At 47.6% G+C, this 72,089-nt stretch overlaps 1 protein-coding gene across 2 annotated transcripts; it reads left to right on the plus strand.

Annotated features, from left to right (window-relative positions):
* The first annotated feature begins 5,949 nt into the window (after window positions 1-5,949).
* On the plus strand, window positions 5,950-51,014 carry COMMD2 (COMM domain containing 2). Of its 2 annotated transcripts, none has more exons than XM_063915940.1 (5): window positions 5,950-6,141; window positions 27,210-27,287; window positions 35,003-35,085; window positions 35,160-35,333; window positions 50,515-51,014. In XM_063915940.1, exons 1-5 carry the CDS (start codon window positions 6,075-6,077, stop codon window positions 50,710-50,712), a joined length of 600 nt encoding a protein of 199 aa, XP_063772010.1. In that variant the 5' UTR covers window positions 5,950-6,074; the 3' UTR covers window positions 50,713-51,014. The 2 variants fall into 2 exon arrangements, with proteins under 2 accessions (XP_063772010.1, XP_063772009.1); XM_063915939.1 differs by lacking the exon at window positions 5,950-6,141 and adding an exon at window positions 6,151-6,252.
* The last annotated feature ends 21,075 nt before the right edge of the window (window positions 51,015-72,089 follow it).

The raw sequence follows: 72,089 nt of genomic DNA on the forward strand, positions 1-72,089 counted from the left end.
ACTGGAGCACCACCAAAAACTACTGAACCTGCCCTGCCATCATCTGAAGCAAGAAGTGGTAACGAGGTGGAATTCAACCCTCTATATGCTTCAGAGGTTGGAGGAGCAGCAAAAGGCCATTCAAGCCTATACAATTGAGCACGATATAGTAGGCGGAATGCACCTGTCTCAGGCGCAGTGGAGAATGATTTCAACGTTGTGCAAGGTTCTGATGCCCTTTGAACTTGCCACACGTGAAGTCAGTTCAGACACTGCCAGCCTGAGTCAGGTCATTCCCCTCATCAGGCTTTTGCAGAAGAAGCTGGAGACATTGAAGGAGGAGCTAACACGGAGCGATTCCGCTAGGCATGTGGGACTTGTGGATGGAGCCCTTAATTCGCTTAACAAGGATTCACGGGTGGTCAATCTGTTGAAATCAGAGCACTACATTTTGGCCACCGTGCTCGATCCTAGATTTAAAGCCTACCTTGGATCTCTCTTTCCGGCAGACACAAGTCTGCTGGGGTTGAAAGACCTGCTGGTGACAAAATTGTCAAGTCAAGCGGAACGCGACCTGTCAACATCTCCTCCTTCACATTCTCCCGCAACTGGGGGTGCGAGGAAAAGGCTCAGAATTCCGAGCCCACCCGCTGGCGGTGATGCAGGGCAGTCTGGAGCGAGTGCTGACATCTGGTCCGGACTGAAGGACCTGACAACGATTACGGACATGTCGTCTACTGTCACTGCATATGATTCTCTCAACATTGATAGAATGGTGGAGGATTATATGAGTGACCGCATCCAAGTAGGCACGTCACACAGTCCGTACTTATACTGGCAGGAAAAAGAGGCAATTTGGAGGCCCTTGCACAAACTGGCTTTATTCTACCTAAGTTGCCCTCCCACAAGTGTGTACTCCGAAAGAGTGTTTAGTGCCGCCGCTCACCTTGTCAGCAATCGGCGTACGAGGTTACATCCAGAAAATGTGGAGAAGATGATGTTCATTAAAATGAATTATAATCAATTCCTCCGCGGAGACATTGACCAGCAGCAATTGCCTCCACAAAGTACACAGGGAGCTGAGATGGTGGATTCCAGTGGGGACGAATTGATAATCTGTGAGGAGGGGGATGTACACGGTGATATATCGGAGGGTGATGATGAGGTGGACATCTTGCCTCTGTAGAGCCAGTTTGTGCAAGGAGAGATTAATTGCTTCTTTTTTGGGGGGGATCCAAACCAACCCGTCATATCAGTCACAGTCGTGTGGCAGACCCTGTCACTGAAATGATGGGTTGGTTAAAGTGTGCATGTCCTGTTTTGTTTATACAACATAAGGGTGGGTGGGAGGGCCCAAGGACAATTCCATCTTGCACCTCTTTTTTCTTTTCTTTTTCTTTGCATCATGTGCTGATTGGGGAGGGTTTTTTGGAAGGGACATCCTGCGTGACACTGCAGTGCCACTCCTAAATGGGCCCGGTGTTTGTGTCGGCCACTAGGGTCGCTAATCTTACTCACACAGTCAGCTACCTCATTGCGCCTCTTTTTTTCTTTGCGTCATGTGCTGTTTGGGGAGGGTTTTTTGTAAGGGACATCCTGCGTGACACTGCAGTGCCACTCCTAGATGGGCCCGGTGTTTGTGTCGGCCACTAGGGTCGCTAATCTTACTCACACAGCTACCTCATTGCGCCTCTTTTTTTCTTTGCGTCATGTGCTGTTTGGGGAGGGTTTTTTGGAAGGGACATCCTGCGTGACACTGCAGTGCCACTCCTAGATGGGCCCGGTGTTTGTGTCGGCCACTAGGGTCGCTAATCTTACTCACACAGCTACCTCATTGCGCCTCTTTTTTTCTTTGCGTCATGTGCTGTTTGGGGAGGGTTTTTTGGAAGGGCCATCCTGCGTGACACTGCAGTGCCACTCCTAGATGGGCCCGGTGTTTGTGTCGGCCACTAGGGTCGCTAATCTTACTCACACAGCTACCTCATTGCGCCTCTTTTTTTCTTTGCGTCATGTGCTGTTTGGGGAGGGTTTTTTGGAAGGGACATCCTGCGTGACACTGCAGTGCCACTCCTAGATGGGCCCGGTGTTTGTGTCGGCCACTAGGGTCGCTTATCTTACTCACACAGCGACCTCGGTGCAAATTTTAGGACTAAAAATAATATTGTGAGGTGTGAGGTATTCAGAATAGACTGAAAAGGAGTGTAAATTATGGTTTTTGAGGTTAATAATACTTTGGGATCAAAATGACCCCCAAATTCTATGATTTAAGCTGTTTTTTAGTGTTTTTTGAAAAAAACACCCGAATCCAAAACACACCCGAATCCGACAAAAAAAATTCGGTGAGGTTTTGCCAAAACGCGTTCGAACCCAAAACACGGCCGCGGAACCGAACCCAAAACCAAAACACAAAACCCGAAAAATTTCAGGCGCTCATCTCTACTATCTACCCTACCCCACAAGCTCGCTGCCTAGGTGTCATCCTTGACTCTGATCTGTCCTTTGTTCCCTACATTCAATCTGTCTCAAGATCATGTTACATGTATCTAAAAAACATATCCAAAATACGACCATACCTTACACAAGACACTGCTAAAACTCTAATCCACGCTCTCATTATCTCCCGCATTGATTATTGCAATAGTCTCCTAACTGGTCTTCCCAAAACGAGACTCTCACCACTACAATCCATTCTGAATGCAGCAGCGAGGCTTATCTTCCTCGCTAGACGTTCGTCTGCAGATCCACTCTGTCAGTCCCTCCATTGGTTACCTGTACTCTACCGCATTCAATATAAAATACTTTTACTCACACACAAGGCCATTAACCAAACTACACCAACGTACATCTCAAAATATCTCCCAACCCGACCTCTTCGCTCTTCACAAGACCTGCGTCTCTCATCCACACTCATTACTCGCTCCCACTCACGATTGCAGGACTTTCATCGGGCTGCACCCACTCTGTGGAATGCCCTACCACGCACAATTAGACTCTCCTCTAGTCTCCCACCCTTCAAGCGTTCCCTGAAAACTCACCTCTTTAGGCAAGCGTATCAAATTCCAGAACCGCCCACATAACTTTCATAAACCTTCCTATCAAATTGCATCCACTCTGTACAGTCCACACATATCCTCACATGTCTTCTCATTCTATGCAATAGATAGCACCTTTCCTTGTGTACACATGCCTATTTCCCTATAGATTGTAAGCTTGCGAGCAGGGCCTTCCTACCTCTATGACTGTTTATCACCCAGTTTGTTATTGTTATTTCAAATTGTAAAGCGCAACGGAATTTGCTGTGCTATATAAGAAACTGTTAATAAATAAATAAATAAATAAATAATACCAAGATGGCTGCTGGAGGTACTACTGTGTAGGTACTACTGTGTAGAGTTACATAATGGGAGACGGACGTCTCCCCCTTAGATCCAAAAAACATGCTGCTTTACCTCACGTTACTGCTGTTCCACCATCCTGCAGCGTTCCCCGCATCCAGAGGACAGTCACCAGCGGGTGAGCTGTCACAACACCACTCCTCTTCATGACTTTACCAGTGTAACAGTGACTACGGCTGTACTTTCACTTATCAATAAACCACACTACTGGTTAAAACACTGGACTTCAGATTGGGTTAAATACAATTATTATTATCCTTTATTTATACGGCGCCACAAGGGATCTGCAGTGCAGGGGTGTTTTAAGAGAAGAGGGGGCCCATATGCAGACTCCGGGTGGGCCCTCTCCTTTCCATATCATTGGGGGTAATTCCAAGTTGATCGCAGCAGGATTTTTGTTAGCAATTGGGCAAAACCATGGCCCTCATTCCGAGTTGATCGCTCGCAAGGCGAATTTAGCAGAGTTGCTCACGCTAAGCCTACGCCTACTGGGAGTGTATCTTAGCTTCTTAAAATTGCGACCGATGTATTCGCAATATTGCGATTACAAACTACTTAGCAGTTTCAGAGTAGCTTCAGACTTACTCGGCATCTGCGTTCAGTTCAGTGCTTGTCGTTCCTGGTTTGACGTCATAAACACACCCAGCGTTCGCCCAGACACTCCCCCGTTTCTCCGGCCACTCCTGCGTTTTTTCCGGAAACGGTAGCGTTTTTATCCACACGCCCCGAAAACGCCGTGTTTCCGCCCAGTAACACCCATTTCCTGTCAATCACACTACGTTCCCAGAGCGAAGAAAAAGCCGTGAGAAAAAATACTATCTTCATTGTAAAATTACTTGGCGCAGTCGCAGTGCGAATATTGCGCATGCGTACTAAGCGGAATTTCACTGCGATGCGAAGAAAATTACCGAGCGAACGACTCGGAATGAGGGCCCATGTGCACTGCAGGGGAGGCAGATATAACATGTGCAGAGAGAGTTAGATTTGGGTGGGGTGTGTTCAATCTGCAATCTAATTTGCAGTGTAAAAATAAAGCAGCCAGTATTTACCCTGCACAGAAATAAAATAACCCACCCAAATCTAACTCTTTCTGCACGTTATATCTGCCTCCCCTGCAGTGCACATGGTTTTGCCCAATTGCTATCAAAAATCCTGCTGCGATCAACTTGGAATTACCCCCATTGTGCCGGAGTCTACTGCGCATACACAGGTCTCCGGAAACATGGCGCCTGCCATGGTACGGAGACAAATTTCATACTGCGCATGCACAGCAGCCATTTTTGGTGGGATTTTTGCAGCGGCTGCAAGGCCCGTCGCAGGACTCTGGAAAGGTAAGTATTACAACAACATGGGTGTAGTAGATCACATGATCTCCAAGCGCCGCCCGTACATTCAATGTGAACGTGAAGCCGGGTCGGTGCGACCCGGCTCCCGTTTACACAGCAGAGTTTACCGGGTTGAACCCACGTTCATCCCTGCAAACTACCTGAGTGGAATACCGGGTCAGTCGACACGGATTATTCCAACTCGACCCTTGTACACCGAACAGCAATACGGGTTATGCACGTTCATGTGCAATAACCCGTGTTATATGCTGTCGGTGTAAAATGGGTATGAGAGAGGGAAAGGCACATGAGGGGAGAAGGCCCTGCGCTTGTGAGCTTCCAATCTAAAAGGTGCAGGGCTAACAGATCGGGCTGACACAAAAGGGGTAGACACTGAGCGCAGTTGGCTGGATAACTTTGGTGAAGAAGTGGTGTGTACATTGCTCTGCCTAACCACCGCATGATGCACACACATATTTCCAACAATAATTACATTTGTTTCAGTATCAATTCATAGCACAGTGCTTTATGTTATCATTTAAATGAGTTTGCAGTATGGCACAGTGGGATCCGTACGTAATCCCGCTGGACGGGATCCCGGCGGTCGAAATACCGACGTCGGAATCCCGACCACACAATCCCGACAGGGGTGGCGAGCGGAAACGCAGCCCCTTGCGGGCTCGCTTCGCTCGGCACACTATTATATTCTCCCTCTATGGGTGTCGTGGACACCCACAGAGGGAGAATATGTCGGGATTGTGGCGGTCGGGATTGTGGTGGTCGGTATTTCGACCGCCGGGATCCCGTCCAGCGGGATGTTGACCACATCCCGGCACAGTAAGGATGGTTTAATGGTTAGCATTACTGCCTCACAGCATAATGCATCTACATTGTCCATACCATGAAACGTTTTCATATTTTGGCAACTGTAAGATTTATGAGGTTTGTATATAATTTGCTGAAAGAACAGATTAACCACTGAGGTACATTGATCTATACAACAGAGATATAGGAGTAACTCTTCTTCAGTTTCTACATAGAAAACTTGTAGGCATAACTCAGTAATAACGTACAATTATCGAGTACCAGTCTGCATTTGCGATTGTTCTTTGTAACTTTGTACCCGTTTCTCCAGGTCTTTAGGAACCAAATCGACCATAGTAGATTTAAATGTGTACTTTACAGAATGTTTTGTTGTACTTACAGAGAGCTAACACCAGATGGCGCCAATCAGGAACAGTAGGTGGAACCAATGATGGCCGCGTCCGTTTCCTGCCGGAGGCTCCGGGTCGGTGCACACTTCTCAGCGGCGGTCATGTGATGACCCTGGTTCGGCTGTCCGTCCTGTGACTGTGTGCAGCGGCGAGCGAAGACCATGTTGCTGGTGCTGAGCGACGAGCACCGCGGGCACCTGCGGATCCTCACCCAGGTGGAGAGTGCAGGTGAGTCATGTGACCGGAAGATGGGCATGATGCATAGGAGGAGCGGCTTCTGCCCACTTGCTCCTCCAGGATGCTGCAGTAGCGGAGATGTAGCAAACCTTCCAAACACAGGTAGAGAAATTACCCTTAGCAACCAACCATCTTTTGCCTATCATTTTTTTAGACTGTACCATAGAAATGATAACTAGTTCTAAGTTGACTGGTTGCTGTGGGCAATTCCTCTTTAGAAGATTTGATCCATCTCCCAATGTGAGAGCCTTAGCTGGAGATTTCTTATCTTTGAGAGAAAGTGGAGAAGTTGCCCATAGCAACAAATCAGTGTCTGACTCATTTTTATAGCACACCCTGTATAATGACAGCAGCTGATTGGTTGCTATGGGCAACTTTTCTGTCTACAAGAATTGCCAAATCTCCCCTTTAGTATTATTAGCCCTTTCGATGAACGCCTTTCACTGCCACCAGCTACTACTAAATTCCATGGTCTCGTCCTTGTCACCTGTATCTGAGAACTGTCCCCGTACTCACTGTTTGTCCTTAATTGCCAAGGTTTTTATCTGAAAATAATTCACCATTTGTTTTCCAGGCTGACCTACTGCACAGTACAGGGGGCAAAGACAGGATTGTTATTGGGAGGATCCAGTTTCTCAAAACCAGAAACAAGTTACTATTAGTGCCTTTCAGGGTCGGACTGGCCCACAGGGGTACCAGGGAAACCACCGGTAGGCCCCACTGCCTGAGTGCCCACTCCTTCCTCTAGGGATCAAGTTCCAGACGGTGCACCTGTATTATACATGGTAGATATGTTGCATTACACTGCACTAGACTATTGTGTATTTCAAGCCTCTGTGGTGGCTGGCCACACCTCCTTTGTAGGCTGGCCAGACCCTTAAGTATGGGCCCCTATCACTGCATTCCCCACGGTGGGCCCTTCATGCCCCAGTCCGACACTGGTGCCTTTTTATACAGTGAGTAGTTGTCACACAGAAGCAGCTCCGGAGGAGTGTAGGAGTCGGACAGCCACATATTGTCAGATGCTTGAACAGCGAATCCTCTGGTGGTGATTACACTAGGTATGAATTTGAGCAAATCCCAACCATGCAGTGCACCAGTCAGATCCTTATCATTCCTTACATGAGCCCTCACAGCTGTCTGTTTTTTTTCAAGCTCAGACATTTCCTGGCAATTCCTTCTTATGCACCACTTCTGGCCCTTTACAAGCTCCCACTACCCACGAGTATATTCTTATTGGCCATTCCGTGAGAAAATAGGTGCTGATTGGCAGTGTCTAGGGGCGACATCAGAGCAGCTAATTGGGTTGCGGGTGGGGAGTAGTGTAGGGGAGCTGGGAGGTATGGTTGTAGCGGCGCTGGGTGCCCGGGCATAGAAGGGCAGCTGACTGGAGGTGCAGGGGCGCTGGCATAAAGTTACTGCCAACTCATGGGAGGACTTCCCGGTTCTAAGCGCGGAGTATGAAGCTAGCAACGACATGACCAATGGTTCCTACTGAGCAGGAGCCTGGCAGCCGCCAGAGCTGTTGGAGCAGGTGCCTAGCTGTCTGCAACAAGAAGAAGGCAGTGATGGTGGTGATGCAGGAGGTGGGGGGAGGATGGGCATCAGCATCAAGGAGGGGGGGGTCAAGGAGAATCAGATGCCCACCTTGATCAGTGAGATCTTCAAGTGGCTGGCAGTGGATCATACTCAGTACCTGTATGTGGGGGATGTCATCCTGTCTGTCAGTGACATGGGGTAATGCCACCCATGATGAGGCTGTGCAGGCACTGAAGAGGACTGGCAAGGAGGTGATATTGGAGGGTGGGTGCAGCATGCTGGGGGTTCCATAGGCAGGTCCAGGGGGTTCTCTACTGCAGAGTCACCTTTTCCAGCGGGGGGGGGGGGGGTGTCCTCTACTGCAAAGTCACCTGTACTGTGGGGTCTTCTGTACTGCAGAGTCTAATGTACTGGGGTTCTCCTTTGCTGCATAGTGCCTTGAATTGTGGGTTCTCCTGCACTAAGATGACCCTGCAATCATGTCCATCTACTTGAATTGAATTCCTCTATTGATTTTTCAACACTATAGACTATGGGAGATCAGAGAATGATAAATCAATCTGTTGTCTTGTTCATTTTACTGGAATAAGTTATGACTGTAAATTACATGATTGTCCATCTAAATTGTTCCAGATCTGAGGAACATAAATAGCCTTAAAGGTTTATTCATTTGATAGAATGCCATTGTTTTGCATTAAAGGTGTACTTTCCTTTTTCTTACTTTAAATCTTCCTAGCACTGTAATGGCGTGAGAATTATAATTAGCAAATGGTCATACATGTGGCTTATCAGGTGTACAGGATTCATGTTCTCTTCAGCGTGTCGCTTTTTTCTGGGCAGAGAAGTGCAGCTATCAAATACAGACTGTTTGTTTATAAAAGGATGAGCGAGACAGCACAAGTGAAGTACCTGACTGCTACATGAACTAATGGCCTGGCGTGTGGTGTGTGAGGTACTGCTAGAAGTATGAGAGTCTCTGCTTGGGGATATAGTAAGCTGTCAGCGGAATGTTATGTAATATGTGTGGGTTTCACATACCTGACTGTTAATGAGACAGGTGGGACTTGGGGCTGCTGCAGATTCACAATGTTGTAACCATCTGCTGCTTAATGTTTTGGTTTGCTTATGTCTGCACTGAGGGATACTAAGGGGGTAATTCAGAGTTGATCGCAGCAGCAAATCTGTTAGCAGTTGGGCAAAACCATGGCTCTCATTCCGAGTTGTTCGCTCGCAAGCTGCTTTTAGCAGCATTGCACACGCTAAGCTGCCGCCTACTGGGAGTGAATCTTAGCTTATCAAAATTGCGAACGAAAGATTCGCAATATTGCGAAAAGACTTCTCTGTGCAGTTTCTGAGTAGCTCGAGACTTACTCTGCCAGTGCGATCAGTTCAGTGCTTGTCGTTCCTGGTTTCACGTCACAAACACACCCAGCGTTCGCCCAGACACTCCTCCGTTTCTCCAGCCACTCCCGCGTTTTTCCCAGAAACGGTAGCGTTTTTTCACACACTCCCATAAAACGGCCAGTTTCCGCCCAGAAACACCCACTTCCTGTCAATCACACTCCGATCACCAGAACGAAGAAAAAACCTCGTAATGCCGTGAGTAAAATACCAATCTTCATAGCAAATTTACTTGGCGCAGTCGCAGTGCGAACATTGCGCATGCGCAGTTAGCGGAAAATCGCTGCGATGCGAAGAAAATTACTGAGCGAACAACTCGGAATGAGGGCCCATGTGCACTGCAGGTGTGGCAGATATAACATTTGCAGAGAGAGCTGGTGTATATTGTTTCTGTGCAGGGTAAATACTGGCTGCTTTATTTTTACACTGCAATTTAGATTTCAGTTTGAATACACCCCACCCAAATCTAACTCTCTCTGCACATGTTATATCTGTCCCCACTGCAGTGCACATGGTTTTGCCCAACTGCTAACAAATTTGTTGCTGCGATCAACTCTGAATTACCCCCTAAATGTGGTTATTGTCTACTGAAGAACGTGGAATCCATATTCCCCACAGTATTTGGGTTGCAGTTTCTCTGACGTCCTAGTGGATGCTGGGAACTCCGTAAGGACCATGGGGAATAGCGGCTCCGCAGGAGACAGGGCACATCTAAAGAAAGCTTTAGGATCACCTGGTGTGCACTGGCTCCTCCCCCTATGACCCTCCTCCAAGCCTCAGTTAGATTTTCTGTGCCCGACGAGAAGGGTGCACACTAGGGGCTCTCCTGAGCTCTTTGTGAAAGTTTTAGTTTAGGTTTATTATTTTCAGTGAGACCTGCTGGCAACAGGCTCACTGCATCGAGGGACTAAGGGGAGAAGAAGCGAACTCACCTGCGTGCAGAGTGGATTGGGCTTCTTAGGCTACTGGACATTAGCTCCAGAGGGACGATCACAGGTTCAGCCTGGATGGGTCACCGGAGCCGCGCCGCCGGCCCCCTTACAGAGCCAGAAGAGCGAAGAGGTCCGGAAAAATCGGCGGCAGAAGACTTTCCTGTCTTCAGATAAAGGTAGGCGCACAGCACCGCAGCTGTGCGCCATTGCTCTCAGCACACTTCACACTCCGGTCACTGAGGGTGCAGGGCGCTGGGGGGGCAGCGCCCTGAGACGCAATAAATCGATAGAAAACCTTTTATGGCTAAAATAAATGCATCACATATAACTCCTGGGCTATATGGATGCATTTAACCCCTGCCAAAACATACAAGAAAACGGATGATAAGGACGCCGAGAAAGGGGCAGAGCCTATCTCCTCAGCACACTGGCGCCATTTTCCCTCACAGCTCAGTTGGAGGGAAGCTCCCTGGCTCTCCCCTGCAGTCACTACACTACAGAAAGGGGTTAAAAAAGAGAGGGGGGCACAAATTAGGCGCAGTATAAACAATACAGCAGCTATAAAGGGAAAAACACTTATATAAGGTTATCCCTGTATATATATAGCGCTCTGGTGTGTGCTGGCAAACTCTCCCTCTGTCTCCCCAAAGGGCTAGTGGGGTCCTGTCCTCTATCAGAGCATTCCCTGTGTGTGTGCTGTGTGTCGGTACGTTTGTGTCGACATGTATGAGGAGAAAAATGATGAGGAGACGGAGTAGAGTGTCTGTAATAGTGTTGTCACCCCCTGGGAAGTCGACACCTGAGTGGATGTACTGTTGAAATTGCGTGACAGTGTCAGCTTTGTATAAAAGACAGTGGTTGACATGAGACAGCCGGCTACTCAGCTTGTGCATGTCCAGACGTCTCATACAGGGGCTCTAAAGCGCCCGTTACCTCAGATACAGACGCCGACACGGATACTGACTCCTGTGTCGACGGTGAAGAGACAACCGTGATTTCCAATAGGGCCACACATTGCATGATTGAGGCAATGGAAAAAGTTTACACTCTTCTGATAATATAAATACCACCAAAAAAAAAGGGGTATTATGTTTGGTGAGGAAAAACTTCCTGTAGTTTTCCTGAATCTGAGAAATAAAATGAGGTGTGTGATGATGCGTGGGTTTCCCCCCGATAACAATTGATAATTTCTAAAAAGTTATTGGCAGTATACCTTTTCCCGCCAGAGGTTAGGGTGCGTTGGGAAACACCCCCTAGGGGGGATAAGGCGCTCACACTTGTAAGAACAAGGGCTCTACCCTCTCTGGAGATGGCCGCCCTTAGGGATCCTGCTGATAGAAAGCAGGAGGGTATCCTAAAATGTATTTACACACATACTGGTGTTATACTGCGACCAGCAATCGCCTCAGCCTGGATGTGCAGTGCTGGGTTGGCGTGGTCGGATTCCCTGACTGGAAATTTGATATCCTAGATAAGGACAGTATATTATTGCCTATAGAGCAATTAAAAGATGCATTTCTATATATGCATGATGCACAGCGGAATATTTGCCGACTGGCATCAAGTATAAGTGCGTTGTCCAATTATACCAGTAAAGTGGTCAGGTGATGCGGATCCCAAACGGCATTTGGAAGTATTGCCTTAAAAAAAAAAAAAAAAGGGGATGTACCCCAGGTCGCCTCTCAAAATAAGACGCCGTATTATCAGGCGCAGTCTCTCAGTATGACGCTAGGGCTTTACAAGTTCAGGCACGGTGGGGGCCCGTTCTCAATGAATTTCAGTGCGCAGTGGGCTCACTCGCAAGTAGACCCCTGGATCCTTCAGGTAATATTTCAGGGGTACAAATTGGAATTCGAGACGTATTCCCCTCGCCGTTTCCAAAAGTCTGTTTTACCGACGTCTCCCGCTGACAGGGAGGCAGTTTTGGAAGCCATTCACAAGCTGTATTCCCAGCAGGTGATAATTAAGGTACCCCTCCTGCAACAGGGAACGGGGTATTATTCCACACTATTGTGGTACCGAAGCCAGACGGCTCGGTGAGACCGATTTTAAAATCTAAAATCTTTGAACACTTACATACAGAGGTTCAAATTCAAAATTGAGTCACTCAGAGCAGTGATTGCAAACCTGGAAGAAGGGGACTACATGATGTCTCGGGACATCAAGGATGCTTACCTTCATGTCAAAATTTACCCTTCTCACCAAGGGTATCTCAGGTTATGGTACAGAACTGTCACTATCAGTTCAGACGCTGCCGTAGGGATGGTCCACGGCACCCCGGGTCTTTACTGAAGTAATGACCGTAATGATGATATTCCTTCGAAGGAAGGGAATTTTAGTTATCCTTTACTTGGACGATTCCCTGATAAGGGTGAGATCCAGGGAACAGTTGGAGATCGGTGTAGCACTACCTCAGGTAGTGTTGCGGCAGCACGATTGGATTCTCAATATTCCAAAATCGCAGCTGGTTCCGACGACTTGTCTTCTGTTCCTAGGGATGATCCTGGACACAGTCCAGAAAGAAGGTGTTTCTCCCGGAGGAGAAAGCCAGGGAGTTATCCGAGCTAGTCCGGAACCTCCTAAAACCGAACCAAGTCTCAGTGCATCAATGCACAAGGGTTCTGGGTAAAAATGGTGGCTTCCTACGAAGCAATCCCATTCGGCAGATTCCACGCAAGACTTTCCAGTGGAACCTACTGGACAAATGGTCCGGGTCGCATCTTCAGATGCTTCAGCGGATAACCCTGTCACCAGGGACAAGGGTATCCCTCCTGTGGTGGTTGCAGAGTGCTCATCTTCTAGAGGGCCGCAGATTCGGCATGCGGGACTGGGTCCTGGTGGCCACGGATGCCAGCCTGCGAGGCTGGGGAGCAGTCACACAGGGAAGGAATATCCAGGGCTTATGGTCAAGCCTGGAGACATCACTTCACATAAATGTCCTGAAGCTAAGGGCCATTTTCAATGCTCTAAGCTTAGCAAGACCTCTGCTTCAAGGTCAGCCGGTGTTGATCCAGTCGGACAACATTACGGCAGTCACCCACGTAAACAGACAGGGTGCCACAAGAAGCAGGAGGGCAATGGCAGAAGCTGCAAGGATTCTTCGCGGGGCGAAAAACCATGTGATAGCACTGTCAGCAGTTTTCATTCCGGGAGTGGACAACTGGGAAGCAGTTTTCCTCAGCACGACCTCCACCCGGGAGAGTAAGGACTTCACCCAGAAGTCTTCCACATGATTATAAACCGTTGGGAAAAACTCGACAGGTATTGCGCCACGTCAAGGGACCCTCAGGCAATAGCTGTAGATGCTCTGGTAACACCGTGGGTGTACCAATCAGTGTATGGGTTCCCTCCTCTGCCTCTCATACCCAAGGTACTGAGATTGATAAGATGGAGAGGAGTAAGCACTATATTAGTGGCTCCGGATTGGCCAAGAAGGAATTGGTAACCGGAACTTCAAGAGATGCTCACGGAGGATCCGTAGCCTCTACCTCTAAGAAGGGACCTGCTCCAGCAAGGACCTTGTCTGTTCCAAGACTTACCGCGGCTGCGTTGACGGCATGGCGGTTGAACGCCGGATCCTGAAGGAAAAAGGCATTCCGGATGAAGTCATCCCTATCCTGATCAAAGCCAGGAAGGATGTAACCGAAAAACATTATCACCGCATTTGGCGAAAATATGTTGCGTGGTGCGAGGCCAGTAAGGCTCGACGGAGGAAATTCAACTGGGTCGATTCCTACATTTCCTGCAAACAGGAGTATCTATGGGCCTGAAATTGGGGTCCATTAAGGTTCAAATTTCGGCTCTGTCAATTTTCTTCCAAAAAAGAACTAGCTTCAGTCCCTGAAGTTCAGACATTTGTTAAAGGGGTACTGCATATACAGCCTCCTTTTGTGCCTTTAGTGGCACTTTTGGGATCTCCAGGTGGTTTTTGGGTTCCAAAAGTCACATTGGTTTGACACACTTAAATCTGTGGAGTTAAAATATCTCACAGAAAAAGTGGTCATGCTGTTGGCTCTGGCCTGGGCCAGGCGCGTGTCAGAATTGGTGGCTTTATCCTGTAAAAGCCCTTATCTGATTTTCCATTCGGACAGGGCGGAATTGAGGACTCGTCCTCAGTTTCTCCCTAAGGTGGTTTCAGCGTTCACCTGAACCAAACCTATTATGGTGCCTGCGGCTACTAGGGACTTGGAGGACTCCAAGTTGCTAGACGTTGTCAGGACCCGGAAAATATATGTTTCCAGGACGGCTGGAGTCAGGAAATCTGACTCGCTGTTTATCCTCTATGCACCCAACTAGCTGGGTGCTCCTGCTTCTAAGCAGACTATTGCTCGTTGGATTTGTAGTACAATTCAACTTGCACATTCTGTGGCAGGCCTGCCACAGCCAAAAATCTGTAAATGCCCACTCCACAAGGAAGGTGGGCTCATCTTGGGCAGCTGCCCGAGGGGTCTCGGCTTTACAACTTTGCCGAGCAGTTACTTGGTCAGGAGCAAATACGTTTGTAAAATTCTACAAATTTGATACCCTGGCTGAGGAGGACCGGGAGTTCTCTCATTGGGGGCTGCAGAGTCATCCGCACTCTCCCGCCCGTTTGGGAGCTTTGGTATAATCCCCATGGTCCTTACGGAGTTCCCAGCATCCACTAGGACGTCAGAGAAAATAAGAATTTACTTACCGATAATTCTATTTCTCGTAGTCCGTAGTGGATGCTGGGCGCCCATCCCAAGTGCGGATTGTCTGCAATACTGGTACATAATTATTGTTACCAAAAAAATTCGGGTTATTGTTGTAGTGAGCCATCTTTTCGAGAGGCTTCTCTATTATCATGCTGTTAACTGGGTTCAGATCACAAGTTGTACGGTGTGATTGGTGTGGCTGGTATGAGTCTTACCCGGGATTCAAAATCCTTCCTTATTGTGTACGCTCGTCCGGGCACAGTATCCTAACTGAGGCTTGGAGGAGGGTCATAGGGGGAGGAGCCAGTGCACACCAGGTGATCCTAAAGCTTTCTTTAGATGTGCCCTGTCTCCTGCGGAGCCGCTATTCCCCATGGTCCTTACGGAGTTCCCAGCATCCACTACGGACTACGAGAAATAGAATTATCGGTAAGTAAATTCTTATTTTTTCTTTGCCTGTTTTGTGAAATACAGATTTATTTTTCTTCTTTTGGAAGGTTGACTTTGTTGGTTCGTCTGCATTGGGCTGGGGGCCTGATAGCTTACGTGCATCTCCGATGGTGGGGATGTTGTGCATGCGCAAATGCGCAGAACGGTCTTGCGTCCTTGCATGCAGTGCTACCAAGCCGCAGCTTGATTGACAGGCTGCCAGCGTTTGAGGGCAGGGATGGGCTGAGCTCACCAGCATTCCTGTTATCTAGCAGTGGTGAAGCCAGTGTCTGCGTCTTTGGACCCAGATTTCTTAGCCTCTGTAGCATGGCCAACATGCGTAACCTAAGGACAACAAGTTATGTAGTAGTGTTCATTGCATGTATAGGGCGCGTATACTGTAAGGGACCATAATGGTATATGTAGAGAATGAGGCAAATAGGGGGGAATTCAATGCAGGCAACAGCAGCCCGACTTGCACCCTTCTCCCTGGCTGATTCGTACCCCTGTTTGCCCAAAAGTGCTCGCTATGGGGTAGCGAACACTTTTTAGCGAGATGCCACCACCGTAAAGTGTAGCGGGTGACGTGCCAATTTGGCTGGGCGAGATACTTGCAGGCAATTAAATCCCCCCCCCCCCCTAGTGTAAAGTGAGTGTTAACGACCCTCGGTGTCGGCCTGTGCGATATTCCTAGCAATATTGCGCAGTGTGTATGCCCGCTGTTGGGCGGCCTGGACCGGGAGGGGACACACTAGGCGATGCCGCTCACGGAGCATATCACCTAGTGTGTACCCACCTTAAGTCATGTCCAGGGAGAACCCACAGATCTTTTCCTCCCCAAAACCTTCTTTGGTGGTCACACCGCTTATTATGTATTGACTGCAAGAGACAAGCGACTGGGCTGTGCATCGTCATCACAGCATACACTGTGATGGCAATTCATCACTGGCACTTCACAAACCATCATTGACATGGCACAGCACACACACAAATAGTAACACGTATAAGACATTGCAGAGGGAGTGAATCTCTCAAACAGCTTGTTGGTCACACAGTACAACTTGTATCTTGTAAGAAGGGAGTTCCATTTGCCAATTCTGATGCCGTTATACCTGTTGTTTTCTAACAACTATCGCTACACATTGCCTCTGGTCTGATATTTGCATTCATACCGGTAAGAGTTAACACACTGGGGGACTTCAATTGTCCTGGTGCGTTAGGTATGCTATGCCGGTGTCCGGGATCCCGGCAGTCAGCATACAGATGCTGGGATCCCAGCGCTAGCAAGCCCACAGGTTCTATTCCCACTCTGGGTGTCGTGGACACCCGCGAGTGGAAATAGCCCCTGTTAGCCGGGATTCCGGCTGTCGGCATTGTCAGTTGTCGGTACATTTATAACTGCAGTTTTGCAACTATATTTGGGCTGTAAAATTGTGTTCAACATTATATCGAGACCAAAGAGTGATTGGAGTTTGATTTATGGAATGCATATATTCCAACATTGTGTTAGCTTGGATCTGGACAAGGGCCGTGGCTATGTCATAAATGGGGCATTATACCCCTCCTGTCCCATGCAATCAACATTTTCCTTGTCGCACACCCTGGAGCATCTTTGAATGGGACATACTTCCCAATTGCTGGTCCTGATAATGATGGTGGGACAACACCCTCAGATCTGTACTGTCCATCTTAAATTGAGACTGCTCTGAGCTTCAATCCTTTATAACTTCCCTGCACCAGTCTAATACATATAGATGACTTTGGGTCTGTGTAATCTGAGACCTAAAAAAACCAAAACAATCTATCTCTCTATATCTATATTCCTGTTGCAATAAGGGGATCCGGTCTCTAGGTCAACAAGACTTAGGTTGACAATGTCTAGGTCAACCACTATCGGTCGACATGGTTTCTAGGTCGACATGACAAAAGGTCGACATGAGTTTTCCCCCAAAAAACTTTTTCATTTTATTTTACTTTCTGCTGCGGGGTACACTGGGCTCCACAAGTCTGGACAATGGGGTGTAGAGTAGGATCTTGATCCGAGGCACCAACAGGCTCAAAGCTTTGACTGTTCCCAGGATGCACAGCGCCGCCTCCTCTATAACCCCGCCTCCCAGCACAGGAGCTCAGTTTGTCAGTTGGTGCTGCAGTAAGCAGGCACTTAACAGAGGGGCTGCTCCAGGCAGCACTAAAAAAAGCTTTGTATGAGGTAAAAAGTGAAGACTTCAAGGGCAGCAGCGGTGGTAAATGTCTTCTGACATTCTCTGCTGCAGCTCCAGCTCTCCCCAGCGGCGCTGTACACTCCCGAGCCCTGGTTGCCGGGTACCTACAGCGGCGGCTCCGGTTTTCTTCACGTTAGGCACACACGGCTGGGGCTCTCCAGGATCGCGTGGCCGCGCTTCAGGAGGTGGTAAATGTGTCCCGCTTGCGGGACCCGGTCTTTATCGCGATCCGGCTCGGTCAGTGGGAGGCGGGCCGCGCGTGCTGGCGGTGGACACTGTGGATACAGGCGATCCCACTAGATCACCAGGGCATGGGCGCAGTTCAGGTTTTCTCTTAAAACCGATTTTAATATTGCCCACAGTACCCGGTGGTTTTGCCAGCAAGGGGGATAAGGCTTAGACCTGAAGCCCCTCCCCCAGCCCCAGGGCACCATTTCCAGCAAATGTTCCCGCCCTGGAGCTGCATCTCTGTCTTTCCTCACTCCCTGTCAGTGTCTGCGGCGCCATTACTCCTCAGCTCACTGTTCCTGGGACTGCTTGGGCAAATCCTCCTATGTAAAGCCGCCTGGTTGTCAGCGCTGTGCCTTTACATGACACTTAAGTATTCTACCTGCCTTTTTAGTCAGTGTTAAAAAGTTCTGAAGAGATCATTAAAACTATGTTGCGGGCCCGGAAACCGGCCTCTGCTCGGATTTACCATCGGGTCTGGCATTCCTACTTTGTTTGGTGCGCATTTAACCATTATGACGCTTCCAAGTTTAGTACAGCCAAACTTTTGGCTTTTCTACAGCAGGGCCTAGATTTAGGGGCCCTACTCACTCGGCGATTCGCCGCCGAAATGCCCGACGGCCGATACGGCCGACGAGCAACCCGGCGGCGGGGGGGCAGTGACGGGGGGAGTGAAGTTTCTTCACTCCCCCCGTCACCCGGCTGCATTGAAGTGCAGGCAAATATGGACGAGATCGTCCATATTGGCCTGCATGCACAGCCGACGGGAGATCAGCGATGAACGAGCGCGGGGACGCGCATCGTTCATCGCTTAAGTCTCCACACTGAAAGATATGAACGAGTTCTCGTTCATTTATGAACGAGATCGTTCATATCTTTCAAAATATCGCCAAGTGTGTAGGGCCTATATGGCCTGCGTCTGGCCTCCCTCAAGGTTCCTATTTCTGCCTTGTCGGTGTGGTTTCAGAGAAAAATTGCGACTTTACCTGATGTTCATACTTTCACTCAGGGTGTGTTGCACCTGTGGCTCCTTGGGGCTTGTCGGTGGTTTTGGAGGCATTGCAGGAGCCTCCATTTGAACCTCTTGGTTCAAACTGACCTTAAGTGGCTTTCCCTTAAGGTGGTGTTCTAGCTGGTTTATTGCCTCTGCTAGAAGAGTGTCGGATTTGGGTGCCTTGTCTTGTAGTTCCCCATATCTGATTTTTCACCGTGACCGGGCGGTTCTTAGGACTCGTCCCGGATATTTACCTAAGGTGGTTTCTTCGTTCCACCTTAATCAGGAGATTGTGGTTCCAGCTTTTGTTTCTCCTGATCTGTCTCCCAAAGAGCGGTCTTTGGATGTGGTACGGGCTCTCCGTATCTATGTGAAGAGAACTGCTTCTATTCGAAAGTCTGATTCTCTTTGTTTTGTTTGGATTTCACAAACGTGGCTGGCCTGCTCACAAGCAGACCCTGGCCAGATGGATTAGAATGGTGATTGCGCATGCTTATGTGAAGGCTGGTCTATCAGCTCCTGTTCACATTACGGCCCATTCTACTCGGTCTGTTGGACCTTCTTGGGCGGCCCAACGTGGCACGACCCTTGACCAATTGTGCAAGGCGGCTACGTGATCCTCCGGGAACACGTTCATAAGGTTCTATGCCTTCGATACTGCCGCTTCCCAGGATGCTTCCTTTGGACGCCAGGTTCTTGTGCCCGCTACAGTGCGTCCCCTCCCATAAGGAACTGCTTTAGGACATCCCCATTGTCCAGACTTGTGGAGCCCAGTGTACTCCGCAGCAGAAAACGAGTTTTATGGTAAGAACTTACCCTTGTTAAAACTCTTTCTGCAAGGTGCACTGGGCTCCACAAGGCGCCCACCCTGACGCACTTAGCTTCTTTGGGTTGATATGGCATTAGCCGCTGACACTTCTCTTGTCGTGAGAGTGTGGTGTATGTGGCTAATAACCGTTGTCGTCTATTTTCCTGCTACTGCATTGGGCTGGTTAACTAAACTGGGCTCCTGTGCTGGGAGGCGGGGTTATAGAGGAGGCGGCGCTGTGCATTCTGGGAACAGTCAAAACTTTGAGCCTGTTGGTGCCTCGGATCAAGATCCTACTCTACACCCCATTGTCCAGACTTGTGGAGCCCAGTGTACCTCGCAGAAAAAGTTTTAACAAGGGTAAGTTCTTACCATAAAACTCGTTTTTTCATACTTTACGATCCATGTGAACTACAATTGGGAACGGTAACCTGTGCCGAGCGCAGCGAGGTACCTTGCACTACACGGTGCGCTAATTGTGGTTCCCCGTCACCGTACGGAGAAAACGACACCAAAAAAAGTGAAAGAACTCATGTCGACCTTTTGTCATGTCGACCTAGAGTCCCTGTCGACCCACTTACTGTCGATCAGTAGTGGTCGACCTAAGTCTTGTCTATCTAACATGCCACACCCTGCAATAAGGAGCCTGTATTTTTAATGTGGTATAGAACTGTGTTTTCTTCTATAGAAGACAAGACGTTAGTGATTCAGACTTCAGGTGCCTCAGGTCTGTGTTATCAGCCGAAAAGGGTCATTTACCGCAAGATAAATACGAGCTATAATTGGATATTTTAGCCTGTTTTTGCAGCGCGGTAAATTACCACATGCAATTGGATATCGGCCTAAATGGTAAGCAGACTTCCAGATTTCCTTAACTGATGAGGAATGGGTTACATTGTTTACAAACATTTTTATGATGTCCAAATGTATTAACCACCCTTAAAATGCTGTTTAAACTTATACACGGTTTATATCACACTCCGGCTAAGCTACGTAAAATCTGTCCTGATTCCTGTAATTGTTGCTGGAGGAACTATGGGATGGAGAGCGCCCTGATCCATAGCTTTTGGTCGTGTTCTGTAATTCAACCACTGAGTTTTTTTATTTAATAACTCTGGTTACTTCAGAGTCCCCTCCCCACCTTCCTGAAATAGCACTTTTGCACGATTTCCTCCCATCTGTTCAGTCCCGCAACAAATACGCAATTGGTCATATTCTCATTGCTGCAGGAGCTGCATTGACCCAATATGGAAAGAGAACTGATCCTCCCCTCCTGTCAAAACTTCTTTCCATTATTCAGCGTAGTTACAGAATGGAAACTCTTTGCTTTAAATATTCCATGTCTGCCTCGTCCCCTTAAGTCAATTGGTGTCTATGGTCTGAATATTATGCTAACCATGGTACCGTTCCAGTCGTAGTCCACGTGGTTCGTTAAGTATGAAAAAGTTCAAAAAAATGTGAAAAACTCATGTCAACCTTTTGACCTGTCGATTTAGCACATGTCGACCTAGAAACCCTGTTGACCTAGTGACTGTTGACCTATAGTGGTCGACCTAAACATTGTCGACTTAGACAGTGTCGATCTTCAGACCGGATCCCGTTTCCCTGTACGGTGTGTGTCATTTTTCTCTATTGCTGAGCTGATTACTCTAGGGCTTATTTTCCCCCATCATCCCTTCACTTTGTTTTTTATCTCTTCCCCAAATTATATTAAAACTACTTTGTATCAATGATTGATGTTTCACATAACATGTAATGTCATTTTCTTCAAAACAATGTATAGAGTTAAAAAATAAAATAGAAAAAGATACAGGCTACCAAATATTGAAAACTGCTGCAAAGGGGAGAACAGTCTTGCATATTGTAAAGTATACAGTATCTATCTTTCAGTCCTTCAGAGATGTGTGCTTTATGTTGGTGGTGATATTTACATTTCTCTATCGTCCTAAGTGGATGCTGGGGTTCCTGAAAGGACCATGGGGAATAGCGGCTCCGCAGGAGACAGGGCACAAAAGTAAAGCTTTTACAGGTCAGGTGGTGTGTACTGGCTCCTCCCCCCATGACCCTCCTCCAGACTCCAGTTAGATTTTTGTGCCCGGCCGAGAAGGGTGCAATTCTAGGTGGCTCTCATAAAGAGCTGCTTAGAGAGTTTAGCTTAGGTTTTTTATTTTACAGTGATTCCTGCTGGCAACAGGATCACTGCAACGAGGGACAGAGGGGAGAAGAAGTGAACTCACCTGCGTGCAGGATGGATTGGCTTCTTGGCTACTGGACATGAAGCTCCAGAGGGACGATCACAGGTACAGCCTGGATGGTCACCGGAGCCACGCCGCCGGCCCCCTCACAGATGCTGAAGCAAGAAGAGGTCCAGAATCGGCGGCTGAAGACTCCTGCAGTCTTCTTAAGGTAGCGCACAGCACTGCAGCTGTGCGCCATTTTCCTCTCAGCACACTTCACACGGCAGTCACTGAGGGTGCAGGGCGCTGGGGGGGGGGCGCCCTGGGAGGCAAATGAAAACCTTTAAAAAGGCTAAAAATACCTCACATATAGCCCCAGAGGCTATATGGAGATATTTACCCCTGCCTAAATGTACTAAATAGCGGGAGACGAGCCCGCCGGAAAAGGGGCGGGGCCTATCTCCTCAGCACACGGCGCCATTTTCTGTCACAGCTCCGCTGGTCAGGAAGGCTCCCAGGTCTCTCCCCTGCACTGCACTACAGAAACAGGGTATAACAGAGAGGGGGGGCAAAATAAATGGCAATATATTAATATAAAAGCAGCTATAAGGGAGCACTTAATCATAAGGCTATCCCTGTCATATATAGCGTTTTTTGGTGTGTGCTGGCAGACTCTCCCTCTGTCTCCCCAAAGGGCTAGTGGGTCCTGTCTTCGTATAGAGCATTCCCTGTGTGTCTGCTGTGTGTCGGTACGTGTGTGTCGACATGTATGAGGACGTTATTGGTGTGGAGGCGGAGCAATTGCCAAATATGAGGATGTCACCTTCTAGGGGGTCGACACCAGAATGGATGCCTTTATTTGTGGAATTACGGGATAGCGTCAACTCGCTTAAGCAGTCGTTTGCCGACATGAGGCGGCCGGACACTCAATTAGTGCCTGTCCAGGCGCCTCAAACACCGTCAGGGGCTGTAAAACGCCCCTTGCCTCAGTCGGTCGACACAGACCCAGACACAGGCACTGATTCCGGTGGTGAAGGTGACGAATCAACCGTATTTTCCAGTAGGGCCACACGTTATATGATTTTGGCAATAAAGGAGATGTTACATTTAGCTGATACTACAGGTACCACTAAACAGGGTATTATGTGGGGTGTGAAAAAACTACCAGTAGTTTTTACCGAATCAGAAGAATTAAATGACGTGTGTGATGAAGCGTGGGGTGCCCCGATAAAAAACTGCTAATTTCAAAGAAGTTATTGGCTTTATACCCTTTCCCGCCAGAGGTTAGGGAGCGCTGGGAAACACCTCCTAGGGTGGACAAAGCGCTAACACGCTCATCAAAACAAGTGGCGTTACCCTCTCCTGAGACGGCCGCACTTAAAGATCCATCAGATAGGAGGATGGAAAATATCCAAAAAGGTATATACACACATGCAGGTGTTATACTACGACCAGCTATTGCGACTGCCTGGATGTGCAGTGCTGGGGTAGTTTGGTCAGAGTCCCTGATCGAAAATATTGATACCCTGGACAGGGACAATATTTTACTGTCGTTAGAACAAATAAAGGATGCATTTCTTTATATGCGTGATGCACAGAGAGATATCTGCACACTGGCATCACGGGTAACTGCTATGTCCATTTCGGCCAGAAGAGCTTTATGGACACGACAGTGGACAGGCGATGCGTAGAGGAGTTATTTGGGGTCGGTCTATCGGATTTGGTGGCCACGGCTACGGCCGGGAAATCCACCTTTCTACCTCAAGTCACTCCCCAACTGAAAAAGGCACCGACCTTTCAACGCAGCCCTTTCGTTCCTTTAAAAATAAGAGAGCAAAGGGCTATTCATATCTGCCACGAGGCAGAGGACGAGGGAAGAGACAGCAACAGGCAGCTCCTTCCCAGGAACAGAAGCCCTCCCCGGCTTCTACAAAAGCCTCAGCATGACGCTGGGGCTTCGCAAGCGGACTCGGGGGCGGTAGGCGGTCGTCTCAAGAATTACAGCGCGCAGTGGGCTCACTCGCAGGTAAATCCCTGGATCCTGCAGATAATATCTCAGGGGTGCAGGTTGAAATTAGAGACAGAGCCACCTCGCCGTTTCCTGAAGTCTGCTTTACCAACGTCCCCCTCAGAAAGGGAGACGGTTTTGGAAGCCATTCACAAGCTGTATTCTCAGCAGGTGATAGTCAAGGTACCTCTTCTACAACAAGGGAAGGGGTATTATTCCACTCTTTTTGTGGTACCGAAGCCGGATGGCTCGGTAAGGCCTATTCTAAATCTGAAGTCCTTGAACCTGTACATAAAGAAGTCCAAGTTCAAGATGGAGTCACTCAGAGCAGTGATAGCGAACCTGGAAGAAGGGGACTTTATGGTATCCTTGGACATCAAGGATGCGTATCTCCACGTTCCAATTACCCCTCACACCAGGGGTACCTCAGGTTCGTTGTACAAAACTGTCACTATCAGTTTCAGACGCTGCCGTTTGGTTTGTCCACGGCACCTCGGGTCTTTACAAAGGTAATGGCCGAGATAATATTTCTTCTTCGAAGAAAAGGCGTATTAATTATCCCATACTTGGACGATCTCCTAATAAGGGCAAGGTCCAGAGAACAGCTAGAGATGGGTTTAGCACTATCTCAAGAGGTGCTAAAGCAGCATGGATGGATTCTGAATATTCCAAAATCCCAATTAATGCCGACAACTCGTCTGCTGTTCCTGGGGATGATTCTGGACACAGTTCAGAAAAAGGTTTTTCTTCCCGAAGAAAAAGCCAAGGAGTTATCTGACCTAGTCAGGAACCTCCTAAAACCAGGAAAGGTGTCTGTACATCAATGCACAAGAGTCCTGGGAAAAAATGGTAGCTTCTTACGAAGCAATCCCTTTCGGCAGATTCCATGCAAAGGGATCTGTTGGACAAATGGTCAGGGTCGCATCTTCAGATGCACCTGCGGATAACCCTGTCGCCGAGGACAAGGGTATCCCTTCTGTGGTGGTTGCAGGAGGCTCATCTATTGGAGGGCCGCAGATTCGGCATGCAGGATTGGATCCTGGTGACCACGGAGGCCAGCCTGAGAGGCTGGGGAGCAGTCACACAGTGAAGAAATTTCCAGGGAGTGTGGTCGAGCCTGAAAAAGTCTCTTCACATAAGCATTCTGGAACTAAGAGCAATCTACAATGCTCTAAGCCAGGCGGAACCTCTGCTTCAAGGAAGACCGGTGTTGATCCAGTCGGACAACATCACGGCAGTCGCCCATGTAAACAGACAGGGCGGCACAAGAAGCAGGAGGGCAATGGCAGAAGCTGCCAGGATCCTTCGCTGGGCGGAGAATCACGTGATAGCACTGTCAGCAGTATTCATCCCGGGCGTGGACAACTGGGAAGCAGACTTCCTCAGCAGACACGACCTTCACCCGGGAGAGTGGGGACTTCATCCAGAAGTTTTCCACATGCTATTAAACCGTTGGGTAAAACCAATGGTGGACATGATGGCGTCTCGCCTCAACAAAACACTGGACAGGTATTGCGCCAGGTCAAGAGATCCGCAGGCAATAGCTGTGGACGCGCTGGTAACACCTTGGGTGTACCAGTCGGTATATGTGTTTCCTCCTCTGCCTCTCATACCAAAGGTATTGAGGATTATACGGCAAAGAGGAGTAAGACTAGTGGCTCCGGATTGGCCAAGAAGGACTTGGTACCCGGAACTTCAAGAGATGGTCACGGACGATCCGTGGCCTCTACTTCTGAGAAGGGACCTGCTTCAGCAGGGTACTTGTCTTTTTCAAGAATTACCGCGGCTGCGTTTGACGGCATGGCGTTTGAATGCCAGATCCTAAAAGGAAAAGGCATTCCAGAAGAAGTCATTCCTACCTTGATAAAGGCAAGGAAGGAAGTCACCGCGAAGCATTATCGCCGTATTTGGCGAAAATATGTTGCGTGGTGCGAGCAGCGGAGTGCTCCGATGGAGGAATTTCAACTGGGTCGTTTTCCTACATTTCCTGCAATCAGGATTGTCTATGGGTCTCAAATTGGGATCTATTAAGGTTCAAATTTCGGCCCTATCAATATTCTTCCAAAAAGAATTGGCCTCAGTCCCTGAGGTCCAGATTTTTATCAAAGGAGTACTGCATATACAGCCTCCTGTGGTGCCTAAGGTGGCACCGTGGGATCTAAATGTAGTTTTAGATTTCCTCAAATCCAATTGGTTTGAACCACTAAAGAATGTGGATTTGAAATATCTCACATGGAAAGTGACTATGTTACTGGCCCTGGCTTCGGCCGGGAGAGTATCTGAACTGGCGGCTTTGTTTTATAAAAGCCCTTATTTAATTTTCCATTCGACATAGGGCAGAGCTGCGGACGCGTCCGCATTTTCTCCCTAAGGTGGTATCAGCGTTTCACCTGAACCAGCCTATTGTAGTGCCTGCGGCTACAGACGACTTGAAGGACTCCAAGTTGTTGGACGTTGTCAGAGCCTTAAAAATATACATTTAAAGGACGGCTGGAGTCAGAAAATCTGACTCGCTGTTTATACTGTATGCACCCAACAAGTTGGGTGCACCTGCTTCTAAGCAGTCGATTGCTCGTTGTATTTGTAACAAAATTCAACTTGTACATTCTGTGGCAGGCCTGCCACAGCCTAAATCTGTTAAGGCCCATTCCGCAAGGAAGGTGGGCTCATCTTGGGCGGCTGCCCGAGGGGTCTCGGCATTACAACTCTGCCGAGCAGCTACGTGGTCAGGGGAGAACACGTTTGTAAATTTTTACAAATTTGATACCCTGGCAAAGGAAGACCTGGAGTTCTCTCATTCGGTGCTGCAGAGTCATCCGCACTCTCCCGCCCGTTTGGGAGCTTTGGTATAATCCCCATGGTCCTTTCAGGAACCCCAGCATCCACTTAGGACGATAGAGAAAATAAGAATTTACTTACCGATAATTCTATTTCTCGGAGTCCGTAGTGGATGCTGGGCGCCCATCCCAAGTGCGGATTATCTGCAATACTTGTACATAGTTATTGTTAACTAATTCGGGTTATTGTTTAGGAAGCCATCTTTCAGAGGCTCCTCTGTTATCATGCTGTTAACTGGGTTTAGATCACAAGTTGTACGGTGTGATTGGTGTGGCTGGTATGAGTCTTACCCGGGATTCAAAATCCTCCCTTATTGTGTACGCTCGTCCGGGCACAGTACCTAACTGGAGTCTGGAGGAGGGTCATGGGGGGAGGAGCCAGTACACACCACCTGACCTGTAAAAGCTTTACTTTTGTGCCCTGTCTCCTGCGGAGCCGCTATTCCTAGTGTTCATTCTAGCACCCTGCACCTTTCAAAATATGTGCAGTTCCTCTTTCCTGCCTGGGGTGTCACTCTCTGCTCTGGTGCTTCTCAGCACATTCTGGTCTGTATTTCTGTGCTGAGATACAGACCAGAGTGTTCTGAGAAGCACCAGAGCAGAGAGCAACACCCCAGGCAGGAAATAAGAACTGCATGGATTTTGAAAGGTGCAGGGTGCTAGAATGAACACTATATTCCCCATGGTCCTTTCAGGAACCCCAGCATCCACTACGGACTCCGAGAAATAGAATTATCGGTAAGTAAATTCTTATTATGTCCCTCATAGCCCCTCATAGACTCACATGTTATATCTTGATCTTTTCCAGTTGTTGCAGAGTTTGGCAGAATTGCTGTAGAATTTTTAAGAAAAGGTTCAAATCCAAAAGTCTATGAAGGAGCTGCAAGTAAGTAATGGAATAATGTGGTCATAATGGAATCTGTCAGTAACATTTACCTGTTATTAGATACACTTCTTATGTGTCTCTGAGAAGGCTATTCTTCTCTGTGCTGGTCACTCACGCTGGTATGCAGCAAGGTGTTACTGTACTGGCCGTGTATACATAGCGTAGAAACTGCCGCAGCGATCATCTCTGTGCTCACACTATAAATCCAGGACAGCCATGTTCATGCTGGACTTCAAGGTGCTATATAGTGTGGTGCATTGGTATAGAGCAGAGGTTCTCAAACTCGGTCCTCGGGGGCCCACACAGTGCATGTTTTGCAGGTCTCACAGAATCGCAAGAGAAATAATTAGCTCCACCTGTGGACCTTTTAAAATGTGTCAGTGAGTAATTAATACACCTGTGCACCTGCTGGGTTACCTGCAAAACATGCACTGTGTGGGCTCCCGAGGACCGAGTTTGAGAACCTCTGGTATAGAGAGTCCGGTTGCTTGCTACATTTCATGTGCCCTGAGCATACAGAAAGTGCTGTATAACTTTACTGGAGCGCTGAGTAGTATATAGAATTGGCAGTGTCTGGGCAGTCACCTAGCATAACATAGCAGTGATGATCCTTTCTGTTGTCTTAATGGGGGAGCTTTCAGGTCATAAACCCATTATTTCTCTGACGTCCTAAGTGGATGCTGGGGACTCCGTCAGGACCATGGGGAATAGCGGCTCCGCAGGAGACAGGGCACAAAATTAAAAGTTTGACCACTAGGTGGTGTGCACTAGCTCCTCCCCCTATGACCCTCCTCCAAGCCTCAGTTAGGTTTTTGTGCCCGGCCGAGAAGGGTGCAATCTAGGTGGCTCTCCTAAAGTGCTGCTTAGAATAAAAGTTTGTTAGGTTTTTTATTTTCAGTGAGTCCTGCTGGCAACAGGCTCACTGCAACGCGGGACTAAGGGGAGAAGAAGCGAACTCACCTGCGTGCAGGATGGATTGGCTTCTTAGGCTACTGGACACTAGCTCCAGAGGGACGATGACAGGTACAGCCTGGATGGGTCACCGGAGCCGCGCCGCCGGCCCCCTTACAGATGCTGAAGAGAGAAGAGGTCCAGAAATCGGCGGCTGAAGACTTCCCAGTCTTCTTAAGGTAGCGCACAGCACTGCAGCTGTGCGCCATTGCTCTCAGCACACTTCACACCGCGGTCACTGAGGGTGCAGGGCGCTGGGGGGGGGCGCCCTGGGCAGCAATGTAATTACCTTTACTGGCTAAAAATACATCACATATAGCCCCTGGGCTATATGGATGTATTTAACCCCTGCCAGGATTACAGAAAAAACCGGGAGAAGAGCCCGCCGTGAAGGGGGCGGGGCCTATCTCCTCAGCACACAGCGCCATTTTTCCCACACAGATCCGCTGGTGGGAAGGCTCCCAGGCTCTCCCCTGCACTGCACTACAGAAACAGGGTTAAAACAGAGAGGGGGGGCATTTTTTGGCGATATTATTATATATTAAGCTGCTATAAGGGAAAACACTTACTATAAGGTGGTCCCTGTATAATTATAGCGCTTTGGTGTGTGCTGGCAAACTCTCCCTCTGTCTCCCCAAAGGGCTAGTGGGGTCCTGTCCTCTATCAGAGCATTCCCTGTGTGTGTGCTGTGTGTCGGTACGTGTGTGTCGACAGGTATGAGGACGATGTTGGTGTGGAGGCGGAGCAATTGCCTGTAATGGGATGTCACCCCCTAGGGAGTCGACACCGGAATGGATGGCTTTATTTATGGAATTACGTGATAGTGTCAACACGCTACAAGGTCGGTTGACAATATGAGACGGCCGGCAAACCAATTAGTACCTGTCCAGGCGTCTCAAACACCGTCAGGGGCTTTAAAACGCCCATTACCTCAGTCGGTCGACAGACACGGACACTGACTCCAGTGTCGACGGTGAAGAAACAAACGTATTTTCCAGTAGGGCCACACGTTACATAATCACGGCAATGAAGGAGGCGTTACATATTTCTGATACTACAAGTACCACAAAAATGGGTATTATGTGGGGTGTGAAAAAACTACCTGTAGTTTTTCCTGAAATCAGATGAATTGATTGAAGTGTGTGATGAAGCGTGGGTTACCCCCGATAGGAAGTTGCTAATTTCAGAGAAGTTATTGGCATTATACCCTTTCCCGCCAGAGGTTAGGGCGCGCTGGGAAACACCCTCTAGGGTAGATAAGGCGCTCACACGCTTATCAAAACAAGTGGCGTTACCGTCTCCTGATACGGCCGCCCTCAAAATCCAGCTGATAGGAGGCTGGAAAATACTCTAAAAAGTATATACACACATACTGATGTTATACTGCGACCAGCAATCGCCCCAGCATGGATGTGCAGTGCTGGGGGGGTTTGGTCGGAATCTCTGACTGGAAATATTGATACCCTGAATAGCGACAATATTTTATTGACTATAGAGCATTTAAAGGATGCATTTTCTTTATATGCGAGATGCACAGAGGGATATTTGCACTCTGGCATCAAGGGTAAGTGCGCTGTCCATTTCTGCCAGAAGAAGTTTTATGGACGCGACAGTGGTCAGGTGATGCGGATTCCAAGCGGCATATGGAAGTTTGCCGTATAAAGGGGAGGAATTATTTGGGGTCGGTCTATCGGACTTGGTGGCCACAGCAACAGCCGGAAAATCCACCTTTTTTACCTCAGGTCACCTCCCAACAGAAAAAGACACCGTCTTTTCAGCCTCAGTCCTTTCGTTCTCATAAGAACAAGCGGGCAAAAGGCCATTCATATCTGCCCGAGGCAAAGGAAAGGGTAAGAGACTGCAGCAAGCAGCTCCTTCCCAGGAGCAGAAGCACTCCCCCGCTTCTGAAAAGTCCTCAGCATGTCGCTGGGGTCTTACAAGCGGACTCAGGTCCGGTGGGGGGGTTGTCTCAAGAATTTCATCGCGCAGTGGGCTCACTCGCAAGTCGACCCCTGGATCCTGCAGGTAGTATCACAGGGGTACAGATTGGAATTCGAGACGTCTCTTCCTCGCAGATTCCTGAAGTCTGCTTTACCAACATCTCCCTCCGACAGGGAGACGGTGTTGGAAGCTATTCACAAGCTGTATTCCCAGCAAGTAATAGTCAAGGTACCCCTAATACAACAAGGAAAGGGGTATTATTCCACGCTGTTTGTGGTTCCGAAGCCGGACGGCTCGGTGAGACCTATTCTAAGTCTGAAATCTTTTGAACACTTACATACAAAGGTTCAAGTTCAAGATGAAATCACTCAGAGCAGTGATAGCGAATCTGGAAAAAGGGGACTTTATGGTGTCCTTGGACATCAAGGATGCTTACCTCCATGTCCCAATTTGCCCTTCAAGCAAGGGTACCTCAGGTTCGTGGTACAAAACTGTCACTATCAGTTTCAGACGTTGCCGTTTGGATTGTCCACGGCACCCCGGGTCTTTACCAAGGTAATGGCCGAAATGATGATTCTTCTTCGAAGAAAAGGCGTATTAATTATCCCTTACTTGGACGATCTCCTGATAAGGGCAAGATCCAGAGAACAGTTAGAGGCCGGTGTAGCACTAACCCAAGTAGTGCTGCAACAGCACGGGTGGATTCTAAATTTTCCAAAATCCCAGCTGAGCCCGACGACACGTCTGCTGTTCCTAGGGATGATTCTGGACACAGTTCAGAAAAAGGTTTTTCTCCCGGAGGAGAAAGCCAGGGAGTTATCCGAGCTAGTCAGGAACCTCCTAAAACCAGGAAAAGTGTCAGTGCATCAATGCACAAGAGTCCTGGGTAAATGATGGCTTCTTACGAAGCGATTCCATTCGGCAGATTCCACGCAAGAACCTTTCAGTGGAATCTGCTGGACGAATGGTCCGGATCGCATCTTCAGATGCATCAGCGGATAGCCCCGTCTCCAAGGACAAGGGGGTCTCTTCTGTGGTGGTTGCAGAGTGCTCACCTTTTTGGAGGGCCGCAGATTCGGCATTCAGGACTGGGTCCTGGTGACCACGAATGCCAGCCTGAGAGGCTGGGGAGCAGTCACACAGGGAAGAAATTTCCAGGGAGTGTGGTCAAGCCTGGAGACTTCACTTCACATAAATATACTGGAGCTAAGGGCAATTTACAATGCTCTAAGCCTGGCAAGACCTCTGCTTCAGGGTCAGCCGGTGTTGAACCAGTAGGGCAACACCACGGCAGTCGCCCACGTAAACAGACAGGGCGACACAAGAAGCAGGAGGGCAATGGCAGAAGCTGCAAGGATTTTTCACTGGGCAGAAAATCATGTGATAGCACTGTCAGCAGTGTTCATTCCAGGAGTGGACAACTGGGAAGCAGACTTCCTCAGCAGACACGATCACCACCCGGGAGAGTGGGGACTTCATCCAGAAGTCTTCCACATGATTGTGAACCGTTGGGAAAAACCAAAGGTGGACAGGATGGCGTCCCGCCTCAACAAAAAACTGGACAGGTATTGCGCCAGGTCAAGAGACCCTCAGGCAATAGCTGTGGACGCGTTGGTAACACCATGGGTGTACCAGTCAATGTATGTGTTCCCCCCTCTGCCTCTCATACCCAAGGTACTGAGAATTATAAGGCGAAGGGGAGTAAGAACGATACTCGTGGTTCCGGATTTGCCAAGAAAGACTCGGTACCCGGAACTTCAAGAGATGCGCACGGAGGATCCGTGCACTCTACCTCTAGACTTACCGCGGCTGCGTTTGACGGCATGGCGGTTGAACGCCGGATCCTGAAGGAGAGGGCTCCGACGGAGGAATTTCAACTGGGTCGATTCCTACATTTCCTGCAAACAGGATTGTCTATGGGCCTCAAATTGGGGTCCATTAAGGTTCAAATTTCGGCCCTGTCGATTTTCTTCCAGAAAGAATTGGCTTCAGTTCCTGAAGTCCAAGCTTTTGTCAAAGGAGTACTACATATACAGCCCCGGTTGTGCCTCCAGTGGCACCGTGGGATCTCAATGTAGTTTTGGGATTCCTCAAATCCCATTGGTTGAGCCACTCAAATCGGTGGATTTGAAATATCTTACATGGAAAGTGACCATGCTACTGGCCCTGGCTTCGGCCAGGAGAATGTCAGAATTGGCGGCTTTTTCGTACAAAAGCCATATCTGATTTTCCATTGGGACAGGGCAGAACTGCGGACGCGTCCTCCGTTTCTCCCTAAGGTGGTATCAGCGTTTCACCTGAACCAACCTATTGTAGTGCCTGCGGCTTCTAGCGACTTGGAGGACTCCAAGTTGTTCGACGTTGTCAGAGCCTTAAAAATATATATATATATATATATAATATATATATATATATATATATATATATATATATATATATATATATATATATATATATATATATATATTCAAGGACGGCTGGAGTCAGAAAGTCTGACTCGCTGTTTATACTGTATGCACCCAACAAGCTGGGTGTTCCTGCGTCTAAGCAGACGATTGCTCGTTGGATTTGTAGCACAATTCAACTTGCGCATTCTGTGGCAGGGCCTGCCACAGCCAAAATCTGTAAATGCCCACTCCACAAGGAAGGTGGGCTCACCTTGGGCGGCTGCCCGAGGGGTCTCGGCATTACAACGCTGCCGAGCAGTTACGTGGTCAGGGGAGAACACGTTTGTAAAATTCTACAAATTTGATACCCTGGCTAAGGAGGACCTGGAGTTCTCTCATTCGGTGCTGCAGAGTCATCCGCACTCTCCCGCCCGTTTGGGAGCTTTGGTATAATCCCCATGGTCCTGACGGAGTCCCCAGCATCCACTTAGGACGTCAGAGAAAATAAGAATTTACTTACCGATAATTCTATTTCTCGTAGTCCGTAGTGGATGCTGGGCGCCCATCCCAAGTGCGGATTGTCTGCAATACTTGTACATAGTTATTGTTACAAAAATCGGGTTATTATTGTTGGAAGCCATCTTTTCAGAGGCTCCTCTGTTATCATGCTGTTAACTGGGTTCAGATCTCAAGTTGTACAGTGTGATTGGTGTGGCTGGTATGAGTCTTACCCGGGATTCAAAATCCTTCCTTATTGTGTACGCTCGTCCGGGCACAGTATCCTAACTGAGGCTTAGAGGAGGGTCATAGGGGGAGGAGCCAGTGCACACCACCTAGTGGTCAAACTTTTAATTTTGTGCCCTGTCTCCTGCGGAGCCGCTATTCCCCATGGTCCTGACGGAGTCCCCAGCATCCACTACGGACTACGAGAAATAGAATTATCGGTAAGTAAATTCTTATTTTTGTTATTAAAATAGTCTGAAAACATTATTTTGTTTTTTCTACTATTTTATGTCTCTTACCTGCCCTCCTTCAATTTGTACCTTTGTATCGTCTATGTAGGTGTATTTATTTATTTCCCCTGGATATGTTACAGATGTGATCTATGGGCAAGGTTGTACCTGATTCACAGGCAGTGGCAATCTGTACTGTTCCAAGCTAAAACAAAACTCTCTGAGCCGAATTCCACTAGCTGCGAGTACTGTAGCGTCAAGCTCATGTTGTTGTTGTTGTTGTTGTTGTTGTTATTATTATCCTTTATTTATATAGTGCCACAAGGGTTCCGCAGCGCCCAATTACAGAGTACATAAACAAATAATCAAAACAGAAAAACAGCAACTTACAGTTGAAGACAATATATGACAAGTACAGGGTAAATAAATATCGCTACAGCAGCAGGTGACACTGACATAAGTATCAGGGTGGCAGAAAACCACAGGATTTGGTGCAGTTGAAGATTATTAAAGTAAGAAAAGGATAAGCACATGAGGGAAGAGGGTCGTACTTGTGAGAGCTTACATTCTAAAGGGGAGGTGCAGACAGACAGGGGTGACACAGAGGGATCAGTACGTAATCCCGCTGGACGGGATCCCGGCGGTCGAAATACCGACGCCGGAATCCCGACAGGGGTGGTGAGCGGAACGCGGAGGGAGAATATGTCGGGATTGTGGCGGTCGGGATTCCGGCGTCGGTATTTCGACCGCCGGGATCCCGTCCAGCGGGATGTTGACCGCATCCCGACACAGATGGGGTAGACAGAGAGCGTGGAATAAAGGGTTAGGATGAGATTTGGCTAATGTGCTCTTTATGGATATTTCCATTAAGCATTTTTTCCGGGCCCACACAATTCAGTTAGAGGCAAGTCGCGAGCAACACATTAATGTCGCACATTAACTCTGCAGTGTGTGACTTTTGTGAAGTGCATGAAAGAAGGGAAATCATCCTGAACCGGAAAACAGTGGCTCACGAGGACAGTGTATAGGCTGCTGGTGGCCATAGACAAAGTATTGGAGGCAGTTAAATGGTGTCAAACTGTTGATGTTGATTTATAAATGCTGGGAAAATGACAGCCAGCAAGTGTATCTCGGCAAATAAGTGTACACTGAAATGATGCTATAGTGACTTTTCATTGTGTATATACAAGTTTGTAAAAAGTAACTCCAAAGGCCAAGAGCTCATAGAGACCAAGTTATTATTACAGTGTAGAATACTCACTAATTGCCTTATTTTTTAAATATTAACAAGTCGGTAAAATCTTGCTGATATTTAATGGTTTCTTTTCTTCCTGTAAAACAAATTTCTGCTGTATGTAGATTATAGTAGTATAAGCGTGTTTTCAATTGGAGTACTTTCCAAAATAAGACGTGCAATACTTTTGTCTACATCAATTTATTCAGTCTCTTTACCCCATTGTTTTCCCTCTCTTCCTGCTTGTAGGGAAGCTGGAGGTCAGCAGTGCCACCATTCAGCAGGCAGTGGAGGGGCTCACTTATCTCCTTACAGAGAGTTCCAAGCTCATGGTGAGTGATCAGCCCATCAGCTTATCAGCTCCCCAACCACCCTTGTCTTCATGGGAATGTCTCATTATCTGCAGGTCTCTGACATAGATTTCCAGGACTCTGTGCTTGTTTTGGGATTTCCTGAGGATCTGAATAAAGTTCTTCTCCAGTTGTACCTGGATAACCGGAAAGAGATCCGCCAAATTCTCAGTGAGCTGGAACCAGATCTTCCCAGTTACCATAACCTGGAATGGCGCTTGGATGTCCAGGTACATGCGCAGTTTGTAGTGTATAGATGAACACATCAGCCTTGTTTTTGTGCGGATTTATAATTTAATAGATTTTTAGAATAGGTTGCTTAATTAAAAATATAGACTAGACTTATGTTAATATTGATAAACATCCCAGTGTGCACAGGAACTGCTTTTAGCTTGGCCTTCTTAATGTGCAGCACATACAAATGTATCACTGTGTCTAACATGTACTGTAAATAGATCATATGAGAATGCTGCTGTCTCCATTACATGCATAATGCATTAGGAAGAACAGTTTGAGGTAAATTTTGGCTTAGCATGCTTCCATGTACAGATGTGCCCCTCATACACTGTGGCTTCAGTTGCGCCAAACAGTCATACTCAGCACGCCAGGTCCTTGGGCAACTCGGCTGCACAGAACGTCTTTCTTGCTCAAAATGTGTATCTTAAGCTGGCTATGCACTACAATGATACGCTGACCAGCAACTGGCCATTACAATTTAGCAATTTATATCATGTCTGTGTGCACACTGCATGATCTGCCATCTGATTTCACAATATGTGGTTCCATGATTCATGTAACCAAACTGTGTGTGATACGTCGTATCGTCCCATGTGATGGTGCAGCACATGAAATGTGACGATACGCTCACATAATTCATCAAACGAAGAATTGTGTGTACACTTTGCACAATAGTTGTGCAGAGTGGTCGCAGGTACCATGATTGCACAATAAATTATGTAGTGTGTACCCAGCTTTATTCGCATAAATAACACAACTGCAATTGACAAACTTACTTTACTAGATTACACTGATGAATATGATGTGCGACGTTTGTACATCTTTGTGTGAATGTGTCTTAATCTGTATACGGCATGCAGTGACCGCGGCTTTTTCTCACACCACGTTCCGTTGAGCTTCATCTGCTCTAGATACAGACGTGAGCTCGAGCGCAGGGGTGGGACGTCCCAGCTGCAGGACTAACGGCACACACCACTGTGCCAGCCCATCTGCGACTTTGTACTTGTGTATAACTAATTCCTGTGCAATTAAAGCCACAGCCCAGTGTCTCTAGTATATTTTGAGTGGTGTTTTGCTGCATCTGCGTTTTGAATAAGACACATAATTTAAAGAGAAAGACGATACGCTACTCCTCTCAGAGTAGCTCAGCCGAACCAGGCGTCTCGTGCAGTATAGATGCTTGGTGTAAAAGGACACGTCTTTAGTAGGTCTGTGGATATCCCTCCCTTGGCACCCCTAAGAACCAGAAAAATAAAGCGCCTTGGTAAGATAGGTGAGAGGAGAGATGTAAACACTGATGGACCGTACTCTACCTGTGGTATAATTTCTCTGACGTCCTAAGTGGATGGTGGGACTCCGTAAGGACCATGGGGAATAGCGGCTCCGCAGGAGACTGGGCACAACTAAAGAAAGCTTTAGGACTACCTGGTGTGCACTGGCTCCTCCCACTATGACCCTCCTCCAGACCTCAGTTAGAATCTTGTGCCCGGCTGAGCTGGATGCACACTAGGGGCTCTCCTGAGCTCCTAGAAAAGAAAGTATATTTTAGGTTTTTTATTTTCAGTGAGATCTGCTGGTAACAGACTCACTGCTACGAGGGACTAAGGGGAGAAGAAGCGAACCTACCTGACTGGAGATAGTTTGGGCTTCTTAGGCTACTGGACACCATTAGCTCCAGAGGGATCGAACACAGGACCCGACCTCGATCGTTCGGTCCCGGAGCCGTGCCGCCGTCCCCCTTACAGAGCCAGAAGCATGAAGATGGTCCTGAAAATCGGCGGCAGAAGACTTCGGTCTTCAACAAGCTAGCGCACAGCACTGCAGCTGTGCGCCATTGCTCCTCATGCACACCTCACACTCCGGTCACTGATGGGTGCAGGGCGCTGGGGGGGGGGGGGGGGGCGCCCTGAGCAGCAATATTAAACACCTTGGCTGGCAAATCTACACAATATATAGTCATATAGGCTATATATGTGTGTAAAATACCCCTGCCAGAGATCCATAAAAAGCGGGAGAAAGTCAGCCGAAAAAGGGGCGGGGCTATCTCCCTCGGCACACTGGCGCCATTTTTTCTTCACAGTGCAGCTGGAAGACAGCTCCCCAGGCTCTCCCCTGTAGTTTTCAGGCTCAAAGGGTTAAAAAGAGAGGGGGGGCACTAAATTTAGGCACAATATTGTGTATACAAGCAGCTATTGGGGAAAAAATCACTCCGTTATAGTGTTAATCCCTGCATTATATATAGCTCTGGTGTGTGCTGGCATACTCTCTGTCTCCCCAAAGGACTTTGTGGGGTCCTGTCCTCAGTCAGAGCATTCCCTGTGTGTGTGCGGTGTGTCGGTACGGCTGTGTCGACATGTTTGAGGAGGAAGGTTATGTGGAGGCGGAGCAGATGCCGATAAATGTGATGTCGCCCCCTGGGGGGCCGACACCAGAGAGTGGATGGATAGGTGGAAGGTATTAACCGACAGTGTCAACTCCTTACATAAAAGGCTGGATGACGTAACAGCTATGGGACAGCCGGCTTCTCAGCCCGCGCCTGCCCAGGCGTCTCAAAGGCCATCAGGGGCTCAAAAACGCCCGCTACCTCAGATGGCAGACACAGATGTCGACACGGAGTATGACTCAAGTGTCGACGAGGTTGAGACATATACACAATCCACTAGGAACATCCGTTGCATGATCTCGGCAATGAAAAATGTGTTACACATTTCTGACATTAACCCAGATACCACAAAAAAGGGGTTTTATGTTTGGGGAGAAAAAGCAGACAGTGTTTTGTTCCCCCATCAGATGAGTGAATGAAGTGTGTGAAGAAGCGTGGGTTCTCCCGATAAGAAACTGGTAATTTCTAAAAAGTTACTGATGGCGTACCCTTTCCCGCCAGAGGATAGGTCACGTTGGGAGAATATCCCTTAGGGTGGATAAGGCGCTCACACGTTTGTCAAAAAAGGTGGCACTGCCGTCTTAGGATACGGCCACTTTGACGGAGCCTGCTGATAAAAAGCAGGAGGCTATCCTGAAGTCTGTATATACACACTCAGGTACTATACTGAGACCTGAAATTGCATCAGCATGAATAGTGCTGCTGCAGCGTGGTCTATTACCCTGTCAGGACAGGGATACTATTTGCTAACCATAGTGCATATTAAAGAGGTCGTCTTATATATGAGGGATGCACAGAGGGATATTTGCCGGCTGGCATCCAGAATTAATGCAATGTCCATTCTGCCAGGAGGGTATTAGGGACCCGGCAGTGGACAGGCGATGCTGACTTTAGAAGGCACATGAAGATTCTGCCTTATAAGGGTGAGGAATTGTTTAGGGATGGTCTCTGGGACCTCGTATCCACAGCAACTGCTGGGAAGGAAAAAAAAAAAAAATTTACCTCAAGTTTCCTCACAGCCTAAGAAAGCACCGTATTATAAGGTAGAGTCCTTTCGGCTTCATAAAAGCAAGTGGGTCAAAGGCGCTTCCTTTCTGCACAGAGACAAGGGAAGAGGGAAAAAGCTGCACCAGACAGCCAGTTCCTAGGATAAAAAATCTTCCCCCGCTTCCTCTGAGTCCACCGCATGACGCGGGGGCTCCACAGGTGGAGCCGGTTGCGGTAGGGGGCGCGTCTCGGGAACTTCAGCGACCAGTGGGCTCGCTCACAGGTGGATCCCTGGGTTCTGCAAGTAGTATCACAGGGATACAAGCTGGAGTTCGAGGCGACTCCCCCTCGCCGTTACCTCAAATCAGCCGTGCCTGCTACCCTCGAGGAGAGGTAGTACTGGCGGCTATTCACAAGCTGTACTTCCAGCAGGTGAAAATCAAGGTAACCCTTCTTCTACAAGGCCGGGGTTACTATTCCACAATGTTTGTGGTACCGAAACCAGACGGGTCGGTGAGACCCATTCTAAAATTGAAATCCTTGAACACTTATATACGAAGGTTCAAGTTCAAAATGGAATCGCTCAGGGCGGTTACTGCAAGCCTGGACGAAGGGGATTACATGGTATCACTGGACATCAAGGATGCTTACCTGCATGTCCCTATTTACCCTCCTCACCAGGAGTACCTCAAAATTGTGGTACAGGACTGTCATTACCAATTCCAGACGTTGCCGTTTGTCTGTCCCCGGCACCGAGGGTATTTGCCAAGGTAATGGCCGAAATGATGATACTCCTTCGAAAAAAGGGAGTTATAATTATCCCGTACTTGGACGATCTCCTTATAAAGGCGAGGTCCAGGGAGCAGTTGTTCGTCGGGGTAGCACTATCTCGGGAAGTGCTACAACAGCATGGCTGGATTCTGAATAGTCCAAAGTCGCAGCTGGTTCCTACGATGCGTCTACTGTTCCTGGGTATGGTTCTGGACACAGAACAGGAAAAAGTGTTTCTCCCGGAGAAGGCCAAGGAGTTGTCATCTCTAGTCAGAGACCTCCTAATACAAATACAGGTGTCGGTGCATCAATGCACGCGAGTCCTGGGAGAGATGGTAGCTTCTTACGAAGAAATTCCATTCGGCAGGTTCCATGCAAGGATCTTCCAGTGGGATCTGTTGGACAAGTGGTCCGGGTCGCATCTTCAGATGCATTGGCTGATAACCCTGTCTCCAAGGGCCAGGGTGTCGCTGTTGTGGTGGCTGCAGAGTGCTCATCTTCTAGAGGGCCGCAGATTCGGCATACAGAACTGGGTCCTGGTGACCACGGATGCCAGCCTTCGAGGCTGGGGGGCAGTCACACAGGGAAGAAACTTCCAGGGACTGTGGTCAAGTCACGAGACTTCCCTACACATAGATATTCTAGGACTAAGGGCCATTCACAATGCCCTAAGTCAGGCTAGACCCCTGCTTCAACACCAGCCGGTGCTGATCCAGTCAGACAACATCACGGCGGTCGCCCATGTAAACCAGCAGGGCGGCACAAGAAGCAGGATGGTGATGGCAGAAGCCACAAGGATTTTCCGATGGGCGGAAAATCATGTGTTAGCACTGTCAGCAGTGTTCATTCCCGGAGTGGACAACTGGGAAGCAGACTTTATCAGCAAGCACGACCTCCACCCGGGAGAGTGGGGACTTCATCCAGAAGTCTTCAAAATGATTGTACACCATTGGGAAGGCCACAGGTGGACATGACGGCGTCCCGCCTCAACAAAAAGCTAAAAAGATATTGCGCCAGGTCAAGGGACCCTCAGGCGATAGCTGTGGACGCTCTGGTAACACCGTGGGTGTACCAGTCGGTGTATGCGTTCCTTCCTTTGCCTCTCATACCCAAGGTACTGAGAATACTAAGAAGGAGAGGAGTAAGAACTATACTCGTGGTTCCGGATTGGCCAAGAAGAGCTTGGTACCCAGAACTTCAAGAAATGATCTCAGAGGACCCATGGCCTCTACCGCTCAGACAGGACCTGCTGCAGCAGGGGCCCTGCCTGTTCCAAGGCTTACCGCGGCTGTGTTTGACGGCATGGCAGTTGAACACCGGATCCTAAAGGAAAAAGGCATTCCGGAGGAAGTCATTCCTACGCTGATTAAGGCTAGGAAAGATGTGATCGCAAAATATTATCACCAAATATGGCAAAAATATGTTGCTTAGTGTGAGGCCAGGAAGGCCCCAACGGAGGAATTTCCACTGGGTCGATTTCTGCACTTCCTACAGTCAAGAGTGACTACGGGCCTAAAATTGGGTTCCATTAAGGTCCAGATTTCGGCTCTGTACATTTTCTTCCAAAAAAGAACTGGCTTCACTGCCTGAAGTTCAGACTTTTGTTAAGGAGTGCTGCATATTCAGCCCCCGTTTGTGCCTCTAGTGGCACCGTGGGATCTCAACGTGGTGTTGGATTTCCTGAAGTCGCATTGGGTTGAGCCACTTAAATCCGTAGAGCTAAAATACCTCACGTGGAAAGTGGTCATGCTGTTGGCCTTGGCGTCGGCCAGGCGTGTATCAGAATTGGCGGCTTTGTCATGCAAAAGCCCTTATCTGATTTTCATATGGATGGGGCGGAATTGAGGACTCGTTCCCAATTCCTTCCTAAGGTGGTATCAGCTTTTCATGTGAACCAACCTATTGTGGTGCCTGCGGCTACGTGGGACTTGGAGGACTCCAAGTTACTGGACGTAGTCAGGGCCCTGAAACTATATGTTTCCAGGACGGCTGGAGTCAGGAAAACTGACTCGCTATTTATCCTGTATGCACCCAACAAGCTGGGTGCTCCTGCTTCAAAGCAGACTATTGCTCGCTGGATCTGTAGTACGATTCAACTTGCACATTCTGCGGCTGGACTGCCGCATCCTAAATCAGTGAAAGCCCATTCCACGAGGAAGGGGGCTCTTCTTGGGCGGCTACAACTTTGCCGAGCAGCTACTTGGTCAGGGTCAAACACATTTGCTAAATTCTACAAGTTTGACACCCTGGCTGAGGAGGACCTAGAGTTTGCCCATTCGGTGCTGCAGAGTCATCCGCACTCTCCCGCCCATTTGGGAGCTTTGGTATAATCCCCATGGTCCTTACGGAGTCCCAGCATCCACTTAGGACGTCAGAGAAAATAAGATTTTACTCACCGGTAAATCTATTTCTCGTAGTCCGTAGTGGATGCTGGGCGCCCATCCAAAGTGCGGATTGTCTGCAATACTTGTATATAGTTATTGCCTAACTAAAGGGTTATTGTTATGAGCCATCTGTAGTGAGGCTCAGTTATATTTCATACTGTTAACTGGGTATAATATCACGAGTTATACGGTGTGATTGGTGTGGCTGGTATGAGTCTTACCCGGGATTCAAAATCCTTTTCTTATTGTGTCAGCTCTTCCGGGCACAGTATCCTAACTGAGGTCTGGAGGAGGGTGATAGTGGGAGGAGCCAGTGCACACCAGGTAGTCCTAAAGCTTTCTTTAGTTGTGCCCAGTCTCCTGCGGAGCCGCTATTCCCCATGGTCCTTATGGAGTCCCAGCATCCACTACGGACTACGAGAAATAGATTTACCGGTGAGTAAAATCTTATTTTCTGTTCATGGAAATCCAATAGGCACATGGCTCTTCTTTGTATAGCTGTCCTTTCCCTCCAGTCATGCTACATTTATTCACACACCTAATGTCCATAGATGTTACACTATTCTGGTTGTGAAGTCTCTTCTCTCCCGTCATGTACTCTGCATGGGTCTGTGACCTTTCATCCCTAGCATCAAGTTGCTAAATTAACTCATGAGGAAGGGTTTATTCAGACGTACACAGTCCTTGTTAATGCTTACATACGGGCAAAAAGGCTTAAAAGTTTAATGAGCATTAGATAATTTTGTTACATAGAAATCTAGTGTTGTGAACTTGGGCTACATGGTTTTTAGATATATGTACATTTTCATGGTTTCTCTGACGTCCTAGTGGATGCTGGGAACTCCGTAAGGACCATGGGGAATAGCGGCTCCGCAGGAGACTGGGCACAACTAAAAGAAAGCTTTTAGACTGCAAAAACAACATGTAAAACATAAAACAGCGCTAAATGAAGAAACTAAAAAACAGGTGTTTCCTTAAAAAGAATTATATACGTTTTAATAATACATATAAAAAATGAGGAATTCTCATGAATACACCATAGGATAATGGAGCCTCTATAGCCAGTCTCTGACCCTTGACAATTAGATGTAAATGTGCACACCTCTTGGTTTTGACAATGTCCCTGTGACCGGTCACAATATCAACAGGATCTTCACTTAAATATGCAGATGAGTCCAATCTTGTGATATATTTACCAGGATATAGTGGATTGGCCGGGTATCCCACCTAGCGAAGATCCAGAGGCTATCTCAGATCCAACGCCGATGATTTTGGTGGTTTTCCCTCTATTAATTTTCCACGTCCATGGATTAGGAATGTCCAAGATGGTGGTAACTGCAATGGTGTCCTGGAGGTGATTCCGGAATGTCTGGGTCAGGGCTGGTATCCTCGGCGTTGGATCTGAGATAGCCTCTGGATCTTCGCTAGGTGGGATACCCGGCCACAGGGACATTGTCAAAACCAAGAGGTGTGCACATTTACATCTAATTGTCAAGGGTCAGAGACTGGCTATAGAGGCTCCATTATCCTATGGTGTATTCATGAGAATTCCTCATTTTTTATATGTATTATTAAAACGTATATAATTCTTTTTAAGGAAACACCTGTTTTTTAGTTTCTTCATTTAGCGCTGTTTTATGTTTTACATGTTGTTTTTGCAGTTCATGAGAGACTGACTATCTCTCCCCCTAACAGCAGCTTAGAGAACCAGCACAATCATAGCGCCAGAACGTGTATCAAACCATTGATACCAATCTAACCTTTCTTTTGCAAAGCTTTTAGACTACCTGGTGTGCACTGGCTCCTCCCACTATGACCCCCCTCCAAGCCTCAGTTAGATTTCTGTGCCCGGCCGAGCTGGATGCACACTAGGGGCTCTCCTGAGCTCCTAGAAAGAAAGTTTATTTTAGGTTTTTATTTTACAGTGAGACCTGCTGGCAACAGGCTCACTGCATCGAGGGACTAAGGGGAGAAGAAGCGAACCTACCTGCTTGCAGCTAGCTTGGGCTTCTTAGGCTACTGGACACCATTAGCTCCAGAGGGATCGACCGCATGGAACTGGCCTTGGTGTTCGTTCCCGGAGCCGCGCCGCCGTCCCCCTTACAGAGCCAGAAGCAAGAAGAGGCCCGGAAAATCGGCGGCAGAAGACATCAGTCTTCACCAAGGTAGCGCACAGCACTGCAGCTGTGCGCCATTGCTCCTCATACACACTTCACACTCCGGTCACTGAGGGTGCAGAACGCTGGGGGGGGGGGGCGCCCTGAGCAGCAATAAAAACACCTTGGCTGGCAAATATATCACAATATATAGCCCCAGAGGCTATATATGTGATAAATACCACTGCCAGAATCCATAAAAAAGCGGGAGAAAAGTCAGCGAAAAAGGGGCGGAGCTATCTCCCTCAGCACACTGGCGCCATTTTCTCTTCACAGTGCAGCTGGAAGACAGCTCCCCAGGCTCTCCCCTGTAGTTTGCAGGCTCAAAGGGTTAAAAAGAGAGGGGGGGCACTAAAGTTAGGCGCAATATTGTATATACAAGCAGCTATTGGGGGAAAAATTCACTCAATATAGTGTTAATCCCTAAATTATATAGCGCTCTGGTGTGTGCTGGCATACTCTCTCTCTGTCTCCCCAAAGGGCTGTGTGGGGTCCTGTCCTCAGTCAGAGCATTCCCTGTGTGTGTGCGGTGTGTCGGTACGGCTGTGTCGACACGTTTGATGAGGAGGCTTATGTGGTGGCAGAGCAGATGCCGATAAATGTGATGTCGCCCCCTGTGGGGCCGACACCAGAGTGGATGGATAAGTGGAAGGTATAAACCGACAGTGTCAACTCCTTACATAAAAGGCTGGATGACGTAACAGCTGTGGGACAGCCGGCTTCTCAGCCGCGCCTGCCCAGGCGTCTCAAAGGCCATCAGGGGCTCAAAAACGCCCGCTCCCTCAGATGGCAGACACAGATGTCGACACGGAGTCTGACTCCAGTGTCGACGAGGTTGAGACATATACACAATCCACTAGGAACATCCGTTACATGATCCCGGCAATAAAAAATGTGTTACACATTTCTGACATTAACCCAAGTACCACTAAAAAAGGGTTTTATGTGTGGGGAGAAAAAGCAGGCAGTGTTTTGTTCCCCCATCAAATATGTGAATGAAGTGTGAAAAAGCGTGGGTTCCCCCGATAAGAAACTGGTAATTTCTAAAAAGTTACTGATGGCGTACCCTTTCCCGCCAGAGGATAAGTTACACTGGGAGATATCCCCTAGGGTGGATAAGGCGCTCACACGTTTGTCAAAAAAGGTGGCACTGCCGTCTTAGGATACGGCCACTTTGAAGGTACCTGCTGATAAAAAGCAGGAGGCTATCCTGAAGTCTGTATTTACACACTCAGGTACTAGACTGAGACCTGCAGATAGTGCTGCTGCAGCGTGGTCTGTGACCCTGTCAAACAGGGATACTATTTTGCGAACATAAGAGCATATTAAAGACGTCGTCTTATATATGAGGGATGCACAGAGGGATATTTTGCCGGCTGGCATCCAGAATTAATGCAATGTCCATTCTGTCAGGAGGGTATTAGAGACCCGACACTGGACAGGTGATGCTGACTTTAAAAGGCACATAGAGCCTTATAAGGGTGAGGATTTGTTTGGGGATGGTCTCTGGGACCTCGTATCCACAGCAACAGCTGGGAAGAAAAATTTTTACCTCAGGTTTCCTCACAGCCTAAGAAAGCACTGTATTATCAGGTACGGTCCTTTCGGCTTCAGAAAAGCAAGCGGGTCAAAGACGCTTCCTTTCTGCACAGAGACGAGGGAAGAGGGAAAAAGCTGCACCAGTCAGCCAGTTCCCAGAATCAAAATTCTTCCCCCGCTTCCTCTGAGTCCACCGCATGACGCGGGGGCTCCACAGGCGTAGCCAGTTACGGTGGGGGGCCGTCTCAAAAATTTCAGCGATCAGTGGGCTCGCTCACAGGTGGATCCCTGGATCCTTCAAGTAGTATCTCAGGGGTACAAGCTGGAATTCGACGCCCCCCCCCCCCGCCGTTTCCTCAAATCTGCCTTGCCGACAACTCCCTCAGGCAGGGAGGCTGTGCTAGAGGCAATTCACAAGCTGTATTCCCAGCAGGTGATAGTCAAGGTGCCCCTACTTCAACAAGGACGGGGTTACTATTCCACACTGTTTGTGGTACCGAAACCGGACGGTTTGGTGAGACCCATGTTAAATTTGAAATCCTTGAACACATACATAAAAAAATTCAAGTTCAAGATGGAATCGCTCAGGGCGGTTATTGCAAGCCTGGAGGAGGGGGATTACATGGTATCCCTGGACATCAAGGATGCTTACCTACATGTCCCCATTTACCATCCTCACCAGGAGTACCTGAGATTTGTGGTACAGGATTGCCATTACCAATTCCAAACACTGCCGTTTGGACTGTCCACGGCACCGAGGGTCTTTACCAAGGTAATGGCAGAAATGATGATACTCCTTCGAAAAAAGGGAGTTTTAATTATCCCGTACTTGGACGATCTCCTTATAAAGGCGAGGTCCAAGGAGCAGTTGTTGGTCGGAGTAGCACTATCTCGGGAAGTGCTACAACAGCACGGATGGATTCTATACATTCCAAAGTCACAGCTGGTTCCTACCACACGCCTACTGTTCCTGGGGATGGTTCTGGACACAGAACAGAAAAAAGTATTTCTCCCGCAGGAGAAAGCCAAGGAGCTGTCATCTCTAGTCAGAGACCTCCTGAAACCAAAACAGGTATCGGTGCATCACTGCACACGAGTCCTGGGAAAAATGATAGCTTCTTACAAAGCAGAATTCCATTCGGCAGGTTCCATGCAAGAACCTTTCAGTGGGACCTCTTGGACAAGTGGTCGGGATCGCATCTTCAGATGCATCGGCTGATAACCCTGTCTCCAAGGACCAGGGTATCTCTACTGTGGTGGCTGCAGAGTGCTCATCTTCAAGAGGGCCGCAGATTCGGCATACAGGACTGGGTCCTGGTAACCACGGATGCCAGCCTTCGAGGCTGGGGGGCAGTCACACAGGGAAGAAATTTCCAAGGACTTTGGTCAAGTCAGGAGTCGTCCCTACACATAAATATTCTGGAACTGAGGGCCATTTACAATGCCCTAAGTCTGGCAAGGCCTCTGCTTCAAAACCAGCCGGTACTGATCCAATCAGACAACATCACGGCAGTCGCCCATGTAAACCGACAGGGCGGCACAAGAAGCAGGATGGCGATGGCAGAAGCCACAAGGATTCTCCGATGGGCGGAAAATCACGTCTTAGCACTGTCAGCAGTGTTCATTCCGGGAGTGGTCAACTGGGAAGCAGATTTCCTCAGCAGACACGACCTACACCCGGGAGAGTGGGGACTTCATCCAGATGTCTTCCAACTGTTGGTAAACTTTTGGGAAAGACCACAGGTGGACATGATGGCGTCCCGCCTAAACAAAAAAATTAGATATTGCGCCAGGTCAAGGGACCCTCAGGCGATAGCTGTGGACGCTCTAGTGACACCGTGGGTGTACCAGTCGGTTTATGTATTCCCTCCTCTGCCTCTCATACCAAAGGTACTGAGAATAATAAGAAGACGAGGAGTAAGAACGATACTCGTGGTTCCGGATGGGCCAAGAAGAGCTTGGTACCCAGAACTTCAAGAAATGATATCAGAGGACCCATGGCCTCTACCGCTCACAGGATCTGCTACAGCAGGGGCCCTGTCTGTTCCAAGACTTACCGCGGCTGCGTTTGACGGCATGGCGGTTGAATTCCAGATCCTAAAGGAAAAGGGCATTCCGGAGGAAGTCATTCCTACGCTGATAAAAGCCAGGAAAGAAGTAACCGCAAACCATTATCACCGTATTTGGCGAAAATATGTTGCGTGGTGTGAGGCCAGGAAGGCCCCAACGGAGGAATTTCAGCTGGGTCGTTTTCTGCACTTCCTACAGTCAGGAGTGACTATGGGCCTAAACTTGGGTTCCATTAAGGTCCAGATTTCGGCTCTGTCGATTTTCTTCCAGAAAGAACTGGCTTCACTGCCTGGAGTTCAGATATTTGTAAAGGGAGTGCTACATATTCAGCCCCCTTTTGTGCCTCCTGTGGCACCTTGGGATCTCAACGTGGTGTTGAGTTTCCTAAAATCACATTGGTTTGAGCCACTTAAATCTGTGGATTTGAAATATCTCACGTGGAAAGTGGTCATGTTATTGGCCTTGGCTTCGGCCAGGCGTGTGTCAGAATTGGCGGCTTTGTCATGTAAAAACCCTTATCTGATTTTCCATATGGATAGGGCAGAATTGAGGACTCGTCCCCAGTTTCTCCCTAAGGTGGTATCAGCTTTTCACTTGAACCAACCTATTGTAGTGCCTGCGGCTACTAGGGACTTGGAAGATTCCAAGTTACTGGACGTAGTCAGGGCCTTAAAAATGTATATTTCCAGGACGGCTGGAATCAGGAAAATTGACTCGCTTTTTATCCTGTAGGCACCCAACAAAATAGGTGCTCCTGCTTCTAAGCAGACTATTGCTCGCTAAATTTGTAGCACAATTCAGCTGGAGCATTCTGCGGCTGGATTGCCGCATCCTAAATCAGTAAAAGCCCATTCCACGAGTAAAGTGGGCTCATCTTGGGCGGCTGCCCGAGGGGTCTCGGCTTTACAACTTTGCCGAGCTGCAACTTGGTCAGGGGCAAACACGTTTGCAAAATTCTACAAATTTGATACCCTGGCTGAGGAGGACCTTGAGTTCTCTCATTCGGTGCTGCAGAGTCATCCGCACTCTCCCGCCCGTTTGGGAGCTTTGGTATAATCCCCATGGTCCTTACGGAGTTCCCAGCATCCACTAGGACGTCGGAGAAAATAAGATTTTACTCACCGGTAAATCTATTTCTCGTAGTCCGTAGTGGATGCTGGGCGCCCATCCCAAGTGCGGATTGTCTGCAATACTTGTATGTAGTTATTACCTTACTAAGGGTTATTGTTGAGCCATCTGTTGAGAGGCTCAGTTATATTTCATACTGTTAACTGGGTATAGTATCACAAGTTATACGGTGTGATTGGTGTGGCTGGTATGAGTCTTACCTGGGATTCAAAATCCTTCCTTATTGTGCCAGCTCTTCCGGGCACAGTATCCTAACTGAGGCTTGGAGGGGGGTCATAGTGGGAGGAGCCAGTGCACACCAGGTAGTCTAAAAGCTTTCTTTTAGTTGTGCCCAGTCTCCTGCGGAGCCGCTATTCCCCATGGTCCTTACGGAGTTCCCAGCATCCGCTACGGACTACGAGAAATAGATTTACCGGTGAGTAAAATCTTATTTTTGTACTTAACGTCTGGGAGGTTTGAACTGCATTGTTGTGTATTACATAACTAGTACACTACAAATGACTAGCATTACATAACTAGTACACTGCAAATAACTAGCATTACATAACTAGTACACTACAAATGACTAGCATTACATAACTAGTACACTGCAAATAACTAGCATTACATGCATTACATAACTAGTACACTACAAATGACTAGCATTCCATAACTAGTACACTACAAATGACTAGGATTACATGTATTACATAACTAGTACACTACTCATGACTAGCATTACATAACTAGCATTACATGTATTACATAACTAGTACACTACAAATGACATTACATAACTAGTACACTACAAATGACTAGGATTACATGTATTACATAACTAGTACACTACTCATGACTAGCATTACATAACTAGCATTACATGTATTACATAACTAGTACACTACAAATGACATTACATAACTAGTACACTATAAATGACTAGCGTAACATGTATTGCATAACTAGTACACTACAAATGACTAGTAGTACATAACTAGTACACTACAAATTACTATCATTACGTGTATTACATAACTAGTACACTATAAATGACTAGCGTAACATGTATTACATAACTAGTACACTACAAATGACTAGCATTACATAACTAGTACACTACAAATGACTAGTAGTACATAACTAGTACACTACAAATGACTAGCATTACATTTAGGCACAAAATCTGCTCTAAACGAATCAGCGATTAGCTTTCTTCTGGCTTGCACAAGTGTTGCTGTAGTCCAGGGCATGTCTTGCACCTAAGCTCCATACTTAGTCTGTAATCAAAAGACCATCAATTTATCAAGGTACATACTAAGGCCAGATGTAATGACGCCTGAGGCCAGCCGAGCTCGGATGGTTTTGCTTTGTAAGTGATTGTCCCTTTAAAAAACGACCGATTTCGGCTGGCATCCGATACCGCGCCGAACTTGGGCATCATTACATCAAGCCCTAAATCTGTGTTGCAGTTTGCTGAACTTAATGCAGAAACACCTCTGTGGCTATGCGCTGTTGCCCCAGAACAGATGACACAATCTTTGGCTCAACGTTTTCTTTGATTCAGAAAGATAGCTAAATGATGTTTATTTTTCCATGAATCATGATTACAAATGTTTGAGCTTAAAGTGGTTTAATTTTCTGTAGCATTTTATTGCTTTCACCTATAACACCACTAGGGAGCAGTATAGTGCTCCAGGAAATTAAATAGTTGCAAGAATTTCTGTGTATAGATGAACCGAAGCCTAACACATACACTTGTATACCTGCCTACATGTAGCTTGCCAGCCGGAGCCTGAGGCACCAAGTGAAACCCACTGTAACAATGAAACTTCATCTCAAGCAGAATGATGATCTCAAGACCAGCATATTGCAGACAGATCCAGCCACATTAATCCACATCATCCAGGAACTGGAACAAGCCCTTGCAGAAATGAAAACAAACCACTGCCGCAGAATTGTGCGCAATATTAAATAAACTGTCCAGCTTTGCCATTTAACATAGTAACAAATGTAATTCTTTTTTTCTGTATTAACTTGAAAATTCCTCGTTTACTGTTTAATAACTGTTCAAATTGAACTTCTGGACCAATCTGATGCACCAGCTTTCCAACTGGTGTCTAACTACATCCCCGAGTAGTTGTGGCTGATTTTAATTCTGCTCCAACTAGAGAGCCACGTGCTGATAAAAATAGAGTGCATTACATATTGCCCCTTGTGCCATAAAAATAACTTTTGTAACATACTGCAAACTTGTAAATAAACAGATTTGTTATCGTTTCTGATACTGTTTTTTTATTTAAGAGTGCTCCCTACATGGGGGGAAAAGGCTGAAAGTTCACAGAGAGCTTTCATTACCTGGGGAAGGAGGCTTAAAGCCCTACAGAGAGTGCTCCCTACCTGAGGAAGGAGACAAAGCCCACTGAGAGCTCTCATTACCTGGAGAAAAAGGCTGAAAGCCCACTGAGAGCTCTCCCTAACAGGGAAGGGAGGCTGAATCCCGCAGAGCTCTCACTGCCTGCGATTAGAAGCTAAAAGACTAAAGAAAGCTCTCACTGCCTGCAGAGAGGTCTCACTACCATGGGAAGGAGGCTAAAAGCCTACAGAGAGCTCTCACTGTTCAGGGAATTAAGCTGAAAGCATATAGGACCTAATTCAGAGTTGATCGCAGCAGCAAATTTGTTAGCAGTTGGGCAAAACCATGTGCACTGCAGGTGGGGCAGATATAATATGTGCAGAGAGAGTTAGATTTGGTGGGTTATTTTGTTTCTGTGCAGGGTAAATACGTTCTACTTTATTTTTAGACTGCAGTTTAGATTTCAGTTTGAACACACCACACCCAAATCTAACGGTCTCTGCACATGTTACATCTGCCTCCCCTGCAATGCACATGGTTTTGCCCAACTGCTAACAAATTTGCTGCTGCGATCAACTCTGAATTACCCCCATAGAGAGATCTCATTACCTGGGGAAGGAGGCTAAAAGCCCACAGAGAGCTCTCACTATCTGCGAATGGAGGCTGAAAGTCTACAGATAGCGGTCACTACCTGGGGAAGGAGAAAGCGTACAGAGAGCTCTCACTACTTAGTTTGTATACGCGTTATCTCGCAGTTGAGCTGTCTGATATTCTTAAGATATGTTGAAAAGCAACATCAAACGATCTTTTTAAAAAATATAAATGTATGTATGATTGGTATTGGGTGTTACAAAAACTCCACTGAATTTACCCAGCTGACATATGCTCCAGTGATACCCCTTTCACACTGCAAATATTTCCTGGGTTATTGCACATGAACGCGCATCAACCCGGGAATTTGCTCATTGTGAAAGGGTCCTGAAAAAATATCTCCGGTCGAGCGTCCCGGCATTTCATCCCAGGTCGTGACCTGGGTTGAACCCGGAATTGACCCTGGATACATGCAGTGTGAACGGGTAAGCCGGGTCAAAGCGACCCGGCACCCGTTCTCTGCATATGAGGAAGCGGTGCTTGGAGATGATTATATCCAAGCACCGCCTCCGGTAGCGTCAGCGGTGACGTCACCAACCCGGCAATATGCCGGGTCGGGCCGTAATTCTGAAGGAGTCTCAAGCTCGGCTATTGTGAATCTGAAAGGGGTATGAGTGTGGTGCGGAGAGCACTACTGTGTATCTCGCATATAGTGGTGTTTTTTAATGAGAAACAAATATTAAACAAGACTGCAATCATATGAAAGCAAATTTTTAAAAACTGAACTCTAAATGCTTCATTAACCACATGGAACCATTAGGCCTAATGATGCCTTCATTGTCTACAGAGACCTATATACTGTTAGAAATGCTATTCATTTGTGTTGGTCATTACTTGATTTCTGGATGGATTAACATTTTTATGTGTAATGCCAGCATACTACATAGTTTTTTTTAAACTGCAACAAACACCGTGATAATACAAGGCTGCATATTAACAGACAAAGGTGTACGAGAACCCTGCTCGCAAGCTTACAATCTATAGAGTAATAGGAGTGTGATGCTTGACTAGTGTTCACGCTAGGCTGTTTTAGCAGGGCGCTGCGCCCTGCCCGATTTTTTAAAGGCAAAATCCGCCCTTCCCCTTTTGCGGCGCCCTGCTAGAACATCCGCCCGCTTCCTGCCCTCCCAGCGTGTAAAGATGCCATGTGCATGCGCACGGCATCCATTCACGCTATGGGTGAGAGCTGGGGAAAGCCCAGCCCCGACGGAGTTGCTGGGCACGCCCCAAACAGTGACGTCGCCGGCCATATATGCCCCCTATACAAACGTCTGTGGGCCGCACCGCCCACTAAAATGACGTTTCCGTGGCCACCCCCCCTAATTTACATGGCTGCGCCCCCGTGCAGCTATGCCCCCGGAGTCCGGCGCCCTGCCCTATTTCATTTCTAGAAGGAACACTACTTGACTTGCATAGTACTTTTCCTACCAGATTGCAATGACACCAAATGGTTAATAGGACAGTGTGGTCCAGTCTCTGAGCAATGTTAGTTTTGGGAGGTCATGGGTTGTTTTAGTACAAAAGTAAAATCTATGTAACTGTATACAGAGGTGGTATCATGTAGAGCAGCCTAGGAGGGCTTAGAGGGGTGGTCTTCAGTATGCCGACTGACGGGATCCCGGCGCACAGTATACCGGCGCCTGAATCCCGACAGCCGGCATACCGACACTTATTCTCCCTCGTGGGGTCCACGACCCCCCTGGAGGGAGAATAAAATAGCGTAGCGCGCCACCGTGCCCGCAGCGTGGCTAGCGCAGCGAGCCCGCAAGGGGCTCATTTGCGCTCGCCACACTGTCAGTAAGCCGGCGGTCGGGCTCCCGGCGAAGGTATGCTGGTCGCCGGGAGCCCGACCTCCGGCATACCATACTGAACCCGGCTTAGAGGATGGTTTCAGCATTTTTCACATCTTTTAACCACTTAAATGACGATTTTTCCCTTCAAAACCATTCATAACATTGTTTTTTAAATAATGTTTAATTTAATATAGTTTAAAAAGTATTTTTAGAATATTTAAATACTATATTATGCACATCTGCAGAACGGATGTCCTCGTCAAAAACTTGGGGATACAGTGGGGCGGAGCAGTTGCATGTCATCTGACCGTGCCAGTTAAGTGGTGAGATGAGTTTTTAGGGGATGTTTGAATGCCTGGAAGCTAGAGAGTCCCATGAGAAGGGTGTGGTATTAAAGATCTACATTGTCTAGATAGACAGCCATTAGGCTGTCGCCATATGGTTGACAGGTAAAAAGTAGCCAGTGGGTAAGGTCGACATGACAATGGCTGACACAAAATTGGTTGACAAGCTTTTAAAAAAATGTGGGTGTCATTTTGTAAGTACAGATGGAGCCTCGCTCATCTAGGCCTCTCTGCTGTGCCTAGGTGCACCAAAGCTAATTAGCATAAACTTTTAATCTATTATTCTAAACTGCAATACAATACAGAGAGAACAATACAGCAGGGGATTAAGTCCGACCGCCCTGGCTCAGTTAATCCTATTAAAGGGATAGATGAGGAGGGCTCCATCTGTATAACCATATCTAAGCACAATTAGTGAAACGTGTTCCCTTGTGGGCTTGCTTCGCTTGCCTTGCTTTGGTTACTATTACTAATTTTAGTCCACGTGGATAATATATCAAAGAACAGTTGGAAAAGCATGAAGAAAAACAAAAGTGTGTTGATCATTGTTATATCGATCTTTTGGATCTGTTGACCTTAAGCACTGTCTACCTTTACCTGTCTACCTTTTGACCATGTTGATTATGTATGCAGAACAAGTCTGGTTTTCCAGTTAATATTATTGCTGGTTGAAATCCTGACAGTGACAATCTGCTGCTTAGAAAAGCCAACTCTTATGAAATATTTTCTCTCAGATATGACAAAAGCAATTTAACAGCTCTAGTGCTTCATTGATGTTAGTAGCAATAGCTATACAGCGTTACGTTACTAGACCGGCTGTTGGCAGTTCAGAATTCCAGTCCTGACATCTGAATCTGAACCCGTGTCTTTATTGTCATCCTGCCTACAAACGCCTAAATGGCACATAAAGAAACCACTCCATTCATGCTGTATATTTCTCTTAAGAAAACCGTCACATGTTTGTTTTTGCTAAAATGGCCCTGTTAAAGTATGGGCATGCCGTCTGATGTATTACATAATGTATATATTGTTTAGTGACGTATAGTAACTACTGTGGGGGTCTATTTACTAAGCCTTGGAGAGAGATAAAGTTGAAAATTGATAGGAGCTGATTAGTTGATAGTTTATCTCTCTCCACTTTCTCTCTCTCCAAGGCTTAGTAAATACACTCTATAGCAGAGCTGGCCAAACCGGTCCTCGAGATCTACCAACAGTTCACATTTTCCAGACCACCTGGCTAGTGCACAGGTATAGTCACTACTAATTAAGATGTGCTGCATTCATTCCTAACTGACAGTTCTACAGGTCTCCAGGAGGCCTGGAAAACATAAACTGTTGGTAGATCTCGAGGACCGGTTTGGCCAGCCCTGCTCTATAGTCTATGTTGGGGTTGATGTATCAAGAAGTTGAGAAGTGGACCAGTGGAGAATTAGCTTCTACCTATTATTTTAGAGAATTAACTTGATAAATATTACCTCAAAGCTGATTGGTTGCAAAGTGCAACTTCTCCACTGTCCCACTTCTCTGCTCTTTTCACTAATCGACACCTCCACCCCTTTTTCCTTTCTCTATCAAGAGACCACATGTGCTTTGCTTTTCATGGGTTCAATGGGCAGACATACGCTGTACCTCTCCTCTTGACTGTATTAAGCTATCCAAGAGGAAGCTGACTGTGCAATCAACCAATTTCATTTGCCAATGCCAGTGAGCAATCTGCTGATCCAACTGTGTAAGTGTAGTTGTAGAACTTTAGCAACGTTCATCATTTTTTTTTTTTTTTTTTTTTTAAACACCAAAAGAGCTTTATGGCCCCCATACAACAACAATAAATTGCTGCTATGTCTTGATCTCCTGACGGCCAGGTCGGGGAATCGGGAATATTAAACATGTAAAAATCTTGATTGCACAGTCCTGGCCATTTTCAGTTGAGATTGGGTATTCTGGAATTTAGAAATGTTTTAATTTCCATAATTCCCCAACAAATTGCTGATCATTGCTGACTGCCCATCGGAGGATCCGGTCAGTGAATTGGCGGTGCCGGTGGGTCTGGTAGTCACGGGCGCTGATGTATGGAGGCCATTAGTGGCATTCCATATCCATATTTTGAAGCTTTCAGCTTTAAATAAGATGGCTAGACTCTATTAGATGTAGCACAACTTCAATACTGTAAGATGAAGCTGTAAGCAGATGGATCCTTTTTGTAAGGAGCAAACAGACAGCAATTTGCTCCTGGAACAAACCATGTTGCAAGGGGTGCAAATACAATTTCTCTGACGTCCTAGTGGATGCTGGGAACTCCGTAAGGACCATGGGGGGAGGGGGGGGAATAGCGGCTCCGCAGGAGACTGGGCACAACTAAAAGAAAGCTTTTAGACTACCTGGTGTGCACTGGCTCCTCCCACTATGACCCTCCTCCAAGCCTCAGTTAGATTTCTGTGCCCGGCCGAGCTGGATGCACACTAGGGGCTCTCCTGAGCTCCTAGAAAGAAAGTTTATTTTAGGTTTTTTATTTTACAGTGAGACCTGCTGGCAACAGGCTCACTGCATCGAGGGACTAAGGGGAGAAGAAGCGAACCTACCTGCTTGCAGCTAGCTTGGGCTTCTTAGGCTACTGGACACCATTAGCTCCAGAGGGATCGACTGCATGGAACTGGCCTTGGTGTTCGTTCCCGGAGCCGCGCCGCCGTCCCCCTTACAGAGCCAGAAGCAAGAAGAGGTCCGGAAAATCGGCGGCAGAAGACATCAGTCTTCACCAAGGTAGCGCACAGCACTGCAGCTGTGCGCCATTGCTCCTCATGCACACTACACACTCCGGTCACTGAGGGTGCAGGGCGCTGGGGGGGGGCGCCCTGAGCAGCAATAAAAACACCTTGGCTGGCAAATATATCACAATATATAGCCCCAGAGGCTATATATGTGATAAATAACCCTGCCAGAATCCATAAAAAAACGGGAGAAAAGTCAGCGAAAAAGGGGCGGAGCTATCTCTCTCAGCACACTAGCGCCATTTTCTCTTCACAGTATAGCTGGAAGACAGCTCCCCAGGCTCTCCCCTGTAGTTTGCAGGCTCAAAGGGTTAAAAAGAGAGGGGGGGCACTAAATTTAGGCGCAATATTGTATATACAAGCAGCTATTGGGAAAAATTCACTCAATATAGTGTTAATCCCTAAATTATATAGCGCTCTGGTGTGTGCTGGCATACTCTCTCTCTGTCTCCCCAAAGGGCTGTGTGGGGTCCTGTCCTCAGTCAGAGCATTCCCTGTGTGTGTGCGGTGTGTCGGTACGGCTGTGTCGACACGTTTGATGAGGCTTATGTGGTGGCAGAGCAGATGCCGATAAATGTGATGTCGCCCCCTGTGGGGCCGACACCAGAGTGGATGGATAGGTGGAAGGTATAAACCGACAGTGTCAACTCCTTACATAAAAGGCTGGATGACGTAACAGCTATGGGACAGCCGGCTTCTCAGCTAGCGCCTGCCCAGGCGTCTCAAAGGCCATCAGGGGCTCAAAAACGCCCGCCCCCTCAGATGGCAGACACAGATGTCGACACGGAGTCTGACTCCAGTGTCGACGAGGTTGAGACATATACACAATCCACTAGGAACATCCGTTACATGATCCCGGCAATAAAAAATGTGTTACACATTTCTGACATTAACCCAAGTACCACTAAAAAAGGGTTTTATGTTTGGGGAGATAAAGCAGGCAGTGTTTTGTTCCCCCATCAAATGTGTGAATGAAGTGTGAAAAAGCGTGTGTTCCCCCGATAAGAAACTGGTAATTTCTAAAAAGTTACTGATGGCGTACCCTTTCCCGCCAGAGGATAAGTTACGCTGGGAGATATCCCCTAGGGTGGATAAGGCACTCACACGTTTGTCAAAAAAGGTGGCACTGCCGTCTTAGGATACGGCCACTTTGAAGGTACCTGCTGATAAAAAGCAGGAGGCTATCCTGAAGTCTGTATTTACACACTCGGGTACTAGACTGAGACCTGCAGATAGTGCTGCTGCAGCGTGGTCTGTAACCCTGTCAAACAGGGATACTATTTTGCGAACATAAGACGTCGTCTTATATATGAGGGATGCACAGAGGGATATTTTGCCGGCTGGCATCCAGAATTAATGCAATGTCCATTCTGTCAGGAGGGTATTAGAGACCCGACACTGGACAGGTGATGCTGACTTTAAAAGGCACATAGAGCCTTATAAGGGTGAGGAATTGTTTGGGGATGGTCTCTGGGACCTCGTATCCACAGCAACAGCTGGGAAGAAAATTTTTTACCTCAGGTTTCCTCACAGGCTAAGAAAGCACTGTATTATCAGGTACAGTCCTTTCGGCTTCAGAAAAGCAAGCGGGTCAAAGGCACTTCCTTTCTGCACAGAGACGAGGGAAGAGGGAAAAAGCTGCACCCGTCAGCCAGTTCCCAGAATCAAAATTCTTCCCCCGCTTCCTCTGAGTCCACCGCATGACGCGGGGGCTCCACAGGCGTAGCCAGGTACGGTGGGGGGCCGCCTCAAAAATTTCAGCGATCAGTGGGCTTGCTCACAGGTGGATCCCTGGATCCTTCAAGTAGTATCTCAGGGGTACAAGCTGGAATTCGAGGCGTCTCCCCCCCGCCGTTTCCTCAAATCTGCCTTGCCGACAACTCCCTCAGGCAGGGAGGCTGTGCTAGAGGCAATTCACAAGCTGTATTCCCAGCAGGTGATAGTCAAGGTGCCCCTACTTCAACAAGGACGGGGTTACTATTCCACACTGTTTGTGGTACCGAAACCGGACGGTTCGGTGAGACCCATTTTAAATTTGAAATCCTTGAACACATACATAAAAAAATTCAAGTTCAAGATGGAATCGCTCAGGGCGGTTATTGCAAGCCTGGAGGAGAGGGATTACATGGTATCCCTGGACATCAAGGATGCTTACCTACATGTCCCCATTTACCATCCTCACCAGGAGTACCTCAGATTTGGGGTACAGGATTGCCATTACCAATTCCAAACACTGCCGTTTGGACTGTCCACGGCACCGAGGGTCTTTACCAAGGTAATGGCAGAAATGATGATACTCCTTCGAAAAAAGGGAGTTTTAATTATCCCGTACTTGGACGATCTCCTTATAAAGGCGAGGTCCAAGGAGCAGTTGTTAGTCGGAGTAGCACTATCTCGGGAAGTGCTACAACAGCACGGATGGATTCTATACATTCCAAAGTCACAGCTGGTTCCTACCACACGCCTACTGTTCCTGGGGATGGTTCTGGACACAGAACAGAAAAAAAGTGTTTCTCCCGCAGGAGAAAGCCAAGGAGCTGTCATCTCTAGTCAGAGACCTCCTGAAACCAAAACAGGTATCGGTGCATCACTGCACACGAGTCCTGGGAAAAATGGTAGCTTCTTACGAAGCAAAATTCCATTCGGCAGGTTCCTCTTGGACAAGTGGTCGGGATCGCATCTTCAGATGCATCGGCTGATAACCCTGTCTCCAAGGACCAGGGTATCTCTACTGTGGTGGCTGCAGAGTGCTCATCTTCAAGAGGGCCGCAGATTCGGCATACAGGACTGGGTCCTGGTAACCACGGATGCCAGCCTTCGAGGCTGGGGGGCAGTCACACAGGGAAGAAATTTCCAAGGACTTTGGTCAAGTCAGGAGTCGTCCCTACACATAAATATTCTGGAACTGAGGGCCATTTACAATGCCCTAAGTCTGGCAAGGCCTCTGCTTCAAAACCAGCCGGTACTGATCCAATCAGACAACATCACGGCAGTCGCCCTTGTAAACCGACAGGGCGGCACAAGAAGCAGGATGGCGATGGCAGAAGCCACAAGGATTCTCCGATGGGCGGAGAATCACGTCTTAGCACTGTCAGCAGTGTTCATTCCGGGAGTGGACAACTGGGAAGCAGACTTCCTCAGCAGACACGACCTACACCCGGGAGAGTGGGGACTTCATCCAGAAGTCTTCCAACTGTTGGTAAACCATTGGGAAAGGCCACAGGTGGACATGATGGCGTCCCGCCTAAACAAAAAACTAGATATTGCGCCAGGTCAAGGGACCCTCAGGCAATAGCTGTGGACGCTCTAGTGACACCGTGGGTGTACCAGTCGGTTTATGTATTCCCTCCTCTGCCTCTCATACCAAGGGTACTGAGAATAATAAGAAAACGAGGAGTAAGAACGATACTCGTGGTTCCGGATGGGCCAAGAAGAGCTTGGTACCCAGAACTTCAAGAAATGATATCAGAGGACCCATGGCCTCTACCGCTCAGACAGGATCTGCTACAGCAGGGGCCCTGTCTGTTCCAAGACTTACCGCGGCTGCGCTTGACGGCATGGCGGTTGAATTCCGGATCCTAAAGGAAAAAGGCATTCCCGAGGAAGTCATTCCTACGCTGATAAAAGCCAGGAAAGAAGTAACCGCAAACCATTATCACCGTATTTGGCGAAAATATGTTGCGTGGTGTGAGGCCAGGAAGGCCCCAACAGAGGAATTTCAGCTGGGTCGTTTTCTGCACTTCCTACAGTCAGGAGTGACTATGGGCCTAAACTTGGGTTCCATTAAGGTCCAGATTTCGGCTCTGTCGATTTTCTTCCAGAAAGAACTGGCTTCACTGCCTGGAGTTCAGACATTTGTAAAGGGAGTGCTACATATTCAGCCCCCTTTTGTGCCTCCTGTGGCACCTTGGGATCTCAACGTGGTGTTGAGTTTCCTAAAATCACATAGGTTTGAGCCACTTAAAACTGTGGATTTGAAATATCTCACGTGGAAAGTGGTCATGTTATTGGCCTTGGCTTCGGCCAGGCGTGTGTCAGAATTGGCGGCTTTGTCATATAAAAGCCCTTATCTGATTTTCCATATGGATAGGGCAGAATTGAGGACTCGTCCCCAGTTTCTCCCTAAGGTGGTATCAGCTTTTCACTTAAACCAACCTATTGTAGTGCCTGTGGCTACTAGGGACTTGGAAGATTCCAAGTTACTGGACGTAGTCAGGGCCTTAAAAATTTATATTTCCAGGACGGCTGGAGTCAGGAAAACTGACTCGCTTTTTATCCTGTAGGCACCCAACAAAATAGGTGCTCCTGCTTCTAAGCAGACTATTGCTCGCTGAATTTGTAGCACAATTCAGCTGGAGCATTCTGCGGCTGGATTGCCGCATCCTAAATCAGTAAAAGCCCATTCCACGATGAAAGTGGGCTCATCTTGGGTGGCTGCCCGAGGGGTCTCGGCTTTATAACTTTGCCGAGCTGCAACTTGGTCAGGGGCAAACACGTTTGCAAAATTCTACAAATTTGATACCCTGGCTGAGGAGGACCTTGAGTTCTCTCATTCGGTGCTGCAGAGTCATCCGCACTCTCCCGCCCGTTTGGGAGCTTTGGTATAATCCCCATGGTCCTTACGGAGTTCCCAGCATCCACTAGGACGTCAGAGAAAATTAAGATTTACTCACCGGTAAATCTATTTCTCGTAGTCCGTAGTGGATGCTGGGCGCCCATCCCAAGTGCGGATTGTCTGCAATACTTGTATGTAGTTATTGCCTAACTAAGGGTTATTGTTGAGCCATCTGTTGAGAGGCTCAGTTATATTTCATACTGTTAACTGGGTATAGTATCACAAGTTATACGGTGCGATTGGTGTGGCTGGTATGAGTCTTACCCGGGATTCAAAATCCTTCCTTATTGTGTCAGCTCTTCCGGGCACAGTATCCTAACTGAGGCTTGGAGGAGGGTCATAGTGGGAGGAGCCAGTGCACACCAGGTAGTCTAAAAGCTTTCTTTTAGTTGTGCCCAGTCTCCTGCGGAGCCGCTATTCCCCCCCCCATGGTCCTTACGGAGTTCCCAGCATCCACTACGGACTACGAGAAATAGATTTACCGGTGAGTAAAATTTTATTTTTTTGTCTGCAGAGAAATACTGGCTGTGTTTGCATGCAGCGAGTAAATACTGGGTTTCTTTGTTTTTACATTGAATTTAGCATTAAGCAAGGACACACCCTTCCCAACTATAAATCTTTGTGCACATTGTAAATCTGCCCCACCTGCAGTGCAACATTTTATCACCTAGGTGCAAGGTGCTGCTTTTATAATTTGCTCCTATGAATCAGGCTCATAATATTTAGCAGACCGCTTAGTTAAAATAGTCTAATATGGGGGACTTCCGGTGGGTGAACCTAGTGATGGCCGCATTTTAATAGAGCTCTCCGTCCCCCGCTATTCCCGAGCTGTTTAGTGGGGTGTGCACTGCGCCCCGGACCCTCAAAGTGAACCGGGGCCTAGCGGAGATAGAGGTGGGAAAGAGGAAACCGGCTCCCCACCGCCTCCTTCCACGGACCTCGAGCGCCAGCTGTGGCGTCTGCTGCCCGCGGCCGCCATATTGAAAGTGGTCGGGCGCCCTGTTCCCTTCCTCCCCCGCCTTGCTTGTTACCTGGGACGGACGGCGCTGGAGACTGCGTGCGGCTCCCTGCTTCCCCGTACCTCAGCCCGCGTTGCCGGGCGACGGACCGGAAATCTGCCTGCGGAGGAGAAGCCGCCTAGGGACGGGTGAGTCTGCCGTACAGGCCCCCCCGCTGCATCTGCTGTCTCTGACTGAGTCCCTGTTCCCACCTGGGCTCCCGCTGTCTGGGGTCATCGGAAGCCTGGCGCAACATACCGCTGGCCACACGATTAAAAGCCCCTCTCTGTTCTGCTCCCCAAGGACTGCCCTAGTAATGCCAACAGGTCACGGGCCCCTATATAAGTGACTGCGGCTTTCCCAATTTGACCCCCTGTGTTGGGTAGAGGCCGATATCGGTCACCTGGACGACAGCACGGGAGGCAAGATACCTTTCCACTGTGGCAGCACATTGCCGACAAGGGGGAGCGGAGTGGGTGTTTCTGACCTGTTCTGACACTCTCCTCAATTTACTGACTTGGTCCGTTATTTTGATCTTTGCATAGAGGCCGCGGAGCCCCACGTGTCCTACAGGCTTTGCTGAGAGCTGGCACTACCGGAGAGCAATTCGTGGTGATCCACTATATCATCTGCCGTGGCTGCGTACTCATAACTCAACTGTACCACTACTCCCTGCAGGGCAGGATAACTGACATCACCTACTTCATTACTGTGACGCACCACTTTTTCATTATCATGGATAAATACGTGGCGAAGCCCCAAAGAGGCGGTCGCGGCTCTGCACCGGCGAAAACCAAAGATACCAGGGCTTCGGCCTCAGCTCATGTTAGCTCTCCACCCTCTTTGCCTAACGCTAATGTCTTGGATGGCGTGCTGGATCCTTCTAGATACTCAATGGACGAGGTGGCCAGGGCGCAGGAAATCTCTGATATACTCTCACCGCTGTTAGACAAGAAACTTGTTGGATTGAAGGACGCCATTGACTCCACCATGACACAGCTAAAGGAACATAGCTCACGGCTAGATGAGGCCGAACAACGAGTCCCGAACCTGGAAGACGATCTAACCACTGCCCGCTCCATCGTCGATTCTCAAGCGTCCGCCATTTCTGCGATGCAGGAGAAGCTTGAGGACTTAGAAAATCGTAATCGTCGAAACAATCTCCGTATGATTGGCTTACCGGAATCTGTCAAACCCAGGGAGCTGCTGTCCCTGGTCTCCACCTGGTTACCGACTGAGCTGGGCTGCTTAGTGGACGGCGAATCCATGGTGATTGAGAGAGCGCATCGTATTGGTCCTGACTTTCAAGCAGATCGCCGTAGGCCCAGACCAGTTATATTTAAATTCCTTAATTATAAGGATAAAGTAAAGGTGATGGAGGCATACCGCAAAGCACAGGGCCTCGCCTATCATGGCGACAAGCTACTTCTGTTCCAAGACTTCTCGTACAATGTGGCCATGAGGAGAAGGGAATTCTCCCCAGCCTGCAAGATCCTGTTTGAAGAAGGAATACGTTTTGCCCTGCTCTATCCGGCGAAGCTCCGCGCTCAACATAACGGAAAAACGTACCTGTTTGACACGTCTTCAGCAGCTAAGACTTTCGCAGAATCACTGCGGTGTCCGTCCTCGCCTGCCTCCAGAGACAGGGACTAACATTGAGACTTCTTATGAACTCAGCGTATATATCATCCCCCTCATTGATACCATGTTTGGTAATGTATGGTTGATTGCAAGTTACTTTAATGCTATGATTGTCGCTGCACTGCATATTTTTGACATTGGCTGTTATTGGGTCTTTCAACCCTTCTTCTTTTCCCCTCCCTTGCTCTTCTTATTCCTACCTCTCTCTCCCTTTCTCCCCCTCTTTCTCTGTCTGGTTGGAGTTATGTTACTAGTTTATAGTGTGTCACTTAGACCACTGTTTTGGGTTAAAAAAAATTTTTGGGGAAAAGGGACATGCTGCAACAAATTGTGTACGACGGCATCTAGTGCTGATCACATGGTATAGGTCTACTGTTTTTATCAATAGCTGGGTCTCCCTACTCGCTGGGATAGCGGGGGGCCACACAGATCATCTTCTTACTGTTTCACGTGTCCAATAGGACGGGCATTGGTTGATTTCAGTTTGACATGGCTGTTTCTTCAGAGATTAAGACAAGCTTAAAGTTCCTCACTTGGAACGTAGAAGGCTTGAATACTCCGATTAAACGTAGAAAGATATTGCAACATCTCAAACGCCTACGGCCAGCTATAGCGATGTTACAGGAGACTCACTGGAAATCGGGGGACCCTAATGTCCTGCGGGACAGTTGGTTTCGCGATTACAAGTCGGCCTCATTTACATCTAAGAAAAGGGGTGTAGTAATTATATTTCACAAGTCTCTCAGATATACCATATTAGATACTCAAGCTGACGATGAGGGTCGGTTCCTGTTCATAAAACTGCAACTAGAAGGGGAGCTCTACACTTGAGTGACCCTCTACGCACCAAATTCAGAACCCAGGAGTGGGCGGAGGGTAGGCTGATAATAGGGGGTGATTTTAATTCCACACTTCATCCGACCCTGGACAGATCGGATGCATCTAGTGGACGGAGTTATTCCGTACCAGCATCATTACAGTTTCTATCATCCTCACTCAATTTGGTAGACCCCTGGCGACACCAACACCCCGTCGGTCGTAAATACACATTCTATTCACATCCACTAGGATAGATTATTGGCTGCTCCCTGTTGCGCTGCTCTCTAGGGTGAGCGACTCTAAGGTAGAAAATATAACCATCTCCGATCACGCACCCACATGGTTCACCCTTGAGCTCAGTTCTCCTAAAACAACCTCCTTTAACTGGAGGTTTCTTTCCTACTTGTACACATCCCCTGAGTTTAAGACCTACTTAGAGACTAACTTCATACACTATGCTAATGACAATGCACAACACGTGGACGATATAAATCTTTTCTGGTCTGCCTCTAAGCCGGTGGTGCGGGGTTACATCATTGCATATAAGCGTAAAAACCTCAATCAATGGTTTCGTGATCTGGGCCTAGCACTTACTAACTCATATGCGAAGTTGCTGTCCTCTCCGACAGACGATAACCACAGAATCTACACTGAAACGAAACACCTCTATGACACTCTTTGCACAGAAAGGGCCCAATATGCCTTGGACTTTCAAAATCACAGATATTTTAAATGGGGTAATAAAGCTGGTAAACTCCTAGCAAATGTGGTTCGCAGCCAACGTCCTACCCCACACATTTTGTCCCTTCATACCGGCCCTCACCTGTCCTCGGACCCGACGGTTATCGCTGATTCCTTTCTAACTTACTACAAGGAGCTGTACACAGCCCCACCAGATGACCCCGTTGGAGGCATGGCCTTCCTTAGCTCGGCCGGGTCCCCTACATTGACAGAGGATGACCGGGATTCCCTTATGGAACCAATTACTGAACTAGAACTATTGACGGTGATAAAGCAGTTAGCTAAAGGTAAATCTCCAGGTCCGGATGGATTAAGTGCACAGTACTATACATTGTTGCTGCCCCATGTCACGCCCCACCTCCTGACCTTATTTAACTCTATTTTATCTGGGAATGCTGCCCTTCCTACTTTTAATCAGGCCCGTGTGATAGTCCTGCCGAAACCTGGGAAAAACCCCACCCTAGTCCAATCGTACCGCCCGATTTCCCTCTTAAATCAGGACTTTAAAATCCTGACTGCTCTTATGGTGAATAGGTTACAAGTAGTGTTGCCCACGATATTACATCCATCCTAAACTGGCTTTGTAAAGGGGAGAACATCAGTACATAACATTAGACAATAAATAGCTGCACTGACCATATCGGCCCAATCACCGGGAGGGACGTCTTTGCTGGTGAGCTGCGATGCTTTTAAAGCATTTGACAGAGTGTCATGGTCTCACCTGCTGAGAGTGCTTCACTGGCAAAGATTTGGAGCCGGTTTTGTCAGATTCTTCCGCACCATATATGCTTCCCCGGCTGCATTCCTCACAGTGAATGGAATGAACACCAACACCTTCACGCTACACAGAGGCACGAGACAGGGGTGCCCACTCTCCCCACTCCTTTTTGACCTCGCTTTAGACCCGCTCATCAGACATTGTCATCTAAATTCCACCTGGTGTGGGATTAAAGTCGGTAATCATGACCTTAAAGTCACGGCCTATGCTGACGATTTATTACTATACTTCTCAAACCCTCAAGCTGCGTTTCCCAGCTTGTTGTCCCTACTGACAACCTTTGAATCAATCTCCGGGTTCAAGGTCAACAAGTCGAAAACTGAGGCTCTGGCCCTGCACCCTCGTGCAACTCACAATTGGAGTAATCAGTTCCCCTTTCGTTGGGCAAATCAGACAATCACATATTTAGGACTCCAAATATCCATTGACCCAATCGATCTATATGGATGTAATTTCCCGCGAGTCATTGCGCGCACCCTAGCTGACTTCCAGGCATGGAAACACCTACCCCTCTCCTACCTGGAAAGATGCCAATTGATCAAAATGATCACCTTCCCGAGACTATTATATCCTATTCAAATATTACCCTTACTGCTATCTGACACAGACTTGAAGTCTCTAAACAGGGCCTTTAGTGAATTCATTTGGGCACACAAAAAACCCAGAATTTCATTATTTAAGTTGTGCCAATCGCAAACATTAGGTGGTGTTAATTTACCTTGCCTTAGAAGCTACATGCTGGCCGCAAATTACCGCTACGCTGTTGATTGGTTACATGAGACGGAGACCTTCGCTAATACCGGCTTAGAGCAGGCTTTCTATCCCGAGACCCCACTTGCTAGCTTACTACATACACGTCCGTCTTCTTTTTCTCCCCAGATTAAAAACAACATCTTACTGACTTCTACTTGCACGGCATGGAGACAGGCACATTCTAGGATGGGTATTTCTAGTTACAACACGACTTTCCTCCCCCTTGCCCACAACCCAGATTTCCGGGGGACCACTGTGCAAAACACGTTGGCAGCCCTAGAAGTCCAGGGTATCAGATTGTTATACCAGTTATGTCGAAACACCTACCAGGTACGCACGTATACAAGCCTTTGTGAGGGATTTCCACAAATTACAATCCCACTATTTGTATATTTTCAAATCCGTAGCTGTCTCAATTAATCACTGACCACAATGACTGTAGAAGACAAGTCTAATAGCATAGATACCATTCTACAATCAACACCTAGAGTGCACCACTCCACAGCATTCCTTTACACATTTCTCAAAAAAACCATTGATTGGGAGACCACTCGGTCAGGATTGACTAAATGGTCGTCAGACTTCCCATCTATCACTACCTCTGTCATGCTTGCTGCATTTAATAAAATCAATAAAACTTTCATATCGGCGTCATACGCTGAGATGAACTATCAAATCCTAAATCGCTCCTACATTACACCGAAATTACGATTCCAAATGGGCACAGCTTCTGATTCCAAATGCTTCAAGTGCTGCGTGTCTGATGCAGATATTTACCACTGCCTATGGAGCTGTCCAGAAGTCAGTAAATTCTGGGGCTTAATACAAACCTTTTATTTAGGAAAAACTACACATTACCATGGTAGTCTCCCCGGAATGGGCTATCTGGGACATATATTGCACATCTCATACCCCCAAGCTGTCACTTGGCCAGCGCATGCTGTTAACTAAAATAGCGGCTGCTGGTAAAAAAAACTATCCTATCACAATGGATAGCTACTGACTCTTTGTCTTTAGCTTTATTGCTACCAAGACTATCACATTTATTTCATATGGAATGGCTGGAAATGTTAATTGACAAAGAAAGTAAAATAGAGAGGTTCTTCGAAGTTTGGCTCCCTTATGTACAGACGCTAGACAACGCCATTAGGATCCCTTTTCGACAAGCTATATCTCACACTACGTGGTACACTCTAGAAGTACTTACCCTGGGTCGACTTCCTTTTTAGAAAAAATATAAAATTGTTGAGAGATGTTTATTGTCTTTGCCTAATCGGAGCCGTTTCCCCCCCCCCCCCCTGTTTATTTCCTTCTATGCCATGTTGATTGTTTAGGCCGCTAAATGGCCTCCTTGTCATTGCGATCCTTTATTACATGTTAATGTATATGTTTTATGCAGATGTCCAATAAAGTATTATAAAAAATAAAAAAAAGTCTAATATCCGATACCGAATAATTTAATTATGATTACAATAAATTGTCCACCATTTTCACACTGTAGTAATTCGTAATTGTTTTCAAAATAAATGATTTAATTCCTGGCTATATAGAACGGAAACTACTTATTTACTGCTTGAACAAATTGCAACATTTATTATAAGTATTATTATTTTTGCAAAAAGGGTTTAAATTCAATGGGGGGTATCCAATTAGCCGCTATATGCGATCGCGGGTAAAGTTATCACACCTATCACCAGAAAAAACTGCTTATTGCGGGTATGCACGCTCACGTTTTCTGACCTATCCTATTAGAAATTGCGAAAATGGGTGACCTGCGATGTGTTAAACAGCGAAAAGTGCAGGTAAAATTCAGGAAATCAGCCTGTACCCCTAAAAATGCCAAAGTGACATAGGATAACAATATAGAAGTATATTAGAAGGCATAATAGAAATATTTTGGGGACTTAAAATTTGTTAAATGGCAGCAATATGTATTTTTTTTTTTTAAATACTTGAAACATAACAAAAAGCAAGCTTTTTTGTGGAAAATAAATGATCTCATTAAATTTGGGGTACATGAAAATGGGTATAAATATTTGGGTCAATTAAAGGCACCTTTAAAATCCTTTCAAAATTTACCAATTACTCCCACCTGCAAGCCTAAAAACACCTGTCCCACTCATACAGCACCCCCATACTTTGCACCTTTTCATCCCAAAATTGACATCTTATTTTTGGCTAATTTAAAAGTAATTAAAAACGTCAAAGTGCCTAATTAGTTATTAAGGGGGGTGTCCAAAGTGTTCTGAACTAATGATGTGTACACACTGTGAGATTTATCCTTGCAATTTTGACTATATAGTCAAAATCTCAAGGAAAGTGTTAGGCAGCTTGCGATACCGATGCACACTCCCGCGGTCGGTATTGTAACGAAAGATGACTGTGCAGGCAAGTCAGTCTTGACTATATAGTGTACTATCTAGTACAAAATATAGTCAAAAATGGCACTTCGTCAAAATTGCACATAGTCAAAATCTCACCGTGTGGGGGCGTGGCCTGACCTTGCTGCAGGAGAGACGTGTCTCCCTGGAGCTCCTGTACTGGGCGCTTATCCTTGTTCCTCCCTGTACTCCTGAGGTGCTGTCAAAGCCCAGGGGACTCCCATCTCTACCCCCTCATATCCTGGGCAGCGTTGCGGAGCCAGGGACCATGCTAGGTGATCACGCGGGTTGCGGCCTGCCCGGCTACCTGAGACTTGGGCCTCGATTTCGAGCTGCACCAGCCGCTACTTCCGGACTGGAGGGAGCCGCAGTACAGAGGCCTCCACCGCCCGCCAAGATCGCTGCCACCAGGTACAGACATTCAGCAGGAGCCGCGGCTCTCTTACGCCCGCCTGTCACTGGTGCCTGTGTCCCCCCACATTGGCTCTGCTCCTCGGTGCTGCGGTGGCCATTTTGCGGCCCTCACCCTGCATCCCAGGACGGCTGTCTACGCCAAAGGCTAGCCACCTGCCCTAACAGTGCCTCCTATCTGCCACCGCAGCTGCATACAGCCTGGATAAGCACAGCTGCTGCAGGCTCCCAGTCTTCCCATAGTTCCTGCGGCCATCTGCTCAGTAGTCACCTCACAGTGGGCGGAGGGACCGGCTGCGGGCGGGGGGGGGGGGGGGGGCAGCTGCAGAACGCGGCCCCCTGCAGCTTCTGTTAACCTACTGCTTCTGCCAACCTGCTGCTGTCCGGGCCTCTGGCGACACCACAGGCTGCACTGCTCCTGGAAGTCTGGACCCCACGATCGCCTACCCTCTGCGACTGGATCTGACTGGCTGCCTCTCTAGGACCTGAGTGAGGCCGAGTCCCCGGAATCAACCTCCAGGCCATTTCGCATCTAACCAGGGCAGGTGAGTGTGCTCTTGCAGCACACCCTCTTCAAACTTACCAGCCTTTTACCTGTCCTGCTGCAGTGCCCTCTACCCACCCTCTGCCATTCCAGCAGACTCGCCACGGGGGTATTCAATCTACTAGTCTCAGCTGTACATCAACTGCACAGAGGCTCAGCCCATAATTATACATTACATTGTGCCCCTCTGGGATCTCCCAGTTTTTTTCTGTGAACTGTCTACAATGTGATCTCACTATGTCAAGTACCCAGCCCCGTGTGTAATCCTGATGCCTTAGGAGCTTCCCCATTCCCAACCAGGTGTTGACTACCAAACTATCTCCTTCACCATGCCTAAAGGGGGTAAAAAGACGAATGCCCATAACTTGGTGGGTTACTTCAAGAACTCTACTCCGTCCTCTCCCCAGAAATCATTACCACCTCCGCCTGTGTCGGCAGCCTCCGACCGTGATTCGGATGAGCACTCTTTCTCAACTCCCGCCACTAAGGCGGATGTCGCTCTTCTCCTGTCCAAAATGCGCAATATAAAAGAAAAACAATCCGCGCGGAGGTACAAGAGGCTATCTCTGGCCTAAAAACGGATATGGACAGTTTGGGGTCCAGAGTTGATGCCATAGAAAGGAAACAAGAAGAACTTATCGCCTTTCAGCAAGAATCGGAATAGGAGGTGGCACAAATGCGTACAGATGTTATGCTATTGGCAGACAAAGAAGAAGATTTGGATAATAGGGGCCGTCGGAACAATCTTAGAATACGTAACATCCCTGAGACGGTGGAACAGGCACACCTCACTGATTAGAGGCAGCGCTGAATCAAAACCAGATGGATTGTCTAATAACAGTGCTTTATTAATTAAAATGATACACAAATATAAAATATTAAAAATATATAACACCACATTTGATGACACTGCATAAAAGATGCGGCTGCTAGTCACCACCAATAATTAGCACAGTCTGCCTGTTCCTATTATTTTACACAGGTGCTTGAATAAGAAAACATGGACAGTCATTTGAAATGATGTAAACTTGAGATTGACGGCGCAGTCTGATGGACGAAATTCCAAGCCACCGCTAGAGGATGATCAGTCCCAAAATTTAAATCAAATAAGGGGGTCCTCACCATAAGTGCGGAGTTCTTGTATATGTCCCGTCCTTAAATAGCGTGGTAGTCCAAACCAGTTTCTTTAAGTCCCGTGATGGTCCAGGCAGTAATGACATTTGTAGTAAATAAGGTGGTATAGGTGACAGGGTGACGCACATCTGACGCATTTTGCAGCTGGCACTGCTGCTTTTTCAAAGGTGACGTGGTCTTAGCCAGCAGTGTATTTATACCTAAATTAATAACATTATTAACACCACCTGGTTTGGACAATCCATCAATTAATCTTATCTTGTCCCATACTAATGATTTCATAAAGACATATTCATTAAAATTAGACTCAAAGGCAAACAAAGTTATTTCACTACTATTTTAATAAGTTTAAACATTAGATATTTACATTTTCCTCCTAGATTCCCGTTCTCGGGTGTTGAAACGCAAGCCCAGTCCTTTCACTTCCGGTCTTTGGACCGCATGATGTCATTTCCATATTCTATTTGATTGGCTCTTTCTAATCTAGTGGGCAGTGGATGAATCGCGCTGCTGGAAGCGCGTCATCCACTGACCGTATTAGGCAATCCGGGTCATCCTAGCATCTGCTGTGGGGCGAAAGCAGGATCACGTGACCGGAGTTTGTGACCCAAGCTTGCGTTCCACAGCAGGC

This window comes from Pseudophryne corroboree, chromosome 4, assembly GCF_028390025.1.
Source record: "Pseudophryne corroboree isolate aPseCor3 chromosome 4, aPseCor3.hap2, whole genome shotgun sequence".
NCBI classification, from domain to species: Eukaryota; Metazoa; Chordata; class Amphibia; order Anura; family Myobatrachidae; genus Pseudophryne; species Pseudophryne corroboree.

Bases quoted from the DNA above. Each gene is read 5' to 3' on its own strand.
- COMMD2 (XM_063915939.1), top strand. From the start codon at position 6,162: ATGGGCATGATGCATAGGAGGAGCGGCTTCTGCCCACTTGCTCCTCCA. The intron at 35,086-35,159 runs GTGAGTGATCAG...CATTATCTGCAG, and splicing joins CAGAGAGTTCCAAGCTCATG to GTCTCTGACATAGATTTCCA. The intron at 35,334-50,514 runs GTACATGCGCAG...GCCTACATGTAG, and splicing joins AATGGCGCTTGGATGTCCAG to CTTGCCAGCCGGAGCCTGAG.